Below are 61,590 nucleotides of genomic sequence, written 5' to 3' on the forward strand. Positions count from 1 at the left end.
GATTGGTGCTGGCCATGATTCTCCTTGTGCTCAATATCATTTTAGATCTGATATTTTCTTGCCCTTGGCTCTGACCATCAGCTGGCAACAGCATGGCCAATTGTTGCTGTTGATGTTGGCAGTAAAGTAACTTGCTTCACAAGAACTTGTTGAATATCCAGCCAAAGGTGTCATTGCAAGCAAAATTTCACTCTTGTTTTCTTTTTAAATCGGTTTATTTGTCTCTTTTTTTTCTGTGACAGATTTGTCCTGCTATTCTCAAAAATATCTATTCTTAGTCTTTAAATTGTAAATGTTGTGTTAAGCACAATGCTTAACAATGTTAATAACACTGGTTGGATATAAAACAATTCATTGAGCAGGTTGTCATCATATTATGTCCTATCCATATTGAATCTGAGGTTCCGCAACTATGAGTATTCCTACATAGTGTAGCGTTCCCCCTGTGACCTCTGGCCCCTCCTGTGTGCTTCTCAGCTGTTTCCTCCCAACGGCCGATGCCCATGTCTGGTCTTCTTGGTGCTGCATTCCTGGTGCTTTGGGACTATACCCATACTTAACTTTGCCCACAGAGTTTTATACTTCTTAGCTCGTTGTTCTATTGCAATAAGGGCTCAGACCTAGACAAGATGACAAATGTGCTAACAAGCATTAAAAACTGAATTTCTGCGTGGGTTTTTTCCTTTTTCCATCCGAATATGGGTGTTTAGAACATGTGATGTCATGTTTGCTTGATCCATGATACGTATAGTAACTTCACTGTAATGCTGTTTACACAATGGCTAGCAGTCCTCTCTCATCAATGAGTGGGCAAATTTAGATATGGGAGCCAGTCAATTTGAATAAAATTATAACTGACACAGGGTAAAACCAATAAAGTGCGTTCGGATGCAACTCTCTACATTGTATTGGTCACGCTTATAGCCCAGCCCTTATTTCCTAAACCAATTAATGACGGCTAGTGTTGATTGCCTAGGTTTTTAACCAATCATAAACCGTTATTTTCTAATGGGTGTATTTTTTGTCATAGAGGGGTGGGGTGTTCGAGGTCATTCAGTCCCACAGATTCACTCTATCGGCGTGTGTTTGTGGGGACGGGTAGTTGGAGTAGGAGTCGCCGGGCGGCAGTGCATCGCTAACGCCTTTTGGGAAAGAAACGCCGCTGAAAATTGCACCACAGACAGAAGGAACGATCCCCGGTGACGACTTCTGTGAAATTATTCAACGCAACGACTGCGCCACACGCACAACTAACGAACGCAGCCAGGCTATCAAATGCTAGCCAGCTAGCATCCCTGAAAACTGACGGAATCAAGGTGTTGATAGCTAGCCTCCCAGCTAATTATCCATCAGCTAGCATCCTCCTGCCGTAGCATCATTAGCTTGCTTTTCCTCCTCGCGCACGTCGAGACTTGACCGTTGCTCGTGGCTTTCAGCTCACGAGCACCGAATCCCGTATTCAGACAATAACGGACAACGGAGCTTCACGACGAGCTGCTCTTGGAGACAGCGACTGCGTTAGATTAGTTGGCACCATCACACCCATCTCCCCCAACCCCTTCACCTCTGCCCCTCTCCCACCACCCGAAACACTGGAAATCCACAAGCGGCCGGATAGCGGCGACGGGCCGGCCCAGCTGGGGCTCGTCCCGTTACCGGACTCGCCGGGAATCGTACCGCCCGCAGACAAGCTCAGCTGTGGGGACCTACCGACAAGTATGGACGGGCTGGCTGTGGAAGTTCGCGGCTCGAATGGGGCCTTCTACAAGGTAACCTGGTTACAGTCGTAGTTTCTAGTTGTCCCAGTTAAAAGTTTCATTAAGAGCCGTTAGGTTTCGCCCGGTTGTGCCCAGCTCTAGCTAAACATTTACGGTTGAACTGATGTTAGCTTAGCTGCAGTTCTGACAAATGGGGATGGTTTTGCCTTCCATTAGGGTTGGCCATTGTGGGGTGGGTAGCTAGCTCCAGCTAGCTGTTAAGCTAGGTAATGTTACACTTGTCATCACCATGTATGGCCTATTTTTGGTTGTTTTTAACGAATGTCAATATGAATACAGGTCATAATAGTGGGACCAGATTCCCATCGTTTTGACACGGCATACAGTAATCCTCATTTTCCTCCTAGCATTTTGCTTTTTCTTGAAATGTGGGATTCAAGCATTTAAACTCGAAGCGAGCTGCTAATCAGACAGCTGTTGTGCACTTCTTGCTTACAAGAATGATGAGCTGCTAACATCAAAGTTCACATAGGCTACCTCGTATTTGTTTTGTCCCCTAACCCTCATCCCGGCACTACTGGACATTAGGTCTTATGTGTATTGCTCTGACAAGGAAGTACTGACGGTGTCTGTTTCTGTTTCAATTCTGCCTCATTTCCCACAGAAATGATAGTTTCATATCTAAAACACGACGTAAAGTATTTATTGCTGCTGTGTCATACCTTGTTTTCAAACATCACATTCACATGGCAACTCTGTGACTTTAAAATTGCATTTAATTTAATTAAATGTCAGCATGGTTTTATTAGTCAGTCATACAGATTTGGATCTTGGTGAACATTGTTTCCCATATAATTTTATGGAATTTTAGTTACCCCCCCCCCCCCCCCCCTTTACTCTCCCCCTGCTTTCTAGTCTTAACCTTTTGTGGCATCTCTCATTTTTATTGCTCTCAGTTGAAACAGCTTTACTTCTCCATGTGCTCTTCTTTGTCTTTGGGTGTTTAGATGGTTCAGTGACCACATGGTGGTTTAGAGATGAGCCTATATTTACTCTCCTCATGGTGCTTCACCTGTCGTTCTGTTTTACAGGGTGACAGTTTGACTCTGGAATGAATGAACACTTGCACTCCTCTCTATTACCTCCATTATCTCACAGCTCTCATTTTGTGGATGTCTATGAGATGGACACTTAACTGTGTTAGTGACATTCAAAATGTCATATTCAAGTAAATGATATGTTGCCCTTGATGGGAGGGAGTGGGGCAAAAATCTTCATTCCTTTTTTTTTCCTGTTATGATTGACACATGGGGTAAAATAATTTTTGCTTTTTGAATTCACTTCATTCACTGTGGTGTCAGTGTGAGTCAATTAGTTTTTTCTTTTTAATTATGAATCAGGATCATATTTATGAACCTGTCATGAAACTTGCACTTTATCTCGTTTTGCCTGTCGTCTGCATCTTTTGCAGCAGCAAGCGTATGTCCGGCAAGCTGATAAAAGCCTAAATGAGGATTCAACGAGTACATGTATTCCGTTAATTGCGAGTAATTTTCCACATTAGTTTCTCTCTTCTATTTTTTTTTGGCTGGATGTCTTGCATCAATAAAGATTTTTTTGCACAATAATTTAAACTGCATCATAAGCAGGGCAATCAAATGAGTATTTATGAAATGCAATGGCGTCTTGTATGGAAAAGATAAAATCATCTCATTTCATAATTTTTTCGGAGAGGTTGCACACCTGCCTGCTCTGGTCCGAAAGGTCTAGCTCACCACGTGGACCTTCATGTGGCTGCTGGCCTGAGGGTGAAGGAACGTCATTAGAAAGCTGCCCGAGACCCCTTTCTGCCCCCACCGTCCACCAGTCATGTTAGAAAGAGGGCTTGCCTGACCTTTGACCTGGTAATATTTGGTGGAAGCAATAGTCAACCTGACATTACATGCATATGCAGCTGTCTCCTAATGCAACCTTTAGACATTTTGAGGATGAGCACTTATTTTTGCTGGTTTCTTCTCCAGACGCTAGCCAGCCCTTGAGCTACTGGGATACTGCAATGGGAGATGCATGCTAACCATTCATGTAGATACAGAGACACGTTTTGACCATTAGCTAGGACCCTCAGAGAACAGCAATATATTAGTAGAGTCAAGAGTCTGCTTAAAGGCTGAAAACAATCTTAATGTGTCTACACACACATTCCCCATGATCCCGGCTGAAACCCTAGCCAGCTCTTGCCATGCAAAGGCAGCACCTTCCCAGCAGGTGAATCCACAACCCCACTCCGACAGCCATGCATGCTTATAAGATACCGTCTGACCTCTCTGTCCCATATACGGTAGTGTCACACTGAGAGTCACGCCACACCCACCACTTTCCACCAGTCTCGTCATTGCTTGATGGTGGGGGGTTGTTGGTCCAACTATGTGACATGCCGGGACAGATTTTGTGGATGGACAAGTAACATGTTTAAGAGATCTCTCTCGCAGTAGATGTTTCGGAGCTGTCGCCTAATATGTCCATATAGGCGAGGCTGAGTGAGCGCCTGTCTTCCCCATACACGTGCCCTCGTGAACACGCCTCTCCTCAGTATTGCAACTTGCACACAATGATAAAGTTGAATGAATGAATGCATTTTAATTGCGTGACTGTGTGTGTCTGTGAGTGTCTGTGTGAAATTTCCAAGCTGTCTGTGCTGTCAGGAAGAGTCAGTGTTCGTCGTCACTTTATCCAGCACTGAATTCACAGCCAGAGAATCGTGTATGTGATGTGACGTGACGTTTTGGCTTCCCAAAAGCCTCGGATGGTCTTTTTTAGCAACAGTCAAAAGTATTGGCCCAGCATGGCTCACAAGTCGGCTCTCTCATGCTGTTTCCATGCAAAATCAAACCCTCACAGCCCCACCCCTCATCATTGTCTGCCTTGTGAACTCACAGGATTAATGTTCTCTGGTTTTCTTTTAGGGTTACATCAAAGATGTCCACGAAGACTCGCTCACAATTGTTTTTGAAAACAAGTAAGTTTCCTCTTTCAGTTAACCACTCCTGTATGTCTGCTTTTATAATAGTGGTCCACACATTGGGAAATTAGGCTTGTAATTGAGTTACGCCTGCTCCAGGATGGTGCTTTACCCATGCAATCAAAATGGTCCTCTTTAGCACCTGTGCTTGGCGTGCAGCTGTCCGTACATGTCTCTAACAGTTTTTTTTTTTACCTCCTGCTCTGATCCCTCCTGCCCTTGCAATCCTGATAGCAAGTACTCGTAGCCCCACCTACTGTCTCTTTCCACTACCCACCCCCCTGATCCTGCTCTTTATCTCAGCATGCAGAGCAGGGTGCCCCTAAAAATAGTGACCCAAGGTATGTAGGGGGAGGCAGTATGGTGGCCTGTGTCATTTTTGGGACGACCCCCCCTCTCTTTCTCCTTTTACTTTCTCTAAGCACATGGAGTTCATGGAGTAGTATGATATAGTGAATGAATAAAATACATTTTCATAAATGATAGTAATAAGGCACTTAATGACGATTCTTTTCAAATCTTGGATTCAAAATTGGCATGAGAGGTTTTTTAAGATATCAATATTCAATGAGCCGGTCATTTACTGAACTTTATGGCACTCTTTATGAGCTATTTTCAAGTTCTTCATTAACGTGAAGTACATCATAAAATTACCATAGTCACTCACTATCCAGACACCGTTCCTCGAACTTTTTTAACAAATCCTTTTTCATTTTTATTAACATTATGTCTGTTGCCGTGCCATTACAATCCCAATGAGGTCAAACGGAGCCTCAGCAAGAATGTCAAACTGTGTAACACTATTCCATTTTGTTACCTGTGGGTGTTGATAAATGACACTTGTTTTTGTTTTGTGTCTGTTGTCTTGCCATAGCTGGCAGCCAGAGAGACAGTTGCCCTTCAGTGACGTGCGGTTGCCTCCTCCAGCCGAATACAACAAGGATATTGGTGAAGGAGAAGAGGTGGAGGTAAGGCCCCCCGCTTTGCATCTCTCTGGCTCCGCTCATCCACCGTAGGTTTCCTGAACCTCATGTTCCAAGGCCTCGGTGTCTTAGTGTTTCACCAGAAGGATCTTTTGACTGACTATTCCAGGGCATACATGCGACCCCTAAATTAACATTTAAAATGAAACAATCCGCTCTTTAAAACTTTCGCTTCCCTTGTCTCTAACTTTTGGTTAGTTGCCTTAAATATAGTCTGTGGTTAACACAAGCACAACAGAATTTCACCACAGAGTTTTGAAGCTTTTACACATCTTTAAAAAAGGTGGATTCTGACATGTGACTTAATGAGACTACTGAACATCATCAGGCCACGTTTGATTATAAATTGTAACTACAAAAGTTGCACACTTAATCATCCTGTCTGCTTTTGCAGCCATGGCCACGTCCACTGTCCTTGCATCCTGCTTCCCACTACAAACTGTCTAAAAGAAAGAGTTGAAGGGTGTTTTCATTCACTATGTATCACCCCACAGGTTTACTCTCGGGCCAATGAACAGGAGCCATGTGGCTGGTGGCTGGCCCGTGTCAGAATGATGAAGGGAGAGGTAAGTGCTTCCAAAAACAAAGCATTATCTATGGAAAAAAGGAGGTACAGTAGGGGAAAAAACAGAAACTTTATTTGCAAATGGTTTCATCACTGATGCATGTAAACATGAATTCAAACAACATACTGTTAATTACAAAGAACAACAGTATTCTGTCACAAACCACAGCAAAGCAGTTGTTGTTTTTTAAATGTAATTTATGAAATAAATAATTTGCCTCCTCTTCACTGCATCTTGTATGCGGTGGAAACACCAAAGCACAGGAGTTTTACTTCCTGGGGCGTAAAAATCCCTCGAGCTATTAGGTTGAAAAGGACTAATATTATTATTGTCAGTGATAACATCCAGCTATGCTCGCTCCCTCTGCATCTCAGTATCTTGTAGTAAGTAGTAATAAATGCTAAGCAGTTATTATTATCCTTCTCTTTGCCATCAGTGTTTTGTTGTTTTTCCAGTAACTGTTTATTGAGCTCTGATGCTGCTTTATGTAGAGTGAATACCAGCCTGTAGTAACTGCTGGCTAATGAGCCGAAAGAGAGAGTAATGTCCTGATGTGGTCTGACATCATACCTTGAAATTATATTTCCCATAAAACCCTGTGCTTTTTCTTCACGCAGACTCATTGTGACAAAATGGATTTCCACCATGCCAAGTCTATAAGGCACAATTGGCTTACTTTGACAAATCTTTCAAGTTTTCGAATGATCCAGAAATGGCTCTTAGTCACCACCAGCATGAGCTGCGGGTTGAATAGTGGGTCAGTGGGATATGGAAAGGACAGTGTGTAGTGCTACTTAGCCAGGGGGAGCTGCTGCTGGTGTACTGCTGTTATTTGGAGCAGTCTGATAAGAGCCTGCAGGAATGTCTAGCATTGACTGATGACTTTAATTCTGTCCTTTTGAGCATGGAGGTTGCAATGTTTATCTCACTGCCTCACCCACTCTGTGTTCCCCTTTTTCTTTCTCGACATTATTTCTCTGCATTTCCTCTGTTTCATCCTTTTGTTTTCTCAAAACCAGAAGAAACTGGGAAAGGAGTGCAATGTAGCTTCATCAAATAGATGAATGAAGCTATAGAATTAATTTATTTAGTAGTATGTATTATGTTAAGTATCATTTGTTATTGTGAGAGACGTCGATTCATTTTTCATTTGACAGCAAATTCAGAATTTTTATATGAATTGAATACAGAAGTTATGCGCTGTATATATCTTGCCATGTATTTTTTCCAATTCACGTTGGTTGTCCGAGCTGTCAAACCTTCATGTGTCTTGAGATTTCTGGCTACGTTATTAAAAATCTGTATCTCTTGTGTGCTACTTTCAGTTCTATGTGATTGAATACGCAGCATGCGACGCCACATACAACGAGATTGTCACAGCAGAGCGCATCAGGCCCCTCAACCCCAACAGCCCTTCCTCTCGAAACTCCTTCCAGAAGGTCCCAATCCCTGTCCCGGAAGACCTGAGGGACATGTAAGTGGCCTTAAATTGTCAAATTTGCACCCTAATGATAGATGTATTGGGCCTACTTTATCAGTGCCTGATAAATTGCAGTACATAAAGGTAAATAATGAGTTAAGGTGTTCTCTGGTGTAGAACTGATTTTACAAGGCGAAACTCCGTAAGCCGTGATGTTATAATGGCCCACTGCTGACAAATGAACAACAAGGCTGACTCTCCTGTGGATTGTTTTCTTACCAACAGCTGTGAAAATGACAACATTCACAAAGAGTTCAGGAAAGCTATCGGAGCTAACTGCATCTTCTACAGTGCCCAAACACACGAACTCATTGTGCTGGTGAGTAACACACTTCAGCTTGGTCTCACCTCATGAACAAGTGCATGGCTTTGTTGCACAGGCTTACTTCGATGGAGATTTGAATCCAGCTCCCATTTCTTGCCACCTCTTTCTGCCTCTCTTAGTTGTAGTTTTTTAGACAAATCAAGTACAATGGCAAAATTGTGATTCTACGTTTTGGACAACTTTGTCAGTCGGGATGCAATGGATCATAAAAATTACCACCCTGATCTTGAATAACTTTTAGAGATGCCCAAATTATGTTTTTTCTTTGTTGCTGATACTGATTGCCGATTTGTGAGATGTTTCAGCCAAAACTGATCGTTTTAATTTTGTTAAAGTAACTGATATACAAGGGTTCAAGACAAACTAACTAACTAATGTTTTTTCAACACTACACTGATTTCAGGGAGGTTGAAAAGATTTTCAGGACGAACTGTCAAATTACTAAATATTCTCCTTTTATTTTACTATAGCCATCTATTGGGGTTATCTGTATGAATACACTGATTTAATGAATTGGAAATAAAATATTACATTTTTTATTGATTTCAAAAGTCTTTGCATTAGTGGTTTTAATTATGTTTTGCTTAGAGCTTCTGTTAGGAAGTAAAACAGGTCATAATTACCTCTCTAATTTCTATTTTATATTGCTGTGATAACATGTCTTATTTATTCAAGTTTCTCACCAAAAACTGCAGTTTAAACAAATACATTCAAACACATCATCAGAACGTTATCATTTACCTTTGCCCAATACTTACTTTCACTGAACGGGGATTCAACACATCATAATGTAACTCATTGGAACCTTTACTTCTCTCCTGTCTACGGACACTGACTCAGAGGAAATGTAACTCAAGCCCTTTTTCTTCTCTTCAGTCTACAAATGAAACCACAGTAAAGCGTGCAACTCTTCTGAGTGACATGCATTTCCGCAGCATCCGTACCAAGCTTATGCTTATGTCCCGCAACGAAGAAGCCACCAAACATTTGGAGGTAAAGATACTCCCTTCACTTGCACGTGCACACATTCTGTGAAATGGATTTTGCCTGGACAGATGCATATTTGTCATTGAAAAATGAGAAGGCCTAGCCAACACCTTTGCACACAAACCACCTATGTGTTCCCCTTCCTAGACGAGTAAGCAGTTAGCATCGGCATACCAGGAGGAGGTGAAAGTCAGGGAGGACCTCATGGGCTTAGCCATCGGCTCCCATGGTGCCAACATCCAGCAGGCAAGGAAGGTACCTGGTGTCACAGCTATCGAGTTGGAGGAAGAAAGCTGCACATTCAGGATCTACGGAGAGGTACGCTTCATAATGAGCTCATGTGCCATTTTATGTATGTTCCTGAGCCAATATATGGATATACTGTAGTGTAATTTGTGGTGTGTTACAGTCTCCAGAGGCAGTAAAGCAGGCTAGAGAGTTCCTAGAGTTCAAAGAAGACTACTTTCAGGTACCCAGGAACCTTGTCGGTGAGTGAGCTACATTCCAGAGGGAGCTCATTTTGTCCCACTTCACACCCTCCTTATCGCATCCTTATACACTCTTATTACCATGATATTCCTTTAACCCTCTCTTCGCTATCCTCCTTTGCCTCGTGCACAGGCAAAGTCATCGGCAAGAACGGCAAAGTCATTCAGGAGATTGTGGACAAGTCGGGCGTGGTCCGTGTCAGGATTGAGGGAGACAACGACAAAAAACTTCCCCGGGATGAGGCAGCCAGGCAGGGGGCAAGCAAGGACGACACCGCCGGCAGCAAAGAGGTGAATGAACCGTGCAGCTGGCCTCACAAGTCCCCTATAAACCCACCCCCACCCGGCTCTCTGAAACCCTGCTCATTAACTGCAGCAGAGTGTAGAGATCCCATCTTCTATCTGCTTTGACACTGTTCACTCCTGCTGCTTTGTAGTTTTCATTGCTTTCATTACACACGCAGCATGTTGGCACTTAGCAGTCAGCTGTCTCTGATGGGTTGATATGTATCTTTTGAGTGTGCTTCCTGTGATTTTAAAACATTCAAATAATTCCAGAAATTGTTTGTAATTCACCACTTAGAATGTTATTTATGAATGGGGCTCAGTATCTAAAGTAATGATTGTTGTTTGTTTTTGTTTTTTTAATAATACACTCAACTTCTCCCCTCTGTGTTTTATCAGGGCTTGGTTCCCTTCGTGTTTGTGGGAACTAAGGAGAACATCAGCAATGCTCAGGCTCTGTTGGAGTACCATGTGTCCTACCTCCAGGTTAGTCCCCCACTTTCACCAGTAGATGGCAGCACTAGCCTGTTCACTGTTCCTGTCACTCAAAAATACTTGGGATAAAAGAGACCTGCATGACAGACTTTGATTCCAAATGGGTTTCTGCTCAAAATATCTGGACGCTTAGTCGGGGGAAAGCGGTTTCCTTGAAGCACATGTCCTTAATGTAACATGTGTGGGGTTAAGACAGGGTGCTGTGAGGAAATGTGGGCGTATGTGCAAGGTCTTTTCATATTGGTCATTCACCTGTTTCCCCCCTGGCCAGCTCCACATGAGGACCGCTGTAGAGAGCACCTCGTTTTGCTTACCTCATGAGCTTTTATAAATGGCCCCTCTCTCTGGGGTAGGGTAAAGGGTACACAAGTTTAGATTACCAGCTATCTGGACCCTCAACTTCCAAAAATAACACCAGACCCCCTGCCCTGCCTCACTTCCTTTACGCCTCCCTTAAGGTTCAGCTGTCGTTGGTGGAGGCAGCTGTCACATTGCGAAGTGAGGCCCCCCTCCTCCGAACCAGCCACCACTATACCGCTATAGAAACTGCAGTCATTGCACTGATGTCATGAGACGCCAATGCCCATCCCCCTCATCTATGGAGATGGCATATGTAGCTTTGCTGGAAAAAAATAAATAAATTGTGGTGTTTTAATAAGATATAATTAAAGTGAAAGCAAACATGAGGAAGCCATAACTTTTTAACTTTATTCTGGCTGAAAATTTTAGTGTTTGTCAGAGTGCTGCGAGTGAGAGTGTTGGTTGTCACGTTGGGAATGGTGGTCTGGGGGATCCCCGACAAAATGATATTTCATTGCTGAAGAATTGTGGGATTGACTGGTCACGGTGTAACAGTCACTCATCATTAGTAGTTTCCCTTGTCAACAACTGCTTTTCCCAGTTTTAGACAAATCTTAGCAACCAAGTGGGCTATTCAACGTGGTATTCATTTATTCTCTGTCCAAAGAGACTAAAAGTGAGGGGACAATTTCACATCCATTTTGTTATTCAAGGGACATCCAGCCGTTTTCCACCAATAAGACAAAACTGCCTTTTCCTAACCACGTTCCTACCACGAATACCTTTACTCAATTGGCTATTGGTCAGAAATCTGTTGGTTTTTCAACAGAGGGTTCTGTCAAGATGGTCATGTACCAGGAACTCTATGCATTACTGCCACTTAGTGGTAGAGTGACTTCATAACAAGTACAAAATCAGACCCACAGCAGATGCTTAAAGGACCATGTCAGTCTAATTCTCTCCACTAGCAGAGATGTCTTCAACACATCTTGTGTGCATCAGTGTCTGCAGTGTTTACTTTAGTAGATCTCAGCCTCCCTGTTTTATCCGCCGTTCACTGCCATTCATGTTGAAACTTTGTGTAAAAACACTTAGACTGTTAAGTCTCTGGGTTTAGTTAACTTTAAATAAATGTATTCATCCATTGTTTTTACAATCTTCACATAAAAAGACGTGGGCAATTCAAATTTGTTTGGTGACAAAATGTGAGGTAATGCACTCCCGTTTTCCTGCCATTTTCAGAGTTTATGCATATTTTTCTGATGAACGGGATAATATTGTGAATCGCAGTTATTTTGGCTTGGATGATCGTGACATGACATTTTCATGTCATCCCATGCTTATTTGTGCACATACAAGTGTTGAGTGCCTACCAACCTACAAACCGCTGAATAAGGCAAGTTTTTTTGTGGGCTGCCTGGATTCCTATTTTTGGCTCCCTTTCCTCTGTCACTTGCAGTTTCATTAGATATGTTCTAGTAGAAACTCAAAATACTGATATGTCCCCTTTAATGTTGGGGAAGATGCAATAAATCATTCATGTTATTGATGACTCACCCTGCCAACTATTTTTAAAGGTGATTTCTGTAGGTAGTTGGCATTTTACTCATCTCTGCACCATTATTACCCAGCCATTTGTGTTAAATAACAGGTGGCCATCGAGGTGTAGCGTGGGATAGGATGCAGAGGGAGGTGCATTTTGTTGAAACTTTTCAATAAGCCATATGCTGAAGAGCGGGCTATAACACCACACCATCTACAACTGTCTCATCGTCCCTGTCCTGTAGGAAGTGGAGCAGCTGCGCCTAGAGCGTCTCCAGATTGACGAGCAGCTCCGTCAGATCGGGGTCGGGTACCGTGCACCTCCTAGTCGGACTGCAGGCCCCGGTGTTGAACGTGAGAAAGGCTACTTGACTGACGATAGCAACAACTCCCTCCATACCTCTCGCACCTATGGAGGCCGTGGCAGAGGGCGTAGGGCCTCAAACAGCCAGTACTCTGGATATGGTAAGAATGAGGGATCTGAAACATTATTTCAGTTAGAAACATTTGAGCGTAATAGAAAAAATAACTCCTGTCTTGTTAAAAGTCGTAAACTAATGATCGTTTTAAATTGATTGTCTCTGCTTGATCCAGGCACAAACTCCGAACAGTCAAATGCTTCTGAGTCGGAGGATGTTGGCGAGAGAGAGCAGCGGCCCCGTGGCATAGGTGGTGATGAGAGAGGCTCCCGGCGGGGCGGCAGGGGCCGAGGCTCTAACCCAGGACGGGGCCGTGGAGGGCCAGCGTCCAAGCCTTCCAATTCCATCAGCTCAGGTAGTTAAAGTCAACGTTCAGGTTACCAACGAACAATGGTCTTACATTTCAACCTTGAGTCATGCATAATACACATAATATTAATTAAGATGAGAAACTAGACCCTGGAGTGTGGTGCTTATAAGCAGGTGTATTTCTAAGAAGCGTGTGTGCATTGGTGAAATGGAAAAATGCACGTATAAGTCAGCTTTTAAGCCATTGTAGAATTGTCAAGTAAGCGGCTATCTGATACTCGCAATGTGGTTTTTAATAATGCAGTCTTTGTGGTAAATCAAAGTCAATAAAAAGGGAACTCTAGCCAATACTAATATCCTGTGGCGTATCCAGTGCTGAGGGACCCAGACAGTAACCCATACTCCCTGCTGGAGGGTGAGGGAGAGCTGGCCGACGCAGACATCGGTGAAGGTATGGGAGGAGACCGCCGCAGACGCTCCCGACGTCGCCGCAACGATCAGGAGCCCAGCGTGATGGATGCTGCTGCAGAGTCAGACAGCCAGGGCGCCCCCAGCGAGAACGGACTGGGTGAGGAGAACTAAAGTGTTGCATTTTCGTCTGTTTCATAATAATTTGTGCGATATGGTTGTTAATTGTTGGCTGTTAATTAAAACCAAACGCAGACATTCTGACCCGACGTTACCAGAGATTGTAACCCGTATTGTCTCATTGACTGTTAGACGACGAAGCACGACCTCAGCGCCGCAACAGAAGCCGCCGCCGTCGTAACCGTGGCAACCGCCCAGAGGGAGGTTCAGCCAGCCGTGACAGACAGCCAGCTGAAAGTGGTGAGTCACCATCTTTTACGAGATAACATTTTCCTCTTCAGAATGAACAGGATATTCTGTATCAATATAATCAACGTATGTGCTTCTACTGTATGCATGAACATTCTATCTATTATTATTTTAACTCCTAATACATTATTCAACTTACAAGCCTCTGTGCTATTACTTTTTTCATTTTTTCCAATGTTAAAACTTGACACAAATTCATGCATCCTCATGCCATTTCATCTGCTGTCTCCTCATTCATACGTTCAGATAGAACCTCCATTCAAACTTAAATGAATTAAAACATTCATTCAGGGTTATTCAACTTGTAAAAAAAAAAAAAAAAAAGCCACATAGAGTGATGCTCATGGCAAGCCTTGTTTTTCATAATCAAAGCCCAGAATGTAACTTCATATTAACAAGGAATAATACTGGTATTATAAAATAATTCAATGATATTCATAAAAATTAAACCCATTCTCACTTTCCACTAATTCACCTGCTTTATACTTTGTTATACAGCGTATACGTTCTAACATATTTCGATGTTTTCAGTGACTGTTGCTGACTACATATCCCGTGCTGAGTCCCAGAGCAGACAGAACCTGCCCCAGAAGGAAAACCATGCTGGCCCCGAGCCCAAGGTACAGGCAGCAACACATACATTGAACTCAGCCTTTTTTTTTTATTGATCAAAATTACATTGATGGTCCATTCTCACACGTTCCCACCTGTTTGTCCTCACAGGAGAACGGGACCAGCGCTACGAAGGATGAGCGAACACCCTCCAAGGGTTCCCCCAGCAAAGGCATGACCTCGGCTAGCGAGACCCTGACTTTGGTCAACGGGGTCTCGTAGAGAGACGACCCTGCCCCTCGCGAACCCAAGTCTAGAGCAAGACTCCATGGCAAACTCTGTCCCTGCTTGCATTAACTTAAACCTTAAACAGATGAGTGAAAAGTACCTGACAAAATACCTGAATTCATACTATGAGAGTGAAAAAGTACAAAAAAACGACAAACGCATCTACTTAAAAACACACGTTAACGGTGTATGCTATCCTATCTATCAGTACTTAGTGCTTATTTAAAAAAAAAAAACAACTAGCTTGCCAAAAAAGAGCTGGTGGATATGACTTGATTTTTAAAAATACTGAATACGAGAAAACGGGACGAGACTTTTTGTTTTTGTTTTTGTTTTTTGTTTTTGAAACGGTTGTTGGTTATTTGTGTCTTTTTTGTTATGTTAATTTCGTTCATTGTTTATCACTGGTTTGGACTTGGCGGTCGCTCTCTCAACCAAAACAGACGCATCTCTTAACAGTGTTAAAGTACAGACTAGAGAGATTTAAGCTGTAGGGGGCGTACAAGCAGACAGTCCAATAGCTTATGTGACGCGATGTTTCGCCCACTGATCCGGGGAGTGGAGACAGATTGGAATATTGATAGACATTGTGCCTTGAATTTGAAAAAAAAAAAAAAGAAAAAGAAAAAAAAAAACTTGAGTTTTTCCATTTCAGTTTGTTTTTGTTTCCCAAGAGGAAGAAAAGAGGGTGAGGTGTTCTTTTGGGGGGCTTCCAAGAAGAGAACAGACCTGTGAGGGAGTGATGAGTAAAATGAGCAAAAAGAGGATGCAGAAAGGAGGGAGTGGCTGGCCAACGGGAGGAAAAACGAGTCTGGTGCCAAACAGGAAATTCAAGGCGCTTGTCCTCATTCGGAGTAGAATGGACAGCGTAGGGGTCAGCGCGTGTGCGTACGTACATATGTACGTATGTGTGCTTGTGTGTGTGCACAGTTGAAATATTTGGCAACCACAAAACAAAAACTGGGAGGGGTGAGGTAACGAAACGTAACGCAGCCCTGGGCGGGTCGCACGGTGAGGAATCTCTACTTTCCAACAGGCCTGAGGGGTGTCTTCCTCCTCGTACCTGTATAGGTCTTTGAGGGTCCAGGATGGCTCCCATACAGCCTAATAAACAGGACAGGCCGAGACCAGACCGACGGCAGACTTGAACTATAGTTAGACTTAAAGAGAACTATACCGTGCCTCTTTCTCTGTGTTGGAGGGGGCAGCGGTGCTAGCTTCCAGCCACACTAGTGTCTTGATAAACCACTGCAGCGCACAGCTCCGGATGCACACGAGGGCGACCACCTTTCTGGGACGGGTGCTGCTAGTGGGGGGGGAGGGAGGGGGGGAGGGGTCTGGACACTGTGGGATTGGGACAGCTTCAAATGACATGAGAGCCACATGACACACAGACCCACACTTACAGGACACATGCATACACAGCAGGTGCGTGCAAGTCGACGTGGTCGCCCCGCATGGCGCAAAGTAGAAGACGGCAACAGAACACAGAACAAAACGAGCGAGGTGTCTGTCTTGTACCTGGCAGTTTGGGTTGGCAAATGAGAGTATGAGAGGGACTCGAAAACCTCGGTGGCTCTCTGCTCATGTTGTTACTGTTGTCTTGGTTACCGCTCTCAAGTTTTTTTTGTTGCTATTTCCACATCTTAGAAAATACGAAATAAATAAAAAACTGAAGTGAAATCAACCTCTTCTCTGGAGATGAACTTTGATTTCTCCGTCTTGTGAGTTTGCAGTCTATTTTTCTAACTTGCATGGCATTTATGTTAACGAGTAGTAGGTGGTGCCTGTCCTGTGCATGAGGGAAGGGTGTTTAATTAATCTGACTTACAAAGCCATCGTTTCATTCACTAGAATTGCTGCTACTGTACACATTGAATGTCCAACTAACATAGAAACTCCACTTTGAAGAGGGAGAACCTATTTGTGACTTCAAAAACATTTGCCCGCCCTCATCTGCCCAGAACGCCCAAGTCTGTATTGGTGGATACGAGTCAGGAAGGGACCCATTCCCTCACTCACAAGTTGTCGCAGTCTCACAAAGTATTAAATTACAAGGGCAACATTGTGCATGACAAGCAAGCGTCCACATGACCAAAGGTTTGGGGAGACAGATGAATGGGAGTGTGGTTGGGATGACCCAGATGCTGCTGTCGTACATTTCTGCTCGCCTGTATGTTGTGTTTTTATTAAAGAATGAACGAGCACTCAAGTATTTGTACCTTGGTTCAGTTGCATGTGTGTGAGTGGAAGACGAAGCCCCTATCTGGTATGTTTGTGTTTACCTTTATACCTCATTGTGTGAGTACTGTATATCCTCCTGTATCTACCCCTCACATCCTGTTGAAAGACTGCTGGCTGCTCTGTGTGCGTGTGCGTGCGTGTGTGTGTGTGTGTGTGTGTGTGTGCGTGTGTGTGTGTGGATGCTGGTTGTACAGTCGACTCCTCACTCTTGTCAGATTTTGTCTCTGGTTTTCTCACTCATGTTCTGATGGCAATAAAGGACTTTTCATTGTTTGGTATACACTTTTGTTCTCAACCGTTTCTTTTTAATTAATAGAAGTCCGGCAGCCAGAGCTAAAGTCAATTCAAACTTTTTGCAGGTTTAACATGATTGACGGACTCATTCATATTATATTGCAGTCGTCACTAGTTGAATTTGTCTCAAAGACTATTTTATGCAATCCCAATTGTGTGTGAAGTCCAAAAAAGGTTGTTTGACAGTTTTATAAATTCACTTAGATTTACTGAATGTATCAACCTGTGAATGATGGTGAAACACTGAAAATTCAAGAACTATGACTATCCACTCAATGTGGATATTATTCTGAATAATCATACACGGCTCACCCTCACTTGGCTTGAAGCTTGACTCACAAAGTGATCCTTCAAACATACTTTTTTATATTTTGCTTTTGGGATTCATCTGAGAAGCACCAGCAGGAGTGACGGATCCCAGAGGCCTCCTTCCTCCCACGGTCTCCAGGCAACAAGCACGACACGGATCAAGTTAGTAGCATTCACGGACGCTACAGGTAATTACTGTCTGTTTGAGTCTGGTTTGCCAAATTCTGTCTCAATTGCTTGACTACTCCATGAACAAGCAGGTATGGTGATGTCAAGCATTACTAATTAATGATGACTAACTATAACTTTAGAATATCATAAATCAAATGTATTTTGACTGATATAGGACTTGCTGAACTTCTGGTGTCAGTTTATTATAGGCTATATATACTTAGTGCCTGGCTATCTTATAATTCTCCTATGCTCTATGGCAATACTGTAACCTTAAAAGCATCCTAGAATAATTCAGTAAAGCAGAAATGTAGGCTACTGTAGTTCTACAGTATTTTGGGTCAAAAATTGCAACAATGTTTTATGTGTTTAATTTTAGTTTGAAAGGATTAACGTGTAGCAATGATGGGATGGCTTGAACACATTTACAGCAGCAGTGGATGCAGATCTTTTATCTTGCAGTGTGGCTCTGCCCCCAAGTGAACAAACTAACTCACTAACTAAAGAAAAACTAAAATTGGATTACACAACTCACTTTCTATCAGCCTCATCCATGATAAGCAACAATATATATTACTTGGAGGGGTGGTGTGTGTGTGTGTGTGTGTGTGTGTGTGTGTGTGTGTGTGTGTGTGTGTGTGTGTGTGTGTGTGTGTGTGTGTGTGTGTGTGTGTGTGTGTGTGTGTGTGTGTGTGTGTGTGTATATATATATAAGTAATTTTTTTTTTGTCTCCCATAACATATTATAAACATGTGCTGAGAGTAAAACATGAACCTAAAAGAGAATAAATAACTTGTACACGAATTAAGTTATACTGTTAAAAGTCTGAAACAAGTTGAAAACACATTTCTTACAAACAACCATTCCGAGCGAGCCGCCATAGTGAGGAGGTTCTTTCCGGATAAAAGAGCCACATCTTTACCCAATCAGAGCCTTTACATTTCGAAAGACACGTCTATCCACCAATCAGATTCCTTCTTGCGCGTTTATGGCCAACCGGTAATCCACGGGTTCGTATCCTGTGGAGTTTCGACTTCGTTGTGGCGCCGATTACAGCTGTGAGTAGTTTCGCCTTTATGTTTCTCTCTACTTGTTACTGTTGTGTTTACGGTTGCTCTAGTTTTACACGTCTTCAAGCTCACCTGCATGAAATGTCAATGGCTGAACTAAATTTATTTCGTTCCAGTCACATGAGACAAAATGGCTAACGAAGCTAACGTTAGCATGCTAATAGAAACCATTCAAATGAAACAAACTGACGAGCAGCTCTCTGACCAGGAAGTGCACACACAGGAACTTCTCCGACCTTAATTTTCTTTTCAAATATTTGTATGATACAGTTGTATTTGAAGTCGTTCAGTTTTTGACTAATAACACAAGTTAAAGTAGGACGACGGTTAATATTTATTGTTTTGCCCTTAGCGTAAACTCGTCTCGATTACAAGCCGTCTATTTCCTGATAATGACGTTATGGATTCACCATTCGCGCTCTCACTGGTTACTTTCTGTTACTACACGGTGGCCCGTGTAGTCTAATACTGTCTATCCTTTCACAGAGAAGTACACCGGAGCAACAATGGTGAAGATCTTCATCGGGAACCTGTCTCAGCACACGGGGAAGGAGGACGTGGAAGCTCTGTTCACCCCATTCGGCACAGTAACAGAATGTGCCAAGTACAAAAACTATGCTTTTGTCCATATGGACGACCGCAAGTCAGCCACCAAAGCCATCCGTGAGCTCCATCTCCAAAAGCTGGATGGCAGACCCATCAATGTGGAGCCCAGCAGAGGGAAGAACCAGGGCCCTGTGAAGCTCCACATTGCCAACGTAGAAAAGGGCTTTGACGATGAGCTCCGCGGGCTGTTCGAAGAGTACGGCACGGTCAAAGAGTGTGCCATCATCAAGAACTTTGCCTTTGTACACATGGAGAATTCTGACGAGGCCATGGATGCCATGAAGGCCCTGGATAACGCCGACTTTCAAGGTAAGTCATTTTGATATTGTACTCTTCATCAATGGAAGGAAGTTTTGGGGGTGTCCACACTGTTCGTATCCTGCCTTTTTTTAGATTTGAGGGACAATGATTTTTTCTCTCTCAGGAAAGCGCATACACGTTCAGGTATCAAAAAGCAGACCCAGAGGGGCACCCGAGGAGGAGGAGGAATATCCACCTCCGCCGAGCAGAGGAGGCTATTATCCTCCTCGCTACCCAGGGGACAGGCCCGAGCCTCCCTACAGAGAGCGCATGTCCGCGTACGCTCCTCCGCCTCTGCCTCCACCGCCCCCTCCGCCGAGACGACCAGCGTATCCCGACCGTGGTTATGGCATGCGAGATGCCTATGGGATGGTCGATTACTATGAGAAATACAGAGCCCGTCCTTACGGTATGCTCGGCTACGATGACAGGCGTTCCAGTGCCAACCCCCCTCCTCCGCCTCCTCCCTCGGCGCTGGTGCGAGAACGTCTCGGAATGGGGGCTCCCGACCCATACGAGCGGCGTGCGCTCCCCCCTCCTCCTCCGCCCGCCTATGGGGCCAGGGATCGAAGCCCCATCAGACGAGGCCCCCCTCCGCCTGCTCCCCCAGCTGGTAACGGGTACTCCTACGAGCGGTCCCGACTCTCCCCGCAGACCAGGCCTCCAGTGTATGCACCGCCAATGTATGGAGCTCCCCCCCGCCCCAGGGACTCCTACACAGAGGGATCAGCGCCGCCGCCGCCACCACCACCTCGATATGCAAGCTATTAGGCACACGAGTGTAATTCAAGGTGAGAAAGAGACCTAATAAATCACATTGATAAACAGTAGGCATGATTTACGAAAATCTTAAATATGTACAGAAATGATTGATGATCGTAGCTTGAGGTGGAATCACGTTTTAAACCATCTCCGTCAGCCAGAACTCTTAATTCCTGCAGATCTAGACCAAGAGATCAATATACAACGGAACTTTGCTGATAGAATCCTAACGATATTGCTGCTGTAACATCAAAGATCACTCTTGCGCGAATCCTGACTAAAACCCGCTCCTTGACATGTGTGGTGTGCTCTCTTTCCAGGTTTAGAATATGACAAGATCGTCGTCGTCTGCTGATGCACGTGGCGCTATACATCCCCCTTGTCTATGGCGGATTGCGTTGCGTTCGCCTGAGACTTACTGGAAGATATTGTATTGCAGACAGCCCCGTACTTTAAAACATATGATTCCATGTCTACAGTTCACGTATTCTTGTGAACTTGCTTTTTCTGTTCCTCTGCTTGTTTTACTGTTCAGCTCCCTCAAATGTGTTTGGAGAGTAGGATGCTGGCTTAGGTGCTTAGTGAAGTGTGACTCAGTACTGTTAAAGGCCAAACTCCCTCTGCCCTTCACTCTTTCTAAATGGATACGACCTCTGAGAAACTGACAGTCTCATAAGAATTAATTTAAATGAGAGAGAAAAATAGTCTTTGTAAACAAAATTTATTGTGCTCATACCCAAAATCAAAATAAGTTCAAATATGCAGTGTCTAGGGTCTTTATTATAATACATGGTGTGGCAGGTTGTATCTAATCGAAGGTTTGCGGGACATGTTAGCATGACAAGTCAAAAGTTCCAGTGTGGTTTTGTTCTTTTTACACTTTGTGTTATCTTTTCTTGCGTAAATAGAATCTTTAGCACCATTTATGTATGATTTTATTTACTTTTACAAGTTGCTTTTCATTTGAACGCTTTTTAATAAACGAATCAAACCAAATACTCCGCTTTAACTGTCAAATTATTCCTCGTGGGCTAGGCCTTTATCGTCAGCCACCACTCACCACATGTACGTAGTAATATGCAGGCGTTCACCCCTTAACGCGCTCCAGCTTCCTCCTTCACACCCTCGACTTGTCCGCTTGACACATAGTAGGTGATGTTTTCTCACCTTTTTATTAAATTTGTTACGATTTTTGAGCCGTTTTGGGCTAAATTAAAGGTGTAAAATACATGAATAAAAAGCAGATTATGATTCTAACGTTCCCCTCTGATAACCAATCATTACAGCTGATCCGTAACTGTCCACAAACACGCTGCGTTGGCGTGCTGCGTGTTGTCCCGGGTTCACCTGGAGCTGCATCGTCCCTCTGTTATTGCGGTCCTACCTTGTGTCAAGCCAAATAGTGGTTTTCCGAGAATAAGAACAAAAACTGAGCTTTGCGATGGCCCGTGTTTCTGTCGTCTTGCACCTTTTCATTCCTCCTATCACAAGTTCATACTACATATTAGGCACAGTTCCCGTTATTGTCTTTACTCTCAAAATTTCTAACATTTCATATTTATACCACAAATTGCATGCAGTCCTGGTATTCTTAGTATTTGTGCTCTTTGTAGGTTGTTAGACTCTATGCAGGAGATGCCAGCTCATGGTAAGTCGTCCTCGGGAAGATGTGCAGCATCCAGAGGGAAAGAGGTAGGCATCATTTGATCTTTTCCTGCAGAAACACCACTTGTTAATGCAATGAGTCGACACCTGAGTTCCTCTTGTGTTTTTGCGTTCAAACCGCAGAGTTCCCACACTTTAGGAAAAGTAGAGTAAAACTGTTTTCAAAATGTGTTTTTTAATGCACTCCAGTTTGTCTAAGTGAACAGAATGAATATAATGGAGGAGTTGTGATGAGTGGGATCGCTGACCCCGTTTCTTTGTCTCCAGACGTCTCTGCGTTGGCAGCTCTAGCAGCTCTTCAATTCCCAGGAGTTGATTATGGCTCTGCATATAGAGGTACGGCAGCATGAGTTCACTATGAAATCCACAACAGACGTACAGGGTTTGTGAGCTTTGACTCAAAAGTGTGTCCTGTTTGTCGTCTTTTTACAGGAAGTTGAGTTTGTCCTCCGGTGGTCTACAGTTGGTGAGATGGAGGGAATGTCTGGACTGTTACGTCTTTTATTAGTTGATGACGCCAGAATACTTGATCCATCTGTCCCACCTACACCATTTTATCAAACTTCGGTTTTGCTATTATCTTTTATATTTGCATCTATGAACTGTTCATCACCCTCAAACTACTTTTATACACATATACTAAGTATACGTATTTGTAGCATTTGGTTGTTGATGAAATGTTTTATGAATTGTCTTTTGTTTTTAATGAATATTGACTTTTCTAAATGTTTTTTTTTCCTTTTGTCAGTATGAAATGTTTGAACATGATAACCTGAGTAAATAACCACATTTTCTCTCATTCTGAATTGATTTCTTGGTTGATTAGTAACTAGTAGTAAACGAGTGTGCAGGAAAGGGATATACACTAAGACAAGTTGTATTACAAAATCTGCACTTTGTGACGCAAATTCAGCTGCAATGTTTAAATGCCATCACATGGCGGCAACGTGTTTTTATCACAATCAACCCGTCACTTGGTTCATCGTAAGATCGGCACCAGCAGGGTGAGAGTGAGGAATGTAACCAGACATAGATGGTGAGATACTATATTTTAAAAAATGATGACGCTATCTGAAACTGACTCGACGTGAAAAAGAAATCCTCTGAGATCTGCCAGAAATGAGAAGTGCAGTTCTCTATTCCTCTTTTTTTTTTTAAAGTTTAGTTTGCTCAGTGAAATGAGGCTTCCTTTAACACACCATTATGCTGCGTTGGAGTTTGGGGAAATCGTAGTGGGTGCTTAGTGTTATTACCGTTTGCCTGTTTTATTGGGTTAGATGTCCAACGGACGCAAACAATCACGTTACAAACGTTTATGACTTTTCCTCTACTTGTCATTCCTGAAGGCTGCTGTCGTGAACTAGAATGCTCTTCTGCCTTCACGAGGAGATAAAATTCTCTGACATTTCCGGCTTGTTGTAAAATCAATGTCATAAGATTAAGATTCTCCAATTAGACTGAACTTTGGATTCTTGATACCAACACGTTTACATCTATGGAAGTGTTTTATTGTCTGATAATTTCACACGGAGTAAAGCATCATGTACTTTAGTATTCCTTAATAGTACATTCCACCACAAACTTGCATGTTCACCCCATTTACATAACAACTCCATACTACGTTTATTGTAACTAGAGTTGCAAAGCCAATGAGAATATTAAACTACTTGGATGAGCCAGTAATAATAATGATATACTGCAATACAACACCTTCAACAACATCATTTTTTTACTGTATTTTTCTGATAATACTTGGGTTTGTACGTGGATTTCTGAATAGCACTTTTGGAGTAATATTAGGTTGTTGTAAGGACACTTACTTTCTGGAGTACTCCAACACGTTTCCATGAATTTGATGCATTTTCTTGTTTCGTCTAATCGGCTTATCATCAGAACCTGACCTCAAGCTGGCAGATAGATTTCATCCCACACAGGTCTGGTTAGACCTGTTTGTGTGTTACATGCCAACCCTTATTGAGAACGATTGAAACTACAGGCTGCCTGAGATGCTCCGGCTAATAACAGGGAACAACAGCATTCACAAAAAGAACGTTTGATGTGCTAGAGCTGAAATTGTGGAAACAAAAAGCATTTACACTTCAGAGTGGCTGATATTAAATAAAGATCACAGCTTTTTAATCTATGGAGTAATAGACACAGCGTATAAAAATAATACAATGATTAATAGACAGGGTGAAAAATAATACTATGATTAACAGACAGGGTGAAAAATAATACTATGATTAATAGACACAACAGCAAAGTAATGATTTCACATTATATAAGAGGGATCCTAGCATTAACTCTAATGTACAGCGAATAATCAAGTCAAAGTCACATCATGGATAGCATTGTCTCGTCAGTCTCAAGGGGGCCGAGCAGGTCTGCCCTGAGTCCACCTGGGCCACTGACCGTCCCATGGGAGCCGGTGTCCGTGACGGGCGTCGTGCTGGGCGGACAGCCCGTCTCTCTGGACGGGGGCGCAGCCAGCACCTCGAAGTCCACCTCGAAGCTCCCCTTGGCCTCGCCAGACTCACGGATGATCAGCATCTCATACGCTCCGAACCGGACCAGGACCTTGTCCGGGAGATCCACCCTCTCCAGGTAGTCCAGCGCCGCGCCGTTGACCGACAGCTTCCCCCTCTGGCTCAGGTTCTGGATGGTGAACAGCAGGTCCGGGCGCTGGGGGGTGCGGTAGGCGGAGAGGGACAGCTGTTTGCGGGACACCCGGGCGTCGACGAGCGCGGCGCTGCAAACCTGGGCGTCCCGGCCCAACCGGAGAGGGTCGTCCGCTGAGTGTCGGCTCTTGGTCCCCAGAGGAAGCAGCCCGTAGAGGCCCTTAGAGTTCTGCATGGGGTGGAACAGCTTGATGTGGAGGCAGGTCAGCAGATCCTCCTCAGTCTCCAGGGTCTGGGACACATTCATCCTGGAGGTGGGCTGACCTAGGACCGGCAGGAGGGGAAGAAGTCCACATCAGGGGTCTGGATGATGCGGTTTACCAGTCTTAACTAGACTACATTGAACTGCTGCTGTTAGAGACACGTGTCTTCTTACCTGAACGTGTGTTTGTTGTTGAAGCAACAGGTCGTTTTACTCCGTTAACAGGAAGGAGATCAGACGTCTCACCCGGAGGACTAACTAACTAACTAACTAACTAACTGACTGACCGACTAATTAACTGACTGACTGACTGACTGACTGACTGACTGAGTTAGAGGAGAGAGACAGCAGCGACTCCTCCTCGGACCGCTGCCTTCAACCTTTTGTTTTCTCTCACAAGTTTCGTCATTCTCACAAGACGTGATGCTGCCTTCACGTGCGAACCCGGAAAAGTAAAACTTGTGTGGATGACGTACAATAGTCGTGAAAATGTTGTTTACTAAAAACGGTGAAAAATGTTCAATAGTATATTTCGAATATACTAACAATGAACTCATAATATCGTATTGAAAGTATACTACAACTTACTTTTACCTGTTTTTTTTTTCCATACACATTTTAAAATAGATGATTTTCATTAGGCCTACTTTGAGATTTTCTTCTGGTAACATGGAAATTAAAGTATTGTGTCAAAATTAAGTTTGCACATGACAGCAACAACGTTCTCTCATAAATTCCATGGAGATGACTTTGACTTTTGGCCTAATGAATAACAATAATAACCACTTATTCCAAGCTATGTCACTAGTTACACATAATTATTATAAATAATTATTTACTAAGCTAAGTGCCAGCAATTCACTTTTTCATTTGTGGCGAAGACTGGAATACAAGTCTGGGAAATTATGGCCATATTTCATAATCCTCTGATGTTCAGCAGACTAATTGTTTTTCGCCATGTTTATTTTTTGATTTACCTAATCCGATGGATTAATGTTCTCTCCGATCAGCACATGAACGCATCATTACAGCAGAGGAAATTCCCAAATGATGAAACGTGTAACAGCAGAACGTTAATGTAGTGAAAGAAAAACTAAAACACTAAAAAACAATAAACCCTGTTAGTGTTACACATTAACTCTGCACGGGTTGTTACGAGAATTGGTTCCTAACTTCCGGTCAGGTTAATTAGCAAATTTGTAGAAAAGTCCTTCAAAACCAGACGGAACTTGTTTGTGATTTTTAACTTTAGACTGTATACAGCATGGGCGAGCGGTCATAATAAGCTATAAATGCAGTGCATGCCCAAGCCCTTCAGTAAAAATAATTGAAAATATTAATCTGGCAGTGTGTTCAATTATACAATACCTTAGTTTTACTGTTTTGGTCTTAAATCCGTGCCTAATCTGTCCCGTTTTGCTTGCGAAAAGCTGGAAAGCTGACAGCTTGTTTCGCGCATGCGCACTGTGACACCGACTAGTACAGTTACTGCTAAAGGCCGTGTTTACTGTAGATGAGCGTTTTGAATGGCAAAAAAGCTGTCAGTGAAGCAGCTTATCTGCCAACGCGCATGCGCAAAAATGACTTGTTTGAATTGTTCAGCGGGAAACTGTCAGTGGTTCATTCATTGTGTAGCCTGGTCAAAATGGCTGAAAATATTAATTATATTCAGGCTTTGCGTTCAGTGCCGTTTTCGCGGAGACCTTTTGAGGAAAAGAAAGCTATAATTTCAAGTGGTCGGCCCACTCCTGAAGTAAATATCACAAAGACTGCAAAGAATTCCGTCCGTCACTTTCAAGCTAGCGCGTATGAGAAACATAAATGGCTAGCTAGCCGACCCCCCTCCCGTCAAACGATCCGGTCTGACAGCGACATATTGCCTGTTCATTCATGAAAACCATCTCGAAACACTCTCAGTCAAACAAGGTGGGGAATGAGAAATCTGCGGCGCTACTAGCCTAGTTCGTTTTAAAAACACACCGGCAGCAGCGCCTACCTATCTGAGACGTGTCAGTGAGTTACTGTAAATGCTGTGCGGAAAACCAGGTCTGTGATTGAGGTGCAGACGGGTGAGTTTGGAGCTGACGAGAGGATCGCGCTGACGACCGTTTCGTTAAATTTTTCTCATTGAAAAACTATACAACTGGCATTTAGATGATGTTCTCCATAAAAAAAATAAGTGAAATACTGTAATAACAATTCGGTTTTAGTAATCAACCGCTTATAGTGATCAAATGTACTCTGGACCAACGTGATCACTACAAGCTGTTTCCACTAACCATATTATATTTTTTATTAAAAAATATAATGCCCCCCCACGGGCGCGCATGGTATTGACACTTCAGCATGACCACAGTAAACGGTCACCGCTCGCCACTGGTATACAGAATGATGATGACGTGAATGTGATACAGTTTAAACAGGGAAGACAGTGTGTAAACGACCAAACAACAGTTTGTGTAGCGGATACGGGAGCTAAACGTTTGTTATCCATAAAAACGGCAGATTACATTTTTGGAGTTGAAGCGACTACCGTAATGACGCTAGTAAAACGTCTGCAAAGTGCCGTACACAGAAAACCTAATTATTTCCATTCCGAAACTGAACAATAAAAAAAAAACATGATCCATATGCATAACCATACCATAAAAATATGTACCTACCTTTTAAATAAAAGCAGATATTTTTAAAACATTCATTCAGGATTTCATTATTCAAATTGCAGGTTCAGATTTACACATTTTTGAGTTCCAAATACAAAGACATGACACAGCAAAACATACATTTACAACAGTGCAAACCAAATTTATTTTTTTAAATTAAGGTTTATTTGTTGTGCAAAAATTGAATTTTAGAAGTACAGAAACACGACGAGTTTAAATATGATAGCAGCTCAGCAGTTTATGGGGTTATACACAAATACAAACATTACATTTGTTTCTATTATCATAGGTCCTTTCTTTAATCACCGCTTTCATTCCACTTGTTGTAGGCTACCTTGTTTTCAATCTCTTGGTGGAAAATCTCAAATAAATGAAGCAAAGTGAAGAAACACAGCTTTTGTAAGTTCCTTCCTTTTGACAGGGAGAGGAGCCTTGAACTACTCATTACATTTGATCCAATCACCAGGGGAATATATAGCAAGGCTAATATAGAGCAACTTGAACATGCAAACCATCAACAAAGGCCCTCATCTCCTCACTCCTAATAAATACACTCTACATTTTAAAAGCCTCTGAGCCCCTAAGTGAACCAACAACCAGACAAAGTACACAGCAGAGATGTTTATCACACAGTAAGACAGGCAGCAGTAATAGCTGTCTCAGTCTCAGCCAAGAATACTGTCGATGCACCTCCATCAAACATGTATACAGTGTTTTGGGCTGCTCTGCTTTCAATGTTTCATTTGTAACACTTATTGTAACGCAGAAAAAATGCTTTAATAATGAAACGTTATTTGAACAAGTGTGTGTGTCCTGAAGGGGATTCCTAGTCTCGCCATGGAACTCATTCGGGCATTGAAAGCAGTGGAACTTGAACTTGTTCTACTGTGGTTCCATTTCTGCCAAAAGGTGTTGCTATGGTTACTCAGCTTTGAATTGTATTTAGTAATGATAAAACTATTGTGACAATCTGATCGTCTGCTAACCGAACAGAACATTTGTCTGTTTCGGTTCGACTTTTAACTTCTTTGTCTTGTCGTTCTACATGTCGTCCTGATGTCTCTCTCTCTGTCTCTCTCTCTCTGTCTCTCTGTCTCTGAATATGGAATGACTCCTCATAAGCTTATGCATATATCTGGTCTCAATCCATTGTAATTAAACTAAACTATTAACTATTACAGACAAACTGAATGAAAAAATTAAGATTTGTATCCTTGCCTGGTGTCAAATTTAAATTTCAGAGGCATTATGACCATTAAAATCAATATCCCATATCCAATGATGCAACTGAATGTCTTCCCGTACATCACCTGTAACATAAACATGATGAAAATACAGTAAAATACAACATTTATGATACAATCTATGAAGGCATACTCCGGCAGTCTCAGTGTTTTGTCATCTTTACAGTTGACATAATTACTGTTAACTAGGGTTTATTTTATTTCCATAAGCCATTGAAATGGTAATAAACACAATGAATATTGATCAATCTTAATGACTGAAGAGCTCCATGATTTACAGTCAGGTGAATGGAGAATGCAAAGTCCCACAGTGTTCTTTGAGGTATCCATAGATTCATAGAGATGAGACAAAAAGCATGTTGTTGTTGACGTCTGTCGCCATCTGGTGGCTGTATCAAAGTAAGAGCCAACGGATGGTGCCTGCTGATTTGGGACAAAATAACATATTTGCTAGTGAAATACCTTCAGAATAACATTTATGTCAGTGTGACGGTAAAATGTGAAGTTTGACTGGTTGTTGACAGTGGCCGCTGTGTGTTTTGATGCATTCAGGTGCATTAGAAAGTCTGGAATGTCTATATTCCAGTGATCCCAAGCATGATGTTATAGACTGGCGTGAAAATTACTCCGCATATTTTGATCACAACTTGTTCTTATTTTGACAAAGTTTATATCTGTACTACTTTGCATTCATATGCTCTATAAATTAACGATTATGAAATAGCTGCTTTACCTTTAACAAAGTTTTTATCCCCATCAATACATGGCAAAGGACCTGAGTAGCAACGGAAGCAAACAGGTGGAGATACACATGCTAGTGAGACAGCAACACAATCGGATGTCCTGTTTGCTGTCTCATGTTTACACGTCCTCCACAAGGGCCCAGGAGATGTGATGTTTGTGTGTATATTCTGGATCAGATGTGGTGGATCCCACGGGCAGAACTTCTCTTCCCTTCCCCTTATTTGTTACACCACGGGGAGCACCAGCATCCTGGCCACATGAAGACTAGCACTCCATCCCAGCCCTCCTTAGCTCCCAGTTACCTGGAGCAGGGCTCACTAGTGGAACAGCCCTGTACCATTAATGCAGAGGCTTAGCTTACAACATATGGAGCACGCTGCCCTTTATAGTGGCTTATGTATCTGCGTACTGACAAAAGCATTTGCTTCGGCTGATAGAAGTTGCTTCCCCACTGACTTGCTGGTCCTCCTCAGCCGGTTCAGTGCCCTCAGTCTCACCTGTTGCACTCCTCTGACTTCACATTCCCTGATCTCCATCTTCACGCCACGTTCCTTGGCAGCAGCTTCAAGCTCTGTTGGCAATGAGGAAGGCAGCAGTAGTGTCAACGACATCCAACGTCCTGCTACTGCATCATCACGTCTGATGGGATCTGCCTCTGAACCCGCCTGCAGTGGAAGAGCCTGCTTTTCAACGTTTCTTTGTTTGCATGTAAAACAAAGACATTTGAACTAAAATCAAAACAACAATGTATTACTATCACTTAACACACAAGTAATACAAAATGTGATATGGGCATACTAAAATGAGTGGCTGAGCTTTTACTCTAAAAGGGAGCATCTCAAAGAATCCCTGTATTTATACAATGATAAATGTATTTTCACCATTGGTTCGCATTTTCCCCAAAAGCTGTAAAAAAATGAAAACAATTTATGGTCCTGTCAATAAGGTTCACTGTCAAAGGGAGGCCATCTAACACCAATTTTACATGGTTGTGTATTATTGACCTGTCTCTAAGAAAACAGTCTGGGTGTCACTTATAATCTGTGTCATATATCCCTTAACCTGCAAAGATTGTCAATAGCTTATATCTTATGTATATTATCATGTTTAGGTATAAGAATGATTGATCCCTGTTTCATTGATAGTGTTAATGTCCTATTACTTATAATATAATGGCATCAAATAAAAACCCTTTTATATCCTCCTGAAATAATTTGTAGAAATTTGAAGTCAGTCCATCTCCTGGAGCCTTATCGCTTTTCTTTCTTTAATCTATAATCTCTTTAAACGTTTAGTCTATTTTGGAGATATTCAAAATCAGCTTTATTGGCCAACTAAGTGTGAACATATACAAGTAATTTAAGGAATATACAAACACGCACACACACACACACAGACATGGAAGCTAAAAGCAAGGATAACAAAATAAAGAATAAAGATAAACTAAACATTTGACTACTATGTACACTAGATATAAAGTATATAGATGCATGGGACAATTAAATTGCAAACAGTCTGAGAATAGTTCAATGGTGCGGGGTGCAAATGGTGCAGGAATAAATATGAAATGTTAATGTAACAGGCTGCTATGGATACACAGGTATTTTATACTCTCTAAGGAAATCAAATTGACAACTGAATATTCTGACAAATAAAGTTCCGGATAAAATCTATATATTTCTTCGGATATCATTCTGTGTTCTGTGCATTCAACATCATTGATCACAAATACATGAATTGGCCTTTTCTCCTTTCCACGTTTTTCTAAGCCACTGAAATGTTGTTTCCCCTTCCTCTATTCATTTTGCTCAGATCTGCTTCTATTCTTTGCTGTACTGATGCTGTCAACCGTGGCTATACCCTCCTGGACAGCAGATGGCGGTGTGGTTGTCATCCGGAAAAAAAGAAGATGCAGAAGAATGCGGGTATGAGCCGCCGTCTCTGATTGGCTAGTACTCGTTTCCTTCTTTTGTTTGATTGGTTTGGTTTGGAGAGGCGTAAGATTGGTTGGGATTGGACAATTCCGTTGAGAGGCAAGAGTAAGCCAATAACAGCTAGAGGGGGGCGGGTCATGACTTCGCCATAGCAGACCCATTTCAGAGCGTTCGGACAAAAGCCAAACGGAAGTACACTCTGCGTAAGGAAAGATCACGAAATCGCCTTGAATTCTTTGTCGAGGCCGCCGGCGAAAGGGTAACCTGAAATTTGCAACCCCGCGTGTCGATATTCACAGCATTTAAAACTCCTGAAACTGCTAACATTTGTATATTTGCCTGCCAGCTCGCCGCGTACGCTTGTGCTACGACGGCCAGCTGCGCTTTGTGTAATACCGTGCGTTCACTGGCAAATTAACCGTGGCAGCACATTTGCTAAACCAACACCAGGAATTGTGTTCAGGATTACTCCACACGGCAATGTTATAGGAATAAAAGTAACGTCACAATACGTAAAAACAACGTGTGTAAATTCAGTAAATCTAAAGCTAGTTGACGTGATGCGTTAGTTCATTTGACGTCCGCCATTTTGCAATGGACGTGCCCGCTTAATTCACAGCCGTTACTACATCACAAACTGATTCACGGTTACTTAATTTTGTAATATTTGATGTACGTCACGCGTTTTTGATTAAATCGTTTTTCCTCTTCTCAACGTCACGTATTCCCTCTTTTCTCTCATCCGCTCCGAAACAGATCTTTAACAATGGTGAAGATTTTTGTGGGGAATCTGCCGCGAGAGGCAGATCAGGAGGAAATCAAAGGACTCTTTACTCAGTATGGCACAGTCACAGAGTGTGCCATCATCAAGAACTACGCCTTCGTCCACATGGATGACCGCAAGGCCGCCACCAAAGCCATCAAGGTCCTGCACCTCCACAAGCTTCACGGCACGCCGATCAACGTGGAGGCGAGCCACGGGAAGAACCAGGGCTCCGTCAAACTGCACGTAGCCAACGTGGAGAAAGGAGCTGACGACGAGCTGCGTGCTCTCTTTGAGGAGTACGGCTCCGTCACAGAGTGTGCTGTTGTCAAGAATTTTGCTTTTGTGCACATGTCCAACTCGGACGAGGCCATGGATGCCATCAAGGGACTGGACAATACTGAATTTCAAGGTAAGAGCATCATGTGAAACACTTAAAGCTGCAGTTGAGACATTTGTATTCAAACCTAATGTTAATTTTTTTATTATCTCTATCTGTATTTCTCACATTTAGGCAAACGCATCCATGTTCAGATTTCTAAGAGCCGCCCCAGGCATGACGAGCGGGATGACTACCCACCTCCTCCTCCAGACAGGGGTGGCTATTGGCCCCCTCGCTACCCGGGAGAGAGGCATGAGCCTCCCCCACCCAGTTACATGAGAGGCCGCCTCGGCCATATTCCCCCAGGTTACCCGGCCCCGCCTCTTCCACCACCTCCCCCTAGACGAGCAGTTTACCCCGAGCGTCCTTATGAGGGTGACAGGGAAAGATACGGCGTGGTAGATTACTATGAGAAGTACAGAGCCCGTCCGTATGGCATCGCCGGCTACGAGGACCAACGTCCTGGCGCCCCGCCTCCCCCTCCCCCCGCAGGCGTTGTCCGAGACCGTCTTATGACTTCGTCGCTTGACCCGTATGAGCGTCGTCCCCTCCCACCTCCTCCGTCCTCGTACTACCCCCGAGATCGCAGCCCCCTCAGAAGGGGGGCACCTAGCGCGCCGATGCCCCCAGCCAGTAATGGTTACACCTACGAGCGCTCCCGACTCTCTCCGGTTTCCCGAGTCCCGGCATACGGAGTTCCACGCGCCAGGGACCCCTACGCAGAACGTCTGCCTCCGCCACCGCCTGCACGCTACGCTTATTAAGCAAGGCCCCGGGCATGTGAAGGTGAGAATAGGTCTGACCTCGACTGGTGTTCATGTCTTTTCTAAAGTTGCCCTTCGTCCCTGTGAAGGCAGAGGCAGCCTGTCACTTGTCCTGCACACTCCAGATCTTGTGGGGGGAAAACCAGGTTTGAAACAGCATGCGCACGAAGAACCATCGAACCAGTTATACATTCGTTTGCTAACGCACAACTGTGCACTAACATGGGTTTAGCCAATATTTAATAAAATAAATGGTACATGTGTGGAAATACGACGTCGCACACAAAATCTGTGACTGAACGGGACTCGCTACAGCTCTCCAAAGGCACAACAATGAACATGGAACTGCGTTTTGTGTCAACAGACGGTTCATTTATCTCATCTGCTCTTCTTTCAGGATCGTCGTCGACTGCGTCGCCGCTCGCCGCCTCCTGATGCACGTGACGCTATCTTCTTCCCGTCTGGCTGAGCGCGTTGCGTTCCGCTGCGATGCTCACAGGAGGAGCCGAATTGCCGACGCCCACGTCTGTTTTTGTTTTTATTTGGGGACAGTTTTAACTCGTTTCCCACCCCTCCCCCCTCTGATTGTTTTAGTTTGTCATTGTGCTGTAGAATATTTTTTTTATATGCTTGACGTCTGAATTAGGCGAATTTTTTTTTATTTGTACTTTTACGTTTGGAAATTAGTATTCTGATGTTGTGTGTGACCATAGGACGCTGAATAATTTCAGCAGCAGTCTAGGCGATTCTTGTGACTATAGGTTTAACTGAACTGAACATGTTTGGTATTAAATCTAATCTGCACGTTGGTTCCATCATGTTACGCTCTCCCATCGACAACCAAACCGCCATGTGGCGTTGCTGTAAAAAAAAAAAAAATCACGACTAAGACGTATGAGTTTGACACATGTAGACAGTAACTGTTAATAGGTCAGTTACCGCAAAGCGTCACATGTACTTGTCCATTGTCAAACTTGTTTTTAATAAACGGAATTGTGCAGGAATGTTGTTCTGTGCCCAAACTCATGCCCAGCGCTAAAACGCCTCATCAGGGTCACCGCTTAAATTGATTCGAAAAACTCGATGATCTTTCGAAAGGCGAAATCAATGATTATACGTTCATCAACGAGATCACGTAAACGAAGTAAAATCGCCACGCTGAGACTTGTTCATGAGGGATTAAGTGAAGGAGAGCGTAACACTCCTACCAGGTGAGACTAGTTCCCCTTGAATCGGGGGAGGTGACGTCCGAGGCTGCTGGAGCCCTTCAGAGTCGGCAGGTAAGTCCAGGACTTTAAGGACTACAGAAGTAGACCTCACAACAGACAGCACATGCTCACATTGAATTTTTCTAGGTAAACATTAAACATACAGTAAAGTATCCACTCAGCTGTAAATGTCTTTACCAGCATTGTTTGCTGGGAAGTAAGTAAGCTACGTTTTCTAGTTGGAAGTCCATTTTTAGGCACTGTCACCCAGACTAAGGTGTTGAATCCTGCAGGGTTTGAAGACCATGGTCAGGAGAGTTTGGTTTGGTTAAGCTGGACAAGAGTTTGACTGAACCGACCGCACTTGGTCTTGCAGACATATTTATACACCCATGTAAAACATGAAGTCGATTAATACAACTGTATTAACTGATTTTACACACTATTTTTGATGGATGGCAAGTTTACAGTACTTTGCATTGTATTGCTGTTCTGGAAGTTGACATGCATGAATAAAATATTTCAAACCATAACATGGAGTCAGTGTTAACTAATGTACTGCCGTTTAAGCTAAACGGACCATTTCCTTAAAAGGCACCCAGTTACTGTTTTAATGCATTGCATTATTTTGACTTAACCAGTTGGTTGTGTCTAAAGGTAGGTTGTGTATATAGAAATAATTTGTTTCCTTATGTAAATGCACTAAAATCTACAGGCTTTCAAACACCTTGATGCCTCTGGATTTGGTGTCTGGGTGTAGTTTTAACTGTCTTAATTAAAAAGGCTTTACTTTCATTCTCAATCTGCAGACACTTAACGTAATCACAACCCAATACTTTGTTCCAGGTGAGGAGGTGTATAATATCACCATGAGACTACAGGATGCCACTTGATAACTTGCATTACACATTTATTTTAGTATTTTTATTAAATGTTATGTATAAATATGCCAACGAGTCATTATCTAATTGTAGCATTTAGGAGAACTCAACAGACGCAAAATAGACAAAGTAGTAAAATAATCATCAGAATGTGTATTTTGATGTTTTTGTCTGAAATATTCCAAAATTGGGCTGCACGGTGGTGTAGTGGGTAGCACTCTTGCCTCACAGCAAGAGGGTCGCGGGTTCGATTCCCGGGTTGGGCCGGATTCCTTCTGTGTGGAGTTTGCATGTTCTCCCCGTGTAAGCGTGGGTTTTCTCCGGGTTCTCCGGCTTCCTCCCACAGTCCAAAGACATGCAGGATGGGGACAGGTTGATTGGTGACTCTAAATTGCCCGTAGGTGTGAATGTGAGCGTGAATGGTTGTCTGTCTCTACATGTCGGCCCTGTGATAGACTGGCGTCCTGTCCAGGGTGTACCCTGCCTTCACCCAATGACAGCTGTGATCGGCTCCAGCCCCCCCGTGACCCTGAATACAGGATAAGTGGTAGAAAATGGATGGATATTCCAAAATTGACCAGTGCATGAAAAACACTGTTTGCAATGACAAATAAAAACGCTTAACTGACAACGATCAAAAATGCTTTTTTTACTTAATGAAGGATGTTTTGGATTGCTTTAGAATATTAACTTTAAAAGAAGACACTAAAATACTAAAAAATACAAGACGGCACTCACGAAGAGAAGGTTCCTGATTTTGACAACCGAACCCATGAAGATGATGATGCTGCACCGTTCCACCAATCGTGAGAAAGCAAATATGCAAACCAAGCTTTCCTTTTTTGGTCCCGAGAACATTCTGCTGTTGGCTCATGAAGGCAACACACAGCAACAACTACATGTTGACTTGGCATGTTGCCATCTTGTATCCCAAAAAAGTTACCCTCCACCTGATCATAACATAGCATATAATATATAATATAATATAATATAATATAACATAATATAATATATGAGAATATAAAGTTGGTCCCACTGATAAAGTTTAAAGTATCCAGTCAGACAAAGTGAAGTGTTGAAGAATGTTACAATGGTACCTCTTCAATTACTGCAAAATGAGAGGGTTTTCACTTTATTTTTATTAATTGTTCTTTTTTGCTGTTGCAGTAAAAAAAAATAGCATGTAGCTGTGCATGCTATTTTGAGAAGGCTCAACCACAACACGTGGTTGAGCCTTCTCTTATAAGCTGATATTACTGAGAAGTAAGTTATGATAAAGTAGTTCCCAGTAATGTCAGCATCACTGAGAAGTACTTTATAAGATGTGAGATGTTGTGATAGACTATCCCTATCAATATGATTTCAGTCAGACAACTCATGTTTGAAATGTTTATTGTAGCAGCAGAACATTTTGGTCCCGAGAACATTCTGCTGTTGGGTCATGAAGGCAATACACAGCAACAACTATATGTTGACTTGGCATGTCGCCATCTTGTATCCTAAAAAAGTGACCCTGCACCTGATCATAACATAGCATATAATATATAAGAATATAGCAATAAAAAAGGATGTGTATAAACATTTACATTTACATTTAGGTCATTTAGCAGACGCTTTTGTCCAAAGCGACTTACAATAAGTACATTTGTCAAAAGAAGGAAACAAAGAAACCACAACGTATCATTGCCGATAAAGTAAGAGCTAAAAATAGAACAAGTGTTAGGTCCTCATCTGAGTAAAGTAGTGCTTCGTACAGAGATCTGCAGCATCTGTTCACCAGTTTTAGAGGTTGCAACCTCTCACAGATACAACATGACTAGTATAGAAGTACAGTGATGTACTATGTATACATGTAGAAAGGTTGACCTTCACCTCAGAGTCGCTTCCTGTCCAACAAGTGTTGCTGCTTTTAATATATGAGATAATTCATTCAGCTGTGGTTTTTATGGTTGAAATGGAGCTAGACATAGAAGTGCACTGTTGCAGACCTCCACCCAACTGTTTCCAGTCTAACCATCAAATCTCTGCAGTTAAAAAGGGTGAAGCAAATAAAGACGTGTACAAGCATCAGCATGAATGAGAATAATGCACAAGAATCTGGTTCAAAGTAAAACATGCCACTTTAATATGAAAACATCAGTTAGTTTGAATGAACAGCTGAATAAACGGCATTAGGCTCCACCTGTTTCTCCGACGTCGGCCTGGGATTTCGTTTTCTATTTGGATGAAAAGTCACTGCTGTATAGTTCAGTTCATCCGGGTCCTCATTCTGTGGAGAAAAGTAAGTATGTGATAAAAAAACAAATATCATGAACTGACAAATGAGATAAAATGATTGTGAAATATAAAAAAAACTTCAAATGAAAGTTGATCAACTTCACCGTTGTCTGTTGAGGATCCTGTTCTTCAACATGAGCTAAATAGAAACAGGACACCAATCGACATCAATTAAACACTTTTGCTGTTTGGATAATTAGGAGCTTGTGAAGAAAGGATGTACAAATACAATAAAGTTAAGAACAATTACCATTCTGAAGTATTTTGATTTTAACAGCCAGACAAATGACGACTATAATGAGGAAAACAGTCAGAGCAGCCAGGATCACACTCATCAGCCTCTTCGTCCCATCAAACGCTCCTACATCAAACATGCTGTGCATTAACCTGCAGTTGATTGACTTATGATTCATATTTAAATTCACAAAAATGCATAATAGATTTTTGTATCTGATGCTGGAAGAATTTCAAATTGGATTAATCTTAAGTATTAAAGGTCCACATCATGAATTTCACCAAAATGAAATGTTAACAATCAAATCACAAGACACACCTTTACAACAATCTTACCTGGAACCTCCAAATACGTTACATCATACATAATCGGGTTTCTCAAAATGTAATATCCACAGAAATACAGTCCAGAGTCAGAAGAATTCACTTGTTTGATGGTGAGAAAAATAGTTGACATGTTGGATTTAGTTTGAAATTTTCCATTTTTAAATGGATCCCTGACTTTAGCAGGTGTTAGAGAATCGTACATCCAGGAGATGGGACGGGGCTGGGATCCCTTCACCACTCTGAACCACGTTATCTGAGTGGGAGAACTTGAAAAGTTGGAGCACAGCAGCGTGACTTCCCCCCCAGGCTGGACCTCCACAGTCTGGTCCCCCTGAGCAGCTGACGCAGAGATCCAGCCTGAAACACAGCAGAGACAACAACAGATTTACTCTCAGTGAAACAACAAGGAACCACAACATTTGGCTGTAAATGCAGTTGTACTCACTGAAGCTGCAGAGACTTAAAGCCGTTATCAAGGTAAAGATCTTCATGGTGAGTGTGACTGAAGCTCTGCAACGTCCACAACTGTACTGTGCTCCAGTAAGGAAGCTTTCAACGTCACGAGGCGGAGCAATGCACGTAAAGTGAAGTAAAGCTTTTGGTATCCATGACATCTGAATGAAGACATTTTTTTTTTTTACTTTAAAGTATGTAATAAAATAGCTGTAATAGCAGCGGATCACTGAACTGATGGTTTTCATCATCATGGTCATTTCTACAACGGCGGCTGACATGACGTTTAATGGCTGCCAGTCTGGCCGACACACAAGTTTAAAGTATCCAGTCAGACAAAGTGAAGTGTTGAAGAATGTTATAATGGTACCTCTTCAATTACTGCAAAATGAGAGGGTTTTCACTTTATTTTTATTAATTTTTTGTTGTTGTTGCTGTTGCAGTAAAAAAAAATAGCATGCAGCTGTGCATGCTATTTTGAGAAGTCTCAACCACAACACGTGGTTGAGCCTTCTCTTATAAGCTGATATTACTGAGAAGTACTTTATAAGATGTTGTGATAGACTATCCACATAAATATGATTTCAGTCAGACAACTCATGTGTGAAATGTTTATTGTTGCAGCAGAACATAGTGTCTGTAGCAATACTGATGTAGAAGCCGAAGGGGGAGATGTGAAATATCGTATCTTAAATAGACCGCCAAACTAGGAGGATGTGAAAGGAAGATATATTTTGATACTTGAAGTACATATTGCTGATGATTGCACCAGGTGGCAACCTCTGGTTCTGGAAAGTGAATGCTGGAGTTCCTCAAACATTATCTTTATCTTTATCAATATTACATGTCCCACAATAGATCCAGCCACGTCTCCATTACTCAAACAATGAATAGCTTAATTTATCATATAAACTCTTGTGAGTGGAAGCCTATATTCCTTTTTTTAATGTCAATTCCAACCTTGGAAATTAATAATTACTCTTAATTCTTACTCAATAATCCTTTATTTGTGGGACTTTTACAGTGTTCCAGCAGTAAAAAGGAGAGTTAGTTCAATAACAGGAAGCATCAGTTAAACAAGCAATATAGGCCTATAATAATTAACAAGTAAACATAGCAACATGTAACAGACCCACGTCAATCATCAGCTTCAATCATCAGCTTCAATCATCAGCTTCAATCAGCTGTTGCGTTCTAATGACGTAGCAGTCTGATTCTCAGTCATCTTTTCCTAAATCCTGACGAGTTCCTCCTCATCTTTCCTTTCCTGGGAAGAAGATTACACACTTTTGCACACTTTTTTAACATTACTGTTGACGTGATGATAAATCCTCCACAAAAGCGTTGCTGTAACATTTTTGTGGGCCAAAAATATATTTTACAGCGTGTCACTTCTGGTTTCAGAAGGCCAAAATGCCAAACCAATGGCCGACGTCATGGTGACGACGTGCACTTCTTCTATACAGTCTGTGGTTGCATATATAAAAAATACCTCAACAAAAAGGTTGCAGTACATGTGATCTGTTGTGACACACATTTCTGACGTCGTCATATAAGTTAAATGGTTTGAGAACTATCTGAGTGATAGAACACAAAGTGTCCAAGCTGACGGTTTATCGTCTAGCTGTAAGAATATACACTATGGTGTCCCGCAAGGATCCATTTTGGGTCCTATTTTATTTATAGTTTATATTAATAATTTGTGTTGCAATGTTACAAATACAAAATTCCATTTTTACGCAGATGACACCATTATGTATAGCTCTGCTTCATCCTTAGCAAGTGCAACTAAGGACCTCCAATCGGCTTTTAATGTTGTTCAGCAAAACCTACATGGATTAAGACTTGTACTAAATATTGACAAAAGCAAAATGATCTGCTTTACAAGAAGTAATATAAAATCAGATATGGATGACAACCCGATTGTTACTCTAAACAACTAAGTGATAGAGCGAGTCGCAACCTACAAATACCTGGGCTTTTTTCTAGAAGAAAATCTCTCTTTCAAACACCACATTGAGTGTCTTACTAAAAAGCTAAGAATTAAACTGGGTTTCTTGTATAGAAATAAATGTTGTTTTTCTTTTGGTGCCAGGAAGAAAATTGTCCAAGCCGTTCTTTTATCTGTTATTGACTATGGTGATATTTTATATATGCATGCAAATTCATCATCTCTGAAAATGCTAGATTCTGTGTACCATGCAGCATTACGGTTTGTCTCAAACTCTGGCTTCCGAACACACCGTTGTAAATTGTATGAGAAAGTTGGTCTGTCTTCCTTATACACCCGTAGGATGGAACACTGGTATATGTTTCTTTATAAGGCAATATTGCACGATCTGCCTCCGTATTTGTGTTCTCTAATGGTTCCTAAAACAAAAAGTGCTCGTATCACTCGGTCTAGCAGTTTGATTATGTATAACGTTCCTCGGACTCGCACTACGTTTGGTGAAAGTGCTTTTAAATCTTTTGCCCCGTCATCATGGTGTAAGCTACAGGAACACCTTAAACTGGAATCCCTAATCACCCTGAACAATTACAAAAGCAGGATCAAGGACTATTTAACCACAAACTGGACACTGACTTACTGCCAATTAGTTTGATGCTTTGTCACTTTTTATTGTGTTTGTGTCTGTTTTTAGTGTGAAATTTTGTGTTTTTGTTGTTTTTAATGTGAAACTTTAAATGTTTGTATGCTGCCTTCTTGGCCAGGACTCTCTTGAAAAAGAGATTTTGAATCTCAATGAGAATATTCCTGGAAAAATAAAGGTTAATAAAATAAAAAAATAAAAAAAATGCAGTGGTGGACAGTAACAGAGTAAATTTACTTAAGTACTGTACTTAAGTACTTTTTACTTGAGTATTAGATTTCTTTGGTACTTATTACTCTTACTTGAATACATTTCCAAGACAAATACTTTTACTTTTACTCGAGTTAATTTCTAGAAAGGCTAAAACGTACTTGTTACTTTCAGGTCTGGCCTTTTTTTTCTTTCTTTTTTTAAGTACTATTGGACACAAGCTGTGTTTGTCAAATAAGGAAACCTATCACAGTGCACGCTCTCCACTGGGATCTACGTAAAAGCAGAAATACATAATCCCTCCCCATAAGGATACATGGGGAGACAGAGTTTTGTCTTTAAAGACAAGTGACTTTAACATTGAGTTATTGAAAGCAGAGATGTCGTTTTTTGTAAAACAGTGATTCTCAACCAGTGGTGTGAGGACAACATTGGTCTTTGAGGGGGTTCCAGTTCCCAATGATAGAGAGTTAGTTGGACGGTGCAGGTTCATTTGGTTACAATTTCAATGATTGTTAATAAACATCTGCATCTGCAACATCTGCTGTAGTCCTGTGATCCCATTCATTTTATTTGAAATGTATTCTTACTCTTACTTTTACTTAAAGGTACAATATGTAAGAAATCTAAAGCAACTGGCTGTAAAATCATCCTAATATGTCACAGAGAATCAGGAATAATGATCATATAACATACTGAACTCACTAACAACAACAGTACAGCCAAAATATTCGCATTTAAAAAAATCTTTTGCGGACCGCAAATCATGTTTATGTTTTGAAAACATGTTTTGGCACGTGGTGCCACCCACTGACATCTACAAATAATTGCAGTTAGTAGAGACTGGCAACCACGGGTTGCCAGTTTCGACTGAGCTACAGGCGGAGGCAACGAAACCCAAAAGAGCTCGTTATGATTCACAAAAACGCCAAAATAAAAACCGAGGCAAAGCGAGGGTCTATAGAGGGGATGCATTTGAACGGTGGAGACAGTTGAAAGCTGAGAGGAATTTGAAATCGGATGCAGAATTGGCTACACTTCTCCTAGACAGGTAAGTTGAGCTTGGCTAACTAAGTTAGCATCATAGCTTGACGGGGATGGACATTTCGAATACTTTGAGCTGTCGAGTAACAACATTATTAATTTCTATCATAGAAACAAACATAAGCAGCATAGACGTCGGAACTAGGGGTGTGGGGGTGGGGTGGTGGGGGCGCAGGTTGAAAACCTGGCTGCGCAAGACTAGGCAAAAAGACTTACGCATTACGCTAATCATAACTCTACACTATGTTAATTAATCGCTGTTGTTAGCAGGCTCCATGAGCTGGACCCCGACTCACGGAGCGGCTCCCGGTCGGTCAGAGCGCAGACCCCGGCAGTCACCTTTTATGTCCGCGTCGTAACGCTTTTGGTGCGTGTTTAAAACAGTGGGTTTACTTTAAAACGCGAGCGTCAGACGCTGTCAGAGCATTTATGAACAGTGTTTCAGAGCTCCCCCTAAATGTCTCAAAGTAGGCTTTCAGGTAATTTCGCGGCATAACAGCGCCTTCCGGGTAAAAAAGACATAGCCTACGGCAAAATCTGGAATGAAAAATGGCACTGTTATTTCATCCCCGAATCCCATTCATAAACACAATATCTAATATCAGTTAACGAGTCGTTTTCCGTCGTTAAAACGAATAACGGGATACGAGTCATTTTTCCGTTTTTCGTTCTTTTATTTTGAAGCGAAAAACAGGAAACAACTCGTTATCCGTTTTGCGATTGTTGACTTCAAAACAAAAGTCGGATGGCCGCAACGTACACGGACCCGGTCCATCCACTTAATCATTGTGTGCGTCTCTCCCCTGACCGCCGTCCAGGTGGCTGACGGAGGATACGCCAACAGCTCTGGCAACCTCGAGTCTGGATGGGAGGGGGTGTAGGGGGGGGAGGCGGATACGACTCGCCGCAGTGTTTTGAATTTGAGTGTCATACCGTTTTTGGCCACATTCTTACATATGGCACCTTTAAAGTAAATTTAAAAGCATGTACTTTTGGATACTTAAGTACCTTTAAAAGCAAGTACTTTTTTACTCTTACTCGAGTACCATGTCAACTGAGCTACTTTTACTTGTAACAGAGTAAATTTTGACCAGTAGTATTTGTACTCTTAGACAAGTACTGTGGTCGAGTACTCTGTCCATCTCTGGTCATATGCAGGTGGAATATCTGTGACAAGAAAGTGCCACACAGCTGCAACACATGTAACCTCTTCAAACATTTAGACAATACACCCAAAAGCTTTAAGGACTCTGAGCAACAGAAACAAGAAGCTCTTCCAAAAAAACAGGTCTCCTCCGCCACCTGCTGTCCATTAAAAGACATTACAGGACAGTTTTCAGAAGCAAAGCTCATCCAGGACCAGGTGGCATGTTAGGAACCAAAACCTCTGCCAAGGAAGAGGAGGAGCTCGTGCTTGTGAGGTCTATACTACATTCCAAAAAATCATTACGCTACAGGTTAATAGAGCTCCAAACAATATCATCATGAATCTTCCCCGGTTGTATTAAAGACTTTCTGAGATGTTATGTTTAAATATGCAAATGAGTCATGATTTAATTAAATATGCAGCAAGAACAGAAAAGTGAACTTTGGATGAAGGCAGGTTTGGATCGTGTTAGATTCTATTTCATTTCTACTGACCGCCAGAGGCGGTGATTTCAGCACCTGGATGTCCATCACATGCAGGTGCATGTCGACGGTTTATATCAACAAAGTCACTCCTGACAGGGGTGACATAGGCCCCCGCCCCGGTACTTATACGCTCACCGTGGAAGTGGTTGGAAGCAGCCTAAGTGGTTATTTCAGCCGTGATGGATGAAGCTGTGTTGGTGTGGAGTCAGACAAATCGGTGGAGATGTTGGATATCATATCATATTTGTCACTTTCCAACCGTCGCAGAATGAAATGGGCTGGGTTCTGCCAGGCTTTTGTTGCATGTGGTTTTATAACAGAGAGCCGAAGGTCTTCCTGTGACTTTTGCACTGATGCAGTGTTTTCACCACAGTGGAGCACAAGACTTGTTGGTGCCCACATGTGCATTCAAACACAGTCAGGCCAGAAAGCCACCCCTTTGTGTGATTCATTCACTATGTCACAATAGAGACAATTAGAAAATGACATTATATCCAGTCAAATAGAGAAAGATCAATCCCTCCTTGCAGAAACCTATGAGGGCGGATCAGTGTCCTTTACTGGCTCCTCCTCCTCTATTTTCCCATTTTTAAATTACGGTCAAGGACAAAAGAAGTAAAAAAACGACTGTGAACAAGAGAACTAGAACATATAACTAGAAATCGAAACTAAAATAATTGATTTACTTCAAAATTTATTCTAAAAAATAATATATTTTACATAATTAGATTTTAATCTTAAAAGGTATAATATGTCACTAAAGTCTTATACCACTAGATCTATGTTATCTATTTTATTGAGTTTAATGTTTCCAACAATTTTCTAACCTAAGAAATACATCATTTTAAATCAAAGTTGCAGTGCCGGTCAAAAGTTGCATTGTTGTTGAGTCATTTGATGTTTGTGGTCATGGCTGTATATGAGGGGCCGTCAGGGACATAATTCAGAATTACCTCTCACACACATGTGAAATGCTCTCATATACACTAGTGAAATACTCTTACATAAACAACTGAAAACTGATTTGCTCACACGCACTACTGAAATGCTCTCATACACGCTCTCATACACACTACTGAAATGCTCTCATACACGCTACTGAAATGCTCTCATACATACAAGTGAAACACTCTCACACACACTGCTCTGAGAGTATTTCAGTATAGTGTGTGAGAGGATTTCAGTTAAAACCGAAGGCATTTCAGTCAAAACGGAAGGTGTTTAAGTAAAACCGGAAGGTCTTCGGTTCAACAAAATTGCGCAATTCACAGCGCAATTTATGTGTTGATTGTCAGCCACATTGTTTGCAACACTAATAACTTCAAACTGTACTGGCGTCAGTGGAGACCATCAGAACCTTGTCAATTGCGACAACAGTCGGAAGCAACTAACATTGCAAATCCAAGCCACGACACACTGGACAGTCACACCGCGTTGCTTTTCCCCTCCGGAGAGCACAGGGGTCCGTTTCACAAAGGAGGTTTAGTGAAAAGCTTGAGTTAGTTAATCCTGAGATGAGGGAAACTCTGGTTTTTCGGTTTCACAAAGCCAGTTCAGCATAAATCTGAGTCAGTTACCATGGTAACATACTCCGTGAACCTAACCTGCTCGCTAGCAGGTTTGCTTCAACAAACCATGAGTTTCTCCCTACATGTCTCCGCCTTTTTCCAGAATCTGAACCAACTCTGGAAAAAATGTGCCGTCCTTTCATCGTCAACCTAATCGATATGGAAATAAAAGGGATTCTAGCAGCTTTGCGTCGGGAGAGAATTTTGATTACCTTTCTTTCCAATCACATTAGATATTATCTAAACAATATTCTCCGACATTTTCAACATTTCATATCGTGGACATAATCCGCAACCAGATTCTTTGCGGACCTAGCTTTTTTGCGAACGGGAGATTTATGAAATGTTCAAGTACATTTCTGTGTTGACATACCTGCTTATATTTACTGTTTAATATGTGAAATATGATTAAAATCATATGCCTTAGTCAACGTATTTGCGCAATATTCTTATGCTTAATTTTCAACTGACACCACTTTCTTTCTGTCCCTGGGGGGATTACACCCAATGAAAATTATATTTTATTTGATGCGCTACTTTGTGAACTACGGGAGATGAACCCCTGTCGCCTGCACCGTGGGCGGTGATGCTAACCATTACACCACAGAGTTGCTCTGCAAGGCCAAAAATAAAGACTTATTACCTTTAGAAAAACTCTTCCGGCTTTGCTACAGTGCAGACGCTTTTCCTCTTTGCTCTCACCCCTGCCTGCGATTTTCTGCTATTTTTTCTGCTTCTCCTCAATAAGAAACAAAGAGCAGCAGCTCCTGGATATTTACAAAACCAGTGGGATTATATTTTCTTTGAGATAAAACGGGCATTTTTCAATATTTTTACGACTTCCTCAACGCTACGCGAGGAGGCCTACCAAACAAGATAAGCCTGAGCCTGCTAAAGGTAATTAGCAGAAGATGCCTCCCTTCTCTACGGAAGATTACCATAAACTCCTACAGAAGATTTTACTGCTGGAAACAAAAATGAATCGGTTAGAAGTAAATGTAGAAGTGAATGGACTTTGTGGGAACAACACCACTCTAGCACTGACTCAAAACAGTGGACAGGAGCATGCTAGAACCCAGCTAAGTAGCAATAATGAAGCTATGAAGAAACGGGAGGATCCTGTACACGGTAATAAATCTACCAGCGATAATCCTCCCTGGAACACACTTGGTGCGAAGCCAAAGAGAAGACCATTTCCCCGTGACATGGGAGAACGGATATCTGGCAGGACCCAGCGCCCCGATATCTGTGATCTGACCGGCTGGCCTGCGTTACCATCTCCATCCAGGCACAGCGCCTCCTCAACCCCACTGCCTCGTAGGACACAGCAGCGGACAGCTGGGGAGAGGAGAGCTACCAAGAAACCTCCCCAGCAAACAACTGTTCAACTAAAGAACAGGTTTGCTCCACTGCTGCAGGACCATGGATCCCCCTCTGACTGCCTGGATAACCCCCCACCACCACGCAGCAGGGTAAGACCTGCTAACTTAAAGCCACAGAGAAAGCTAACGACAGGGCCTGAAAATCTGATTGTGGGTGACTTTTCTGTAAAAGATATGAAAAGCAGTAATAACATCAAAGTACTCTGCTTTCCGAAGGATACGGTGTCTGATTTGGAAAAAAGAATCCTGGAAATTGTGGCTGCACACCCAACTGTGAAAAATATCATTCTGCACATTGGATTTAATGACATTGAAAAACAACAATCAACAGAGTTGAGAGAGGACTTCAACAAACTCTTTGAAACAGTCAGCTCTGTGAATGCTGAGGTTTTCATCAGTGGCCCTCTGCCCCCGACCGGGAGAGGAGCGGAGACATTCAGTAGACTGTTCTGGCTCAACAAATGGCTCTCAACTGCATCTCTTGCTCGCCCAATGCATTTTATTGACAATTTCCGCTTTTTCTGGGACCGCAGGCATCTTTTTAAGACAAACGGACTTTGCCTAAATAAGCTAGGGGCAAAGCTATTCATCACCAACATGTCTTACTGCCTGCGTCATCCATCTGTTGCCAAGGACAAGAGACGAGAGGAACCAACAAAGAGGGAAGACGAAACACAGATTATCAGAAACGTCGAAGGAGGACTGAATGTGGATCCCTCCCCCACCCCCCCCAAATCTCCATCCAGGTCTTCATCATTCTCCCTCCCTCCAATAAACCTTTCTCTCCCCTCCTCCCCCTTGGAGTTCCAAGAGCTACCCCCACCTACCCCCCGCCCTTCTCAGATTATCAACAACGTCGAAGGAGGACTGAATGTGGATCCCTCCCCCACCCCTCCCAAATCCCAATCCAGGTCTTCGTCATTCTCCCTCCCTCCAATAAACCTTTCTCTCCCCTCCTCCCCCTTGGAATTCCAGGAGCTACCCCCACCTACCCCCCGCCCTACTCAGACCCCCTCTCCCAAGGCTGCAACTAAGTCACCAAAACCCAAGACCCCCTCTTCCAAGGCTGCAACGAAGTCACCAAAATCCAAGACCCCCTCTTCCAAAGCTGCAACTAAGTCACTAAAACCCAAGACCCCCCCCTCTTCCAAAGCTGCAACTAAGTCACTAAAATCCAAGACTCCCTCCTCCAAGACTCTTCCCTTATGGCCACCTCTTCCCTTTTGGCCACCCCCTCCCCACCCTGACAGCAGCCCTGAATATTACTGAGACAGAAAAGGGTTCAGCAGTAGACCGCATTATCAGCTGGACCCAAGGTCGCCTACATCAAAACATGGCACCTTCTGCATTCCTGTTGTGACTACTAAGAGAGTAAACATTGGGAAACTTAAACACACTGCTAACCTAAACAATCTCATTTCTGTTCTCTCAAAATCAAAGTCAACCTCAAAGCCTGTCAATAACACCATCAGGATGGGTCTGCTAAATGTTAGGTCTCTTAATAACAAATCATTTTTAGTCAATGATTTTATTACCACTTCTAAACTTGATTTTATGTTTTTAACTGAAACATGGCTAGAACAAAATAACAGTGCAAGCATTCTGATCGAGACAGCACCCCCCAACTATAATTGTATTGATGTTTGTAGATCTGGGAAAAGAGGTGGAGGGGTTGGTGCTATATTTAAAAATACATTTCAGAGGAAACAGATGTCACTTGGTGTTTTTCCATCATTCGAATATCTTTGTGCTGTGTTGAAATGCTCTCCCAGAGTTCTCCTGTTAATTATTTACAGGCCACCTAAATATTCGTCAAATTTTTTCGATGATTTTACTGAATTATTGTCTAGCATCTCCACTGATTTTGACTGCCTAGTTATAACTGGTGACTTTAATTTTCATATTGATGATTTGAATGACAAGGGTGCAAAAGAACTTTTTAATATTCTAGACACATTTGACCTTTCTCAACATGTGAAAGAGGCTACTCATTGTAAGGGACACACCCTGGACCTGATTATCACAAAAGGTCTCCATGTTTCTGATGTTTTTGTGACTGATCCTTCATTGTCTGATCACTTCTGTGTTTTTCTTTCATTCCTGACACACAAACAGAATCAAATAAGGTCAAAAAGCGGTACATCAATGAACATGCCAATGTACTCTTTAAAAATGCCATCTCCTCGTTACCACCTCTAAACCCATGTCATGCTGATGATCTTGTAAACATCTTTAATTCCAAAATTCTGAATGTCATAGATGTCATTGCACCTGCTACGGTTAAAACAATTTCTGGTAAGCAAAAGGCACCCTGGAGAAAAGCTGCTGTTGTGACAGCCCAGAGAAGAGAGTGCAGGAAGGCTGAACGAATCTGGCGGAGTACTAAACTTCATATTCACCATGACATCTATAAAGAGAGCCTCCGGGCCTACAATTTAGTCTTAAAAAGTGCGAGAGAAACATACTTCTCCAATATCATAAACAACAACACTAATAAGGCGAAAACCCTATTTGCAACTGTTGACAGACTGACCAACCCCCCAACACAAATACCAGCTAAACTGCACTCCACACAGAAATGCAATGAGTTTGCATTCTTTTATACTAATAAAATTGAAGGCATCAGACGCGCCATCAATATCTCAAACAAAAAAGTTGGATCACCACCCTGTTCAGGCAAAAGTAACACAGCAATGATGGCAAGCTTTAATGCCATAGACTCTAAAACTCTAGTGGAAACGGTGACAGATCTAAAATCATCCACCTGCTGCCTTGATGCTTTACCTACCAACTTTTTTAAGAATGTTTTTGACTGCCTATCAACAGACGTATTGCAAATAGTTAATAACTCCATTCAATCAGGCAATTTCCCAAAGGCCTTCAAAACTGCAGTCATTAAACCTCTTCTAAAAAAGCGGAGCCTAGATGCCTCTATTATCAACAACTACAGACCAATTTCAAATCTACCCTTCATAAGTAAAATAATTGAGAAAGTTGTCCTCCAACAACTAAATCACTTCCTGGCTTCAACTGGCTGCCACAACAACTTCCAGTCAGGATTTCGACCTTTTCATAGCACCGAGACGGCCCTTATTAAAGTTGTAAATTACATTCGTCTTAACACAGACTCTGGCAAAACTTCAATATTAATGCTATTAGATCTCAGTGCTGCATTTGACACTGTCGACCACTCAATACTCTTGGACAGGTTGGAAAACTGGGTGGGGCTCTCAGGCACAGTCTTAAACTGGTTCAAGTCATATCTACAAGATAGGAACTATTTTGTTTCCATTGGCGACTTTGTATCAGAACCTACCAATGTAACGTGTGGAGTCCCCCAAGGTTCAATCTTGGGGCCAACTTTATTCAACATCTACATGCTCCCACTAGGACAAATCATGCAAAATAATAACATTGACCACCATTGCTATGCCGATGACACCCAAATCTATGTAGAACTATCACCAAACGACTATCGCCCCATAGATCTTCTGTGCCAGTGCATTGAGCAAGTCAAAGACTGGATGTGCCAAAACTTCCTACAACTAAATGAGGATAAAACTGAGATAATTGTTTTTGGTGCTAAAAAAGAAAGGTTTAAAGTAATTCAACACCTTCACTCTCTGTCCCTGAAAACCTCAAACAAAGCCAGAAATCTTGGGGTTATTATGGATTCTGATTTACATTTCGACAGTCACGTTAAATCAGTAACAAAATCAGCCTACTATCACCTAAAAAATGTAGCAAGACTTAGAGGGCTCATGTCAGCTCAAGACTTAGAAAAACTTGTACATGCCTTTATTACTAGTAGGCTAGACTACTGTAATGGTCTCCTTGCAGGTCTTCCGAAAAAAACTGTCAGTCAGCTACAGCTTGTTCAGAACGCTGCTGCTAGAGTTCTTACAAAGACCAAAAAATGTGAGCACATTACACCAATTCTTAAATCCTTACATTGGCTACCTGTATGTCAGAGGATTGATTTCAAAATCCTCCTGCTCACATATAAATCACTACATGGTCTAGGACCGAAGTATATCACTGATATGCTCCCACTACATAAGCCTTCTAGACCACTAAGATCTTCTGAGACCAATCTGTTAGTGATTCCCAGAGTAAACAACAATCACGGGAGAGCATCATTTAGTCACTATGCAACAAATGGCTGGAATAAACTTCCTGAAGATGTAAGACTTGCCCCAACTCTGACCACTTTTAAAACTAGACTGAAAACTGTTATGTTCACCATAGCTTTCTGCTAAATCTTTTAATGTCTGCACTGTTTTTAATTATTGCAAATATGTTTTTATTCTCTTTTCTTTCTGTAATGCATTTTTAAATTTTTTATTATTTTCTTTTAATTCTTCTATTTTTTTCTTCTTTTTCTTCTCACTTTGTTTTATGATGTGAAGCACTTTGAGTCTGCCTTGTGTATGAAATGTGCTATACAAATAAAGTTGCCTTGCCTTGCCTTGCCTTTAGATCAATAGACTGTTTCATTTAGTTATACACATTAGATCGGGCAGTAATTGTCTGCCACGCCAAATATCGCTACTTTGCTGCAGTTACGTTGCTCCGCTTTCTCAGGATGAGCTTGTTTTCTACATAAACACTCAGTAATATCTAATAACGCTCTCCCTGTTGCCATGGTGAATCGTAGTATCGGAGCTCCATTGATGATGGCTTTATAGAGTCAGCAGGCACGCGCGTAACTCAGAGTTAACATACTCAGAGTTGACTGAACTAATTAAACCTGTTGAACCTGCTTTGTGAAACGGGCCCCAGCAGACACTGCCAACTGCCGCCCCAGTCCGGAGAGAGTGTGCGCCATGTTATCACGCGCAACGCTTCAGCTCTTGGACATCAGGAAAGGGTAATTATAAATATATTTTTTTCTAAATTATTGTTTAATCGAACGTAACGCAACGTAATATGGCATGGTAGTGAGCTAAACAGTTAGCTGTTTGTGCCTCCACTACAAACATGCGGGGGATTGAGCCCTCACTACCACCCTAATACAGGGTTTCCACGGGTCCTAAGAATCTCAGATCTACTGCAAACTTGCAGGGCACCCAGATAGGTACACTGTCGGATTAGGTGCATGCAGGTGCCAGCTAGTATTGTTTGTACTCTTGTAGCGTTGTTGCTATGGTTACATACAGGAATGGGAGTCACGTGATGGTGCGTGACTCATAGGTAGTAAAATCAGCTGTTCTTCACCTGGTGTGTGAACTGTCTCTCAGACACAGTCTGACCAGCCTCACAACAACACCAATCAGAGTAAAAGAAAAATTATAACACAATGTCCAAGTGTTTGGACAGATGTTTTCGCAAAATTGTTGTTAAACCTTCATGCCAATAAAGCACCTTTGAAATGAAATTAATTGAAAATTGAATGCCACTTGATATCGATAAAATGCATTGACTCAATGTTTTGAGGACTGTGGGAACATTTCACTGCTTGTGTTTTTAGCTGCAATAAATATACACAAACGAGCATTCCTTTGGAGAGATGTTTTATTGAACAGCCAGTGCATCCGGCAGGTAAAGTTTTCTCCTGCTTAGCCTCATGGCGACTGGCTACTGTTTTTTTTTGATAGTCGCTCTACAGTGCAATTTGGACACATGACACGTTCAATATTAATACACTTAATAAAATAAACCAGTGAACATTGCTCTCTCTATATATATTTTACCTAAATATGAATATTAATGGGTTAAATATAACTGATATTAATAACCATTACCCATTATTGATATAATATTTATAGGGGGTGGTGGTTAGTATTTGGTATTGTATTTCCTATAGCAGTATGACTTATATTGTACTGGCTGTTTTCATGTGGTCTGATTGTTGCATTCTTATTTCAGAGTCAGGACACAGCAGCATGACCAAGGACGTAATACTACTCCCTAATAAAAAAAAGTAAACAATTAAGCTGAACATATGCTCTGTATCCATTTCTGTGCCTCACTTTCTGTCTCTTATTTGTCTCTGTCTGTTTCTCCCTCTGCCTGTTTAAGTCTCTGTTTGTCTCTCTTGACCTGTCTTTGAACATTTGTTCCTTTGAACAAATGTTTATCATCTATCCATTGTCTACCGCTTTATCCTGTATTCAGGGTTGCGGGGGGGACATTGGGCGGAGGCGGGGTAAATCCTGCACATGTCGCTAGTCCATCGCAGGGCCAACATGTAGAGACAAACAACCATTTACGCTCACATTCACACCTACGGGACATTTAGAGTCATCAATTAACATGTCTTTGGACTGTGGGAGGAAGCCGGAGAACCTGGAGAGAACCCACGCTTACACGGGGAGAACATGCAAACTCCACACAGAAGGAACCTGAACCCGACCCGGGAATCGAACCCGGGACCCTCTTGTTGTGAGGCGACAGCTACTCACTACACCATTGTGCAGCCAATGTTTATCATGTTAATTTATTTTTCATAAAATGTTTTACAGTGTTTTAACAAAACTTTAATTCATGGAATACACTGCACAAGTGAAGAAAATGTTTGAACAAACCTTAACATAACTCCAATGTTATTCACTGAAGAATGTGCAGAAGTGAAGAAAAAATATCTATACCATGGTTCCCATAATTTTCAAGTAGGTTCACTTGTTGAATAATGTTCATTGTGGTCTTATTAATGGTTACATCTACTGTATGTCTGGAATAACAACATCATTATTGGTTTGAAGTTCTGGTAAAGGCCATTCTTCATCAATGTCATAGTAGTTATTGGCATCAAAAATGCTGTTTATAGCTGGATGGATTCCTGCATTATTAATGACACCTGAATGCCACAGCTGAAGAGGTGTCTGCCCCCCTTGTGTGGGGAGGCCATGGTTGTTCCATTGATTGATGAATTCTGTTACTGCTCTTTCAATCCTTGGTAAATAAACATAATGCAGACAAAATAAATGTAGTTAATTCAATTAATCCAGTACACCCTGTTCCTCCATGAAGTAAAAGATGTTAGTAGTGTCTAGATACAACTCTATTGAGTTCTGCCAGAGTCTCTCAATCCTTTGGTTGTGTACTGACACACCTGTAATAACACTGTTCAATCCTCTTTCCAACATAAAACGGGCAACATTTATATTTTCCATACCATGATCACATCTGACCCTTAAGGGCAAGCCGAAGTTCTGTACTCCTAGAAATAATGACAAGACGGTTGAGGCTCTGTTGTTGGACAAGCACAGTAAGTCTATGTTTCAGAAGTGTGTGTGAGAGCGTTTCAGTAGTGTGTGTGAGCAAATAATTTTTCTGTTGTTTATGTGAGTGTTTCAGTACTGTATATACACACACACGTGTTTGTGAGAGATAATTCTGAATTATGTCCCGAGGGCGCCTCATAGCTGAAGCCTTCCTGTGATGGAGACCTTTCTCACCACAGGTGCTTATTTCCTTCACTGTTAATCCAGTCTGAACGAATGCAGACGCTGATATTATTTCAAACTAGTGGATGTTAGAGGCCCCTGACATTTGTGTTATCACACTTGACTGTCTCTTTCTGCGAAGCGACATCACACCTCAAACATCAAATATATTGATGTTCCGATGAAGACAAGCAAGATATTTTTAAAGCAGAAGAAACTGACCATGAGTACAAGAAGTAGATTAATATGAAGAAGCATCACTTCTTCAGTTACAGTGTGTTCCTGAGTCCTATCTGCTGGCTAGTTGGTATTTGGGTTCATTTGGACCAGACCAAGGGAAATAAATGATGCAAACATGTCCAAACGTGGGGAAAAGAAATTATATATTATTATATTAGCAGTTTATGCAGTGCGTAATGCTTCTGATACAGTATGTGTTTTGGGTTCTTTATTAATACATGATTAGATAAGCATTATAAGTATGATTATAGGACCGCATGTTATGATTAATGGTAGAGACACGACCGCTTCATTTGCTTTCACATCACAAACCTTTATTTACTCTCTAAAGAATCTTTGAGGTTTCCCTCATTTGCAGAGAGCCGATCATGACTGGGACTTTGACTTGTGGTGGTAGCACAAATACTCACACAGATGATGAGGGCACCACCAGTTGAAATAACTCAACTCAAGGAACTAGAACTAATTTATGTCGATGCTTCTCCAATGTAAACAGTACATTTTTAACAACCACCATTTTTTGGCTGTTTATTCCATTATTAATATTCTGTCTGCACTGATTCTCGAAAGAGTCTAAATTTAAGCAGCAGTTCCTTTTATTTTTAAACAAGTGGGACAGTTTTCACAGCTTCTGTTGATGGTTTCCACAGAGCTTTGAATTTATACATGTTCACCTCAGTGGTTTTAAGACCACACTGTGCTGTCTCTTCCTGTCAAACAAGTGATGTGTACGTCACTCCCTCCACAGACCAAGTACGTTTGACAGTTATTAGTGTCCTTCCTGACTCCATTACACATTAAGCAGACAAAAAAAGAAATATAGACACTTTGAGACAGGAAGAATCATGACCAAGTAAAAACAGACATATTATTCGAAACATGTTTTATTACAACGACCTACTGACCCAAACAAACCAGCAGGGAACATTATAGAGCAAAGTCTATCTGGTGGCAGCATACACAACATTTGGCTCCGGCTCTCTCCCCGATGCAGGCCTGTGGCTTCTTTTTGCTTTTGCCTGGAAACTTAGAGCTGCGTAGTTCAGTTCATCTGATCCCAGATTCTGTTAATCAGAGTATATAAAGTCACACACACTGTAGCTGGGTTTCACAAAAATCCTTATTTGTGGTGTCTGTGTATGACAAAAGCTCATAAACAGAATTACTTATTTAATTTGCTACACTGCACTGTGGTTATGTTTATATTTTAAAGTAACAATGTTGTAACTGCTTGTTGTTTGTAACTGTATGCAATGAAAATGCAAAACAAATCTTCTGATTGAGCTGATGGAGCATTCCTGTGTGTTTCAGAGGGGAAATCAGTGTTAGGAAGAAGAGAGTGAGGAAGCTAATGAACCTAAGTTTAAAGATCACAGCTGAAATTAGAGTTTAAAAGTAGGAATTAACAGGATCATTTTTAATTGAGCTAAAAGAGGACTATTTCCTGTTTGATGCCACTGAGCATAACTTTAAAACCATAAACACAGTTTATTTAAAGTTCTGGGTTCACCTCGTTTCTTTCTGTCTGCGTTTCTTCATTCACGGCTAAACAGCAAAAGACAAAGTGTGATCATTTAATTATTACTGATCATATTACTGAGGATTTATCCATCATGTGCTAGAAATAATTTTCCTACTGTACCTTTCTGAAGTTTCCTGATTTTAACAACAAGAACAATGACGAGTATGGTGAGGAAAACAGTCAGACCGACCAGGATCAAACTCATTAGGTCTGTCTTTAAATCAGGCTCGTCTACAAGAAAAGTCATAGAATAAGTATACAGTAATAATTACTAGCTCCTTCATTTACAATAAAAAGGACAACCTTACTTTCAGTTTTAATGTCCAGTCCACCATCAGATTCACTGTTACCTAAAAAGAAATATTGATGGAATAAGCTTTGGTTTGCAGTTTGTTTGTCTTTATGCTGTTTTTATACATTATCGAGATACACTGTTAAAATGATGAGAAAAATTTAACAATTCTTAACTCCAATCTTACCTTGGACGATTAAATGAACTGCATAGGAAATGACTGTATGTGCATCTTTGTAGAATCCACAGAAATACAGTCCAGAGTCAGATACTACCACCCGCTTGATTGTGAGAAAGACAGTGGAGATGTTGGAGCTCATTTCAAATCCTTCTCGAAACCCATCACAGAATGAAGCATTGCCACCATAACCGTAGATAGAGGAGATGCAGCTGGGCTTGCTTCCGTTGATCAGTCTGAACCACTCTGTCTGAGCTGACTCTTTGGAAATGTTGAGGCACAGCAGTTTGACTTCTTCACCAGGCTGGACCTCCACAGAAACCGAGTCAGACATCCAGCCTGAAACAGACAGCAGAGACAACAAGACATTTACTCCTCAAATTTGCAACATTTCAATTCGTTAAATTATAGTAAATTAAAAACAAAATACTAACTAATTAGCATATTAAAATATAAAGGTGGGTTTCTGGATAAAAGAGAGATAATGACTGTATTTGCTGCTAAGGAATGACTGAATACCAGGACTTACTGAGGCTGCAGAGAAGCAAGGCTGTTATTAAGGTGAAGCTTTCCATTGTGCGTTGAACCATGTCACAGCAGGGGCATTTTATATCACTGTAGAGGGGCTTTCATTGGAAAGGGGCGGGGTATTGAATAGTTCATGCAAGGAAGCTCAAATCTGTCACCACATAATATCTGTACCAGTTGCAATTTGAGCCGTCTGATGCACAGCTTATAGGGTCAGACATACATTAATCACATGCAAGTTTGTTGCTTCCCATGCTCATCTCAGAGTCAGTCTGCTGCTCCTGTGTGTTTTAATGACACTGAATGAATGACTGAAGGAAGCGGCTCAGATTGGCCAGGCATCGTTATTTGACGAGTTGGGAGTGAGGAGGTGTTGCACCACTGGTCTGTATGATGGAGCTAGAGATGTAGCCTTTTGCCACAAACTCTCCTGTGTTGTGTCACTTTTTTGTGGCCGATTATGAAACCTCTAAAATTTCAAATTTTTCACCAGTCCCCATGTGCACACCAATTTTGCTACTGTTTAATTAAACAACTCAAACAAACAAATGAACTTGTTACAAGTTTGATAGTAGCTGCAGTTTCACTGTGGCGCCAATTTTCCAAAACACTCTCACACTTGTTACCTCTCCACGAAACCGAAAATATAACAGTGGAATAAAAATCGTTTGAAAGGTTAATACTAGGGTTGTAAACGATAAACCGATGCGACCGGATATTCGGTTCAACAAGTGAGAGATACGGCTGCATCGGTAGCAGCCTCCTCAATCGATATGAATTATCAATGAATTCCTAGATATATCGGATTTAGAGTCATGGATCGGGTATCGCAAGACTTTGAAGCGGTTGGCGGCATTACACTAGCGTCTCTAAAACAACGCGAGAGCTGAAACTACCCGCGAAACGCCGTAGCTGCCTAGCTGGTATGAGTTATAAACAAGGGACAACATGGAACATGGAGGAGGTGGAGGTGGAGAGGCGGGCGCAGCACAGGTAGGCGGCTGCAACGCTGCCGTGTGACCGCAGGCACTCCACGACCGCATGTGAGAGATGGATGGCTTTGAATGTCAATCGCTTGTGTCTCAACTTGCGTCACAAGAGGCGGTCGCAGCACGGGTAGCGTCCATGACACTGTCCTGTGACCGCCATCCAACGATTCAGCCAAACTTTTTTTTGGTCCATGTCTAAAAATAAATACATTGACATGTGATTTTGTTGTTCTGTTTTTGTTTTAGTTTTTTTGTTTGCCAGTTCCATACAGCCACAATGCTTGGGGATATGTGGTATTTTACATATTTGAAAAGAAACTATTGTACTGTCACTTTCATAGAATTGGCTTCTTTATTTTATAAAATATCTACAACAAATATTAACCGTAGAATCAAATCGTATCGTTCTTACACTGTATGGAATCGATTTGAATCGAATCGGTCTGTAATAAAAGGATGTCGTTTTTGAATCGAATCATAACCTGTGTATTTAGATGCATATCGAATCGTTTATCACAGAGAGATGTGCAACCCTAGTTAATACTTGCAAATATCATTTCAAACACTTGCTACATAGACATCCTATGTATATTAAATAACATTGACATTCATTTATGACATTTCAATGACACTTATTTTTAATGTGATGGTGTCACACCAGTAAAATCCAGGGCTCACAGTAAAGACAGAGGTTCTGGTGCACCATACATGTCAGGACGAGGACGACGAGGGAGGACCCAGACGCAGGACAAGCAGTTTTAAAAGGCTTTATTCAAAAGTACAAAACAAAAGACCGAGGTGGAAAAAACTAACTCTAAAAAAATAAACTAACACTACAAACAAAAAATCACTCACTGGGAGGAAAACAAGACTTCAAACATAAACTGCAACAAAAACAACTTAATTTAGATTCCGAGGTGACGGGGAACATGACATGACGTGACGGGGAACATGACATGACGTGACGGGGAACATGACATGACGTGACGGGGAACATGACGTGACGAGAGACATAGGACGAACTGGCACAAGACAAGGGGAGACGCAGACTTAAATACACAGAGGGATAACGGGCAACAGGTGACAACAATCAGGGATCAGGGATCACATCAGACCAGGGAACACATGGAGGAAGGGCAAGTGACCTGAAACGAGAGGGGAGTTATTTTCAAAATAAAACAGGAAATGACAAGACAAAAACCCAAGACGAGACATTACCTCACCGGCGTGACAGTACCCCCCCCTTAAGGGACGGATTCCAGATGTCCCTAAGGTCCATGATACGTAGGGCGGGTGGAGGGGGCCAGGAGGCCAGGCATGAGGGCGACCCAGCAGACGGGGCCGCTCAGGAGGCCGGGCATGAGGGCGACCTAGCGGGCGGGACCGCTCAGGAGGCCGGGCATGAGGGCGACCTAGCGGGCGGGACCGCTCAGGAGGCCGGGCATGAGGGCAACCTAGCGGGCGGGACCGCTCAGGAGGCCGGGCATGAGGGCGACCTAGCCGACGGGGCCGCTCAGGAAGGCGACGTGGAGCAGGCGTAGGACGGCCCCCCGTCGGAACAGGAACGGGTGAGGAGCGGACCTCCCGAGGGCTGCTCGGAGCAGGCGTAGGACGGCCCCCCGTCGGAACAGGAACGGGTGACAAGCGGACCTCCCGAAAGCTGCGCAGAGCAGGCGTAGGACGGCCCCCCGTCGGAACAGGAACGGGTGACGAGCGGACCTCCCGAAAACTGCGCGGAGCAGGCGTAGGACGGCCCCCCGTCGGAACAGGAACGGGTGACGAGCGGACCTCCCGAAAACTGCGCGGAGCAGGCGTAGGACGGCCCCCCGTCGGAACAGGAACGGGTGACGAGCGGACCTCCCGAAAAGCTGCGCGGAGCAGGCGTAGGACGGCCCCCCGTCGGAACAGGAACGGATGACGAGCGGACCTCCCGAAAGCTGCGCGGAGCAGGCGTAGGACGGCCCCCCGTCGGAACAGGAACGGATGACGAGCGGACCTCCCGAAAGCTGCGCGGAGCAGGCGTAGGACGGCCCCCCGTCGGAACAGGAACGGGTGACGAGCGGACCTCCCTAAGGCTGCGTGGAGCAGGCGTAGGACGGCCCCCCATCGGAACAGGAACGGGTGACGAGCGGACCTCTCTAAGGCTGCGTGGAGCAGGCGTAGGACGGCCCCCCGTCGGAACAGGAACGGGTGACAAAATGGCGGAAAATTTCGGGAGGTGGACTTTAGTACTCCAAGAGGCTTATTTGTAGAACACACTTGCCTGCACATGTGTACCAAATTTTGTGTCAATTGGAGTTACGGTGTGTGAGGGCCAACGTAAGACGCATTAGGTGGCGCTAGAGAGCCATATTTTTGTGGCAGATTACGAGACCTCAAAAATATCGCAATATTCGCCAGTCCCCATGTGCACACCAATTCTTTTAAGCTAATTTTGATGCTAAGGCCTCCAAAATGGCAACCAAAGTGGCAGAAAAAAAAGAATAAAAAACGATACAGTTTCAATAGGGCTTCGCTGCCCGACGTTGTCGGCGCTCGGGCCCTAACAAGTGGGACAGTTTTCACAGCTACTGTTGATGGTTTCCACAGAGCTTTGACTTCAGACATGTTCACCTCAGTGGTTTTAAGACCACACTGTGCTGTCTCTTCCTGTCAAACAAGTGATGTGTACGCCACACCCTCCACAGACCAAGTACGTTTGACAGTTATTAGTGTCCTTCCTGACTCCATTACACATTAAGCAGACAAAAAAAGAAATATAGACACTTTGACCATGAGAGAGAGAGAGACAGGAAGAATCATGAGTGAGAAAAAAACGACATATTATTCTAAACATATTTTATTAAGTAGATCTTTCCTCCAACACTGACCCAAACAAACCAGCAGAGGAACATTATAAAGCAAAGTCTATCTGGTGGCCCCATACACAACACTTGTCTCCAGCTCTCTGTCCGATGCAGGCCTTCTTCTTTTTGCCTGGAAACTTAGAGCTACGTTGTTCAGTTCATCTGATCCCAGATTCTGTTAATCAGAGTATATAAAGTCACATCACACACACTGTAGCTGAGTTTCACAAAAATCCTTTTTTGTGGTGTCTGTGTATGACAAAAGCTCATGAACAGAATTACTTATTTAATTTGCTACACTTCACTGTGGTTATGTTTACATTTTAAAGTAACAATGTTGTAACTGCTTGTTGTTCGTAACGGTATGCAATGAAAATTCAAAACAAATCTTCTGATTGAGCTGATGGAGCA

The 61,590-nt window shown here is 42.3% G+C and overlaps 6 protein-coding genes across 8 annotated transcripts; 3 read left to right on the forward strand and 3 right to left on the reverse strand.

The window, feature by feature from the left end:
* Window positions 1-1,068: 1,068 nt before the first annotated feature.
* fxr2 (FMR1 autosomal homolog 2) lies at window positions 1,069-17,117 on the forward strand. Its single transcript, XM_084003535.1, has 17 exons — window positions 1,069-1,769; window positions 4,682-4,734; window positions 5,612-5,705; window positions 6,215-6,286; window positions 7,612-7,760; window positions 7,992-8,085; window positions 8,968-9,084; window positions 9,226-9,396; window positions 9,488-9,566; window positions 9,700-9,857; window positions 10,251-10,337; window positions 12,434-12,653; window positions 12,783-12,962; window positions 13,290-13,484; window positions 13,637-13,744; window positions 14,285-14,373; window positions 14,477-17,117. The coding sequence occupies exons 1-17, from the start codon at window positions 1,719-1,721 to the stop codon at window positions 14,585-14,587; spliced, it is 2,028 nt and encodes a 675-aa protein (XP_083859661.1). The 5' UTR covers window positions 1,069-1,718; the 3' UTR covers window positions 14,588-17,117.
* A 1,485-nt stretch (window positions 17,118-18,602) lies between these two features.
* On the forward strand, window positions 18,603-22,814 carry LOC311008574 (RNA-binding protein 4.1-like). Of its 3 annotated transcripts, XR_014596531.1 has the most exons (6): window positions 18,603-18,670; window positions 19,169-19,597; window positions 19,713-20,379; window positions 21,964-22,042; window positions 22,283-22,351; window positions 22,448-22,814. XR_014596531.1 is itself a non-coding variant. In XM_084002290.1 (4 exons), the coding sequence occupies exons 2-3, from the start codon at window positions 19,189-19,191 to the stop codon at window positions 20,357-20,359; spliced, it is 1,056 nt and encodes a 351-aa protein (XP_083858416.1). In that variant the 5' UTR covers window positions 18,603-18,670; window positions 19,169-19,188; the 3' UTR covers window positions 20,360-20,379; window positions 20,671-21,346. The 3 variants fall into 3 exon arrangements, 1 of the variants encoding a protein (XP_083858416.1); XR_014596530.1 differs by having other exon boundaries at window positions 21,964-22,351; XM_084002290.1 differs by lacking the exons at window positions 21,964-22,042; window positions 22,283-22,351; window positions 22,448-22,814 and adding an exon at window positions 20,671-21,346.
* Window positions 22,815-24,124: 1,310 nt separating this feature from the next.
* tifa (TRAF interacting protein with forkhead associated domain) lies at window positions 24,125-25,292 on the reverse strand. The gene is made up of 2 exons (XM_084002292.1): window positions 25,070-25,292; window positions 24,125-24,957 (listed from the first exon to the last, which is right to left on the reverse strand). Exon 2 carries the CDS (start codon window positions 24,938-24,940, stop codon window positions 24,350-24,352), a length of 591 nt encoding a protein of 196 aa, XP_083858418.1. The 5' UTR covers window positions 24,941-24,957; window positions 25,070-25,292; the 3' UTR covers window positions 24,125-24,349.
* Window positions 25,293-31,615: 6,323 nt separating this feature from the next.
* On the forward strand, window positions 31,616-34,393 carry LOC311008575 (RNA-binding protein 4.1-like). Its single transcript, XM_084002291.1, has 4 exons — window positions 31,616-31,739; window positions 32,237-32,655; window positions 32,758-33,411; window positions 33,787-34,393. The coding sequence occupies exons 2-3, from the start codon at window positions 32,247-32,249 to the stop codon at window positions 33,387-33,389; spliced, it is 1,041 nt and encodes a 346-aa protein (XP_083858417.1). The 5' UTR covers window positions 31,616-31,739; window positions 32,237-32,246; the 3' UTR covers window positions 33,390-33,411; window positions 33,787-34,393.
* Window positions 34,394-37,579: 3,186 nt separating this feature from the next.
* On the reverse strand, window positions 37,580-38,848 carry LOC311009211 (uncharacterized protein). The gene is made up of 5 exons (XM_084003235.1): window positions 38,762-38,848; window positions 38,326-38,673; window positions 38,006-38,116; window positions 37,860-37,894; window positions 37,580-37,747 (listed from the first exon to the last, which is right to left on the reverse strand). Exons 1-5 carry the CDS (start codon window positions 38,805-38,807, stop codon window positions 37,619-37,621), a joined length of 669 nt encoding a protein of 222 aa, XP_083859361.1. The 5' UTR covers window positions 38,808-38,848; the 3' UTR covers window positions 37,580-37,618.
* A 16,863-nt stretch (window positions 38,849-55,711) lies between these two features.
* LOC311008594 (uncharacterized protein) lies at window positions 55,712-57,382 on the reverse strand. Its single transcript, XM_084002321.1, has 6 exons — window positions 57,346-57,382; window positions 56,826-57,155; window positions 56,655-56,696; window positions 56,467-56,577; window positions 56,335-56,369; window positions 55,712-55,888 (listed from the first exon to the last, which is right to left on the reverse strand). The coding sequence occupies exons 2-6, from the start codon at window positions 57,148-57,150 to the stop codon at window positions 55,766-55,768; spliced, it is 636 nt and encodes a 211-aa protein (XP_083858447.1). The 5' UTR covers window positions 57,151-57,155; window positions 57,346-57,382; the 3' UTR covers window positions 55,712-55,765.
* Between the last annotated feature and the right edge of the window lie 4,208 nt (window positions 57,383-61,590).

The sequence above is a fragment of the Eutrigla gurnardus genome, assembly GCF_963514095.1.
Source record: "Eutrigla gurnardus genome assembly, chromosome: 23".
NCBI classification, from domain to species: Eukaryota; Metazoa; Chordata; class Actinopteri; order Perciformes; family Triglidae; genus Eutrigla; species Eutrigla gurnardus.

What these genes read in the sequence shown, in the direction of transcription:
- tifa (XM_084002292.1), bottom strand. Translation starts at nt 24,940, where the DNA reads ATGAATGTGTCCCAGACCCTGGAGACTGAGGAGGATCTGCTGACCTGC.
- LOC311008594 (XM_084002321.1), bottom strand. Translation starts at nt 57,150, where the DNA reads ATGTCTGACTCGGTTTCTGTGGAGGTCCAGCCTGGTGAAGAAGTCAAA. An exon ending in ACTGGACATTAAAACTGAAA is followed by an intron (nt 56,578 to 56,654) that starts GTAAGGTTGTCC and finishes CTTTTCTTGTAG; the next exon opens with ACGAGCCTGATTTAAAGACA. An exon ending in CGCAGACAGAAAGAAACGAG is followed by an intron (nt 55,889 to 56,334) that starts GTGAACCCAGAA and finishes TCTGATTAACAG; the next exon opens with AATCTGGGATCAGATGAACT.
- LOC311009211 (XM_084003235.1), bottom strand. Translation starts at nt 38,807, where the DNA reads ATGAAGATCTTTACCTTGATAACGGCTTTAAGTCTCTGCAGCTTCA. An exon ending in AACGTATTTGGAGGTTCCAG is followed by an intron (nt 38,117 to 38,325) that starts GTAAGATTGTTG and finishes TGTTTGATGTAG; the next exon opens with GAGCGTTTGATGGGACGAAG. An exon ending in AATCAAAATACTTCAGAATG is followed by an intron (nt 37,895 to 38,005) that starts GTAATTGTTCTT and finishes GTTTCTATTTAG; the next exon opens with CTCATGTTGAAGAACAGGAT.
- LOC311008574 (XM_084002290.1), top strand. Translation starts at nt 19,189, where the DNA reads ATGGTGAAGATCTTCATCGGGAACCTGTCTCAGCACACGGGGAAGGAG. An exon ending in GGATAACGCCGACTTTCAAG is followed by an intron (nt 19,598 to 19,712) that starts GTAAGTCATTTT and finishes TTTCTCTCTCAG; the next exon opens with GAAAGCGCATACACGTTCAG.
- LOC311008575 (XM_084002291.1), top strand. Translation starts at nt 32,247, where the DNA reads ATGGTGAAGATTTTTGTGGGGAATCTGCCGCGAGAGGCAGATCAGGAG. An exon ending in GGACAATACTGAATTTCAAG is followed by an intron (nt 32,656 to 32,757) that starts GTAAGAGCATCA and finishes TCTCACATTTAG; the next exon opens with GCAAACGCATCCATGTTCAG.
- fxr2 (XM_084003535.1), top strand. Translation starts at nt 1,719, where the DNA reads ATGGACGGGCTGGCTGTGGAAGTTCGCGGCTCGAATGGGGCCTTCTAC. An exon ending in CGAATGGGGCCTTCTACAAG is followed by an intron (nt 1,770 to 4,681) that starts GTAACCTGGTTA and finishes GTTTTCTTTTAG; the next exon opens with GGTTACATCAAAGATGTCCA. An exon ending in ACAATTGTTTTTGAAAACAA is followed by an intron (nt 4,735 to 5,611) that starts GTAAGTTTCCTC and finishes GTCTTGCCATAG; the next exon opens with CTGGCAGCCAGAGAGACAGT.